Genomic DNA, 54,995 nt, shown 5'->3' with positions numbered 1-54,995 from the left:
ATGTGTGGCAACATAGAGAGGGGATGCATGAAATTGAAGATAAAGCCATAGAATGGAGTCCTCAAGATGCTGGAGACAATAGGAGTGTAGAACATCTGCCAAGGAAAGCTACAGGTAGTGGGCAGATCCAGATCCAGAGATGTAGGTTACAGCCGACAAGGCCATAGACAGGACCCAGTCTGTTGGAGTTGGCAGTATGACAGTGTGTCCTTGATGCCAGACATGGAGCTACAAGATTTAGCATTTGCCTTAGGAGGTTTTGATCTTGTTTTGGTCTGAATCCATGCTTTTCTTTAGGGATGAAAATATTCATTCAGTACCATCATATGCTAGAATTATGTAGCTTGCTTTTCAAACGTTGGAAGGGAGAACAGCTAAGAGTTTGTCTTGAGTATATAGCTTGTTTGTTTTTTTGAGGCAGGGTTTCCTCTGTGCAATAGTCCTGGCTATGCTGGAACTTGCTTTGTAGGCTACTGGCCTTGAACTCATTGAGATCCGCCTGCCTCTGCCTCCCAAGAGCTAGGATTAAAGACTTGTGCCACCACTACCTGGTTGAGTATAAGTAATTTTTAATTTAGACTTTTGAAGAATATTAAACAATGGGGACTTTTGGAGACGGACTCAATACATTTTTCATTGTGTGAAAGAATAAACATTTGAGATCAGGGGTAGAATGTTACAGGTTAAATATAAAATATTCCTCAAAGGTTCGTGTATTAAGAGTTAGGTGCTGGGTGAGAAGGGACTGGATCTTGGCAGTTCTGTTCAACTCAATGGATTGGATTCATGATTTGGTGGATGGAAAGTAAGGGGGTGGGGTGAAGACAGGTGAAGGGAGTTTCTTGCTCTGGTTCCTCCCTATACTCCTTCGTCTGCTTCCAGTCTACAGTGATGTGTGCTGCAGTGCCACGCCCTCCCCATCATAATGGATGGAAATCTTTGAAACCATGAACAAGATAAGCCTTTTCCCTTTGTAAGCTTTTATCTTGGGTATTCTGTCACAATAATAAGGAAGCTAATACACTACATTCTGCAACTGTTCTCAATTATTATGAAAGGCATTTAAATGCTTGCTCTTATCAAGAAATCAACAGAAGTCTTTTAAAATTAGAACATTTAATACATCTAAAATTTCCAGTAAATTTTCTTTCAGTCTTAACAACTTATGTCTTAAATATCTTAATTAACAAGGCCCTATTTTCCATTAATAATGGCTAATCTTCTATAAAAAAAGACTCCAATACTTACTAATGAATTGTATTTTAATTAGAAACATAGCTTATACTATTCATTGAAAAAGCATTTTATTATAAACATCACTTATACACAAAACCAAATAATGTTGACACAATAGTTCTAAAAAAATTCTTGGTTTATCTGAAACAGTTACGATGCAACTTCAACAGTGATGGCTTCACATTTTCCAGTCTCTTGGTCTGTGCATGTCACCTGTAAAGATCCATCCCTAAAGAAACAAGAAATAAATTACATTCCATAAGCTCAATTTATACAAACACAAAGTCACTGAGAAGACTGAAATTTTCAAAAGAAGTTTATTAAGGTAAAGATTAAACACAGTTTGGTATCCTTAAATTCAGCATGTGTTATTTCAAGGAGGCTCTGAGATTTCCTGCTATATCTCTGAGACCAGCTATATACTCTGGAAATCCAAGACAATAAAAGCTTAAAACTTTATACAAGCTCAAGTCAGGTCATGGCAAGGTCATCCCAGTGAGTTCAATATCCTTTCTAAGTATGAATTACAGAATATATTGTTTCTAAAGTCAAATGGGAAAGATTTACTTGAAATAAACAGTGGTAAGATGGCCTGGTCGTAAAGAAAAGGCAACAGCTGAATTTAATTAGTAAATTTCCTAGGCTAGCTTTTCCATAGCAATAAGGGTCTATAGAAGACCCACAACACTAATTAGTTAGTGTACACGTCTTTCTAAAATAAAAGCTTTCATAGTGGAAATGTCATAGGGAAATTGCTGTAGTGTTGTAACAAATGATTTGCCTACCATGGTTAAGTTAGTCAAACTTTAATGGAACCAAGTTTCAGAAAGTCTTCATAATATTGTAAGGATTTAATGATGTACCTTTTCATAGTAAGAACAGCTAATATATCACGTAATCCGTTTTCTTTTTTATCTAAATCCTGAAGCACAACCTGTTTGTGCAAAAACAAAACAAAAAACAAAGATGATTTGGTACTTTTACTGCAAAGGATCAAAATTTAGTTTTTAATCATAACAAACCTTTTAAAATGGGGCAGTTTTCAACTATCCCACCATTTAAAAAGCATTCAGAGATTAGGGTATTAAGCCTTGTTAAGTACAGATATATCCTTCAGAGGAAGGAGATATAAGACAATTAATGATTTTGTCCCTCTTTTATGTCATATCCCATTAACATGACTGCTGCTAAGAAGTACTGTCCTCAAAAACAAAGAGCACTTGGGGGTGGGGAGAAATTAAGCCACTATCAACAATAACATAGATTTTGCTCCAAAATACTTTCAGTGTGTACTTGGAATGCTACCCATTTAAAAGAAATATACAGAATTTGGGGATTATATTCGTCAGAAGAGGTGTTATGAAGTCTATAAAATTTTAGTTTCTGAAAGACTGGTATTCCAAAAAAGCAAACTAGGAGTTTGGCACTGCCTTCACATACGTTGCCAAGATCAAATTGAATAACCTCACAAGCAAGTCACCATCCTGTGACTCATCTGGAAAAGGAGGCGAGAACAGATGGAAGCACAGAAACATCCTCTTCCCAACTTGGTGCCACATAACTCCTGCAATTTGCTTTTTTTTAAAAAAATTATCTTATTTATTTTGCAAGTGCATGTGCGTCCTTGAGACTTGATATGAGTGTGGAGATCAGAGGATCACCTGAGTCGGGGGTTCTATCTATTTGAACATTACCTCACACAGCACCTGGCCTTTAGCAAACAGAAAGTTTGATCTTCTCTTTCCAGTTATGTAATTACTAAGATTAACCAAGAGCACAGAGAAGTGGCAGAATCACAAAATGATTTCATTCTTATTTTTTTTAACACTTTCAAATGAAGGATCACTCATTTCTTTTCATTTTAAAAAAATGAGTAAGAAGAATATTAGCAGACTACATACACTTTGTATTAATGGCGATATCACTGAACTGATTTTAAAAGGAAAAGCTAAACATTTGCCTGGGACAAAGTTAGAGTGTCCAATTTTGTGTACTTACCTGTGCAAACTTAGTCTCCTCTTTAGCAGAGTTCTTCCCCTCAGACTCATAGAGTTCAAGGCAAACGGAAGATATACTGCCAGGGGCTTGTAGGGTGTGCTGTCTTCGGGCTGGCAGAGGAGTCCCGGATGGAAACAGTACTGTGAATCTGTTAGCACCGGATTCATCAACGCCCTAGGTAGCAGGAAAGCAAGGTGAACACTCTGTTTTTTATCTTTACAACGGAAAATAGCCTGTTATTCCTGCTGTAAAGAAAATATATAGTCCTTGCTGACGATCTGGAAAGTAGACAGAAAATACAGGTACAAGACCCAATTCCACCTCCCTTTGTTTAATTACATATGGACACATAGCTCTCTCTACATATGCTAGAAGCTGGTCTTTAAAAACTGTACTTACTTACTACAGGGCTTATTACATATTACAATGAAATGTAATAAATGAAAACTTATAGCAATCAATCTGTAGTAACTTTATGGAGATGAATAGAAAACTAAGATAACCTTGGCTGAACACTGTATCATAAGAGAGTCATCCCCTAGTTACCTTAACCAAAATATCCTTGGCTGAACACTCTATCATGACAGAGTCATCCACTGAAGTGCTCTCTTTCCCAACAAGAATCCCAGCTTCAATGGCTGCACCAATAGGGATGACCTCATCTGGAGGGATGGAGTTGAGAAGCTCCACAGCTGGGAAGAGATCTTTAATCAGCTGCTGCAGCCTTGGAATTCTTGAGGAGCCGCCACACAGCACAACCTGTAACATGAAGAATACGATGAGCCACTGTAATACATGAGACCGTGTTTTGACATACTATGTTATCTAACACACAAACGTACTTAACATATCCTTTCCTCTCAACTAATTTAAATTTAGAATCACAGCATATAAAATATGAACAGAAATATACTGAGCTTATGGTTAATATGAAATCAATTAAACAAAAAGTAGTTAAAATTCTGTCCTACTGGGGGCTGGAGAGATGGCTCAGCGGTTAAGACTATTGCCTGCTCTTCCAAAGGTCCCGAGTTCAGTTCCCAGCAACCACATGGTGGCCTGCAGGCAGACACAATACTGTATACATAATAAATAAATAAATCTTAAAAAAAAATTCTGTCCTATCTCAATACTTTGTAAGAAATGTTTATGTATAGGCATATACTGCTAATCTCTCCATTAGAGAACTTTATTACAATTTTTTTTTGCCTCTACCATGAAAAAACAGCAAGGGCCTTCAGAAAAGAGATATTTTATATTTGTACAAAAACTATATTTTAAGCACCCAGTGTGCTATCTGACTAAATCTCATCTCTGGAGAGCTTACTATAAAACTACTCTGTAAATCCCTAAGGATTCTCCTTGATTTATCCAATCAGCATCTGAGACGCTGGTCATGCAGAATGCTGACTAAACACACAGTTGGGAAAAGTTACTCATCCACAACTTTTTATTTAATAATCTTTTTTTTAGGGGAGGGGATATATTCAAAACAAGGTTTCTCTGTGTAACACTCCTGACTCTCCTGGGACTCGTTTTGTAGACCAGGTTGGCCTCGAACTCAAGAGATCACCTACCTCTGCCTCCCAAGTACTGGGATTAAAGGTGTGAGCCACGATCGCCTGGCTATTGAATAATCTTTTAATGGATGCTCTCGAACATGTGGTGTGAGACAAGAGGTGCCAGGCTAACCTTCAGGTGAGCGTATGAGAAATACCAGGGTTTTAAAAAGTGGGTTTACTTTTTTTTTAATTTTTTTAAATTTATTTATTATGTGTACAGCCTTCCATGTGTGCCCGCATGCCAGAAGGGGGTGCCAGGTCTCATTATAGATGGCTGTGAGCCACCATGTGGTTGCTGGGAATTGAACTCAGAACCTCTGGAAGAGCAGTCAGTACTCTTAACCACTGAGCCATCTCTCCAGCCCCAAAGTGGGTTTACTTTTAAGAAGGAAATACTTTCCTAAAGTTTTATGACCCTCATGAATACCCACAGAACAAAAATGCAGAATGTTTTAAAAATTCTCATGTTCAACAAAAAGCTGTATTAGTAAATTATAAGTTAGCACCACCCTCCTCCTCCCAAAAAACCTGCAAAATTTTGGCTTTTTCATTTTAGGATGAAAAGTACATAGTGTTAAAATAACATAACAGTAAAGAGTAGGTTTTAGACTAAATAAATTATTCAAGTACCGAATCTCAGAAATGATATTTCTTCTGCCAACTTAAATTTGAATAGAAAATAGTTTTCATTTATATTGTAATTTGTAATACACCTTCTGTACAGTAACATAGTTAATTGTCTCTTTCAGGGGATGAGGGGAAGGCTGGACTGGGGGGGGTGCAGCTAAGGGGTAGAGATGGTTTCATATAGCCCCGGGCTCACTTTGAGCTCTCTATAATGCACTCAGGAATGACCTTGAACTCCTAATTCTCCTGCTTCCACCCTCCCAAGTACTAGAGTTAGTGTTCGCACTACCTTACACATGGTGCTAATTATCTGTTCTTACTACTAGTTTTCGTTGTTTTGTAAAATACCTGAAAATATAGCTAGTGCCTATCTGTTAGTGCTTCTGTGGATTAAATGTTTAAGTGCCTATAAAACCTAACCGCCCATTCTCCTTTGCTGTGGGAGAACAGGCCATTGTACTGTTAGTCTTGTCGAGAAGCCTGACAGAGCACAGTCATACCATATCTAAACAGAAGCATTAGAGGTAGCAGATGTTCTCAGATGTTCCTCCTAATTTACACTCCATGGAGTGGGAACTGCACATGGCTGCTCCTTTAACCCTCGTCCTGTGTGAAGCCAGGGCAACAGCCACGAAAGCAGAGCTCCAGCCACTGCCTGCTACTCACATGCAACCTGGGCAAGACACAGATGTCTGCTCTGGAAAAGCACTGAGCGGAGCAGGGCAACAGATCAAAGACAGAGGGCTTTCAGTTCTTAAAAGCTTGTATACCCAAAGCAAGAGTCTAAGGCTTAAGACTATTTTACCTCAATTCAAGCAATTCAGAGTTGAACTGTAGTGGCAATTAAATGACAGAGCCCCATGACAAACGAAGAGGGAACTGACACTAACTGACCATTAGCAGCTGCTTCGGACCGTTCCCCGGGGGGCAGCCCAGTTTCTGTTCCCAAGGGTAAAATACTGCCACTCTCTCTTACATTGTCTATAAGGTGCAGATAATGACATTGCAGTTGTGCAGCTCTTTCCGCTAAACTTAAACAGCACTCCAGAGGGAAGCCATAAACTTCCTAAGGTCAGAAGGATCCAGACCCACAAGGCCCACCCCTAGGTTACAGAGCAACAGTTGCTGGGGACAGCAGGCAGTGGGGTGGAGCTGCCTGTAAGAAAGGGCCCTTTAGGGAGGCAGAGCTGTCATCCATGCTGGTGGGGGCTTTCCCATGATGCAGCTGTCCAGGAGTTGCTTATGTTCTGCAAGTCATCCCCCCATTCGGGAACGATACTGGGTTAAATCTGGCTTCTACTCCAACCAACCCCAAGATCTTCAGGAAATCACTTCATTTCTGAACTTGAGTGTCTCAACAGATTGGGGCAGATGACAGTGCCTGCTTCACAGGACACAACACTTCGACATCTGTCTGTCTCACGTATAGATAAGCATATACTGACATATACAGTAAGGGTGTTTTTTTTTTGTTTTTTTTTGGTGAGGAAACAGAATATACACCTACCTATGTGAGTTTACCAGATCATAATTAACAAAAGCTCTGAAACAAATCTTTCTACACCATTATTCCCTGTGTTTTAAATCTGAAATTGCCCCTAACACAGATTAGGAAAGGAGAGAGCATTACCTTGTTAATGTCATCTGCTGTGAATCCACTCTGATGTAGGAGTTCTCGGACGGCTTCTATACATTTGTTGAAAAGTGGAGAACAAAGCAGCTCAAACCTTGCTCTGCGTGCACAGATGTGAACATGGGAACAGAGAGAGGGCAGAGCAAAGGCTTAGTACAGTGTGACTTCTCAGCAGGGAACGCCAACTTCCTAAGAACGGGTTTGCAGGTCACTAAGTGTGTGTGTGTGTATGTCCATATGTCCATGAGTTATTCACCTACACATTGGACGGTATTTAATATCCAATTCAAAGGGAGAGCTGTCTTGCTCACAGCTGACCCATAAGCGTCAAAAAAAAAAGAAAAAAAAGACTAAGAAGATGCACAGACACACGGTATGCCCAACAATAAATCTGCCGACTCCAGGAGAACTTCCATTTGGACCATTTTGCTATGTTTCCTATGTTCAAGCTTTAACAATTATTCCTAGTTACTTCCCTTTACAGCCTGAGATCACAGTATAAGAATATCTGGTCTGTACTAAGAAAGCTGTACACTACGTGTAACACCAAAACGGACTCCCTCCATGAAAGCTATACTACCCCATTTCATACTGTTCTTTAAGTTACCACACTTTATTAATGAATGACAAGAACTCAGAAATCTCAAATGCATGGCAAGTTCTACAAGTTGCCAAGAGTGGTGGCTCACTTCTTTGATTCCCCTGTAATCAATTTAATTTCTCTTAGATTTATTTATATGTGTGTGCATGTGCACACACATATAAACATGGAGGAGAACTTAGAGAGTAGATTCTCTTCTTCCATCATGTGGGTTTCAGGGATCAAACTCAGGTCATCAAGCACCTTTATCTGCTGAACCATCTTGCTGACCCACATTCAATTTCTCAAATGCAGATAATTTTAAATTTTGTTACCTATAAAAAACTAAATATTCTTTATGGTTGAAATCTTTTAGATAAATCCTTAATGAAAAACAACAAATTTCATTTCCTTTTCCCATGGATATGAATAAGCAAGCACACACTGAGTATCTGAGCGAACGGCCTACAGCATTCTGAAAATAGAAACCATGTGAAGCTTCTCCACCTCTCGAGAGACTTCAGTGCACTCGGACACATTTTCTGTCCTTTGGGCTGCACTAAAGAGCCAGCCACTAACCACAAAGGCTCCCAAACCAGTGTTTTTAATATTTCCCTCTGTCCAACATGACTTTAATTTAAACATCATGGGTAGGATTTTCAGAAAAGCCAACAGAAGGGAAGAGCCTCAATTATGAGACAATTATGAGATGGAGAAGCTACCCAAAACCAATCAAGGGAATCCTAAAAACACAGCTTGGGAAGCTGGGTAATTCTAACTGTGCTTCAAAGTAGTCTGTTGTCAGATTGCTGTTGTGGTAATTGCGACAGGCTAACTAGAGTTATCGCTAGTAAGGGTGCAATATGAGAGGCAGGGTGGCATCCACTCACCTGGGTGAAGATGCAGTGTCTTAGATCATATAAAAGACAAGCTATGTTAAAAGCTGTTTTATGCATATTAAATCTTGTTTATGAAATGATTAAAGTATAAAATATTGGTTAGGGATGTGGCTCAGTTGGCAGAGGGCTTGCTTAGTATGTATGAGGTCCAGGGCTCTACTACTGCACAAACTGGTATTGTAGCTCATGTCTGCCGTCCCAGGACTGGGGAAGTAGATGCAGGAGGACCAAGAGATCTAGGTCATCCTAAGGTAATGAGGTTGAGGCTAGCCTGTGCTATATAAGACCTTGTCTCAAAAAGCAAAGGGTTGGGGAGATGGCTTGGTGAGTAAGAACACTTACTGTACAAGGGTAAAAACCTAGGTTCAAATCCCTAGCACCCATGTAACAAACTAGGCACGGCGACACTTTCCTGTAACCCCAGCATCAGGGACAGTGAGGGGATATCATGGGCAACTTTCTCGAGAGCTCACTGGCCAGGTAGCCTAGCCAAAACAGCAGGCACAAGACCGATGTCAATCTTCAACAAAGAGCAATAATTACAGAGCAAGAACTTTGTAATCCAACTGTAACACCTATTTAGTGATAAAAATAAGCCTCAAATTTATCTCTACAGATAATCAAAGAAAGAAAAGCTGCACATTGGAAAATTATATGCACAACACACTCCCAGAATGTCTGAACTTTCTTTTGTGTATCAGTTTTACCTGGACACATTGCAATCAAAATCTTGACCTTCATACAATGAATCTACGAAACAATTGGCACTTCCCAAGGTTGACAAAGAATGTTTGGCCACTTCAGCACTGTTGATCAGTTTCATCATGGCTCGGGCATTTCCTCTCACGTCATGTTTGAACACCCTAGAAATGTAACAGTGGAAGTTTAAAGGTCCTGGGCTATTTATAATTTAATAATACCATTACAGCAATAATGAATTAATCAAATACTAGTAATGTGGTTTTTAATGCTGCTAAACTTTTCTAAGCACATTGTCTGGGTCCTTTATTTCAGGAAAAATAACCAATTTTTATATTATTTTGAATGGCTGTATTAAGTAACCATCAGAGTCTATGGCAGGTACAACAATCATACTAGAGACTACGTGCCTCACCTTTAAACCAGCACATAATCACTGTGTATGGTGTCTGGGACACTGATAGTTCAAGGTGCTGGGACTGAAGAGATGGCTCAGCCATTAACAGTGTATTATACCTGAGTTCAGATTCTCTACAAGAGGCTGAGTCACCTCTCCAGCCACATAAATAAATCTAAAAAAAAAAACAAAAAAAAAAAAACAACTAATAAGTAAAACAAAAAAGAAAAGAAAAAAGAAAAGTTTAAATTGGGGAAAACCAAACCAATCCCTTGAAGAGAAACCTCAATCAGGAACTGGGTACTCACCTCTGAAACTCTGAAGCCAGATACTGCGCCAAGGTTTCTGTGAAATGTGCACCCCCTACGTTATCATTGCTGTTCGTTGAAAGAACGCGATACATCCCACTGTTAACTTCCATGACGCTGAGGGATAAGGATGTTCCTCCAAGCTTAAATACCAGAACATGGCTTCAAGGAAAGGAGAAAAAGAAGGGTGACACACCCAAGACTCAAACATTTCAAAGCCAGACTGCACCTCTGGACCTGACAGCAGCTGTCGCGCGCCCTCGCCTGTCTCTAGACAGTGCTGAAGTCAGCCTTGAACACATTCTTGTGAAACCAAATCACTGCCCCTTTCCATCAGCCACGCTGAAGAAACCCTTTTTATGAGGACTAGACTTCAAACACTAACTATGAATCTGAACAGAATCAAGTACAGAAATCCTGTTAATTTTACACAAGTTACCACAACAGCTTATGGGTCTAAAGCAAAGGACACTAGAAGCCAACTCCCTTAATTTGTAACATTTTTATATTAATCTAGCTTATCTCAAAATAATTTCCTAGTGATTTATACACTTTAGTTTCTCTAAACATGAGAAATTTGGACAGGGTCAAACAATTTGGAAAAGTCATCACTGTATCTAAATTAATTTCTCTAAGCGTGTGTGGCCATCAACTCTGCTAAGGTAATGCCGGCTGTTTCTAAGCATGGTTAAACACTGGAGTGTGGTAAGATCGGTAGCACTCGAGTGTCAGCTGCAAACTGGATCAGTCTGTGATTACCCAATTTCTACAACAAAATGAGGGTGACAGGAGGACTCTCAGCTTCCGCTTTCCTGCTTTCCCTACCTCCTTCTCAGCTGTTCCGGACTAGTGAGATGAGAGTTTCACGCGCCTTTCCTATGCCAAGGTCGGCACCATGCTGATGGGCATATCTGCTATAATCGCAATGAAAACTACAGATGTGGTATTTACCTCTTCCCAGTGGGGCAGTCTTGTCCAATTCCATAAGCAAGAAGAGCTGCAGATGGCTCATGTATTAGTCGCAACACATTAAATCCAGCGGCTCCAGCTGCTTCTCTGTAAACAATTTGCTTTCAATGAATCTTAGATCACAACATGCTCGGTCCTATACTTGTAGGGGTGCTCTGCTGAAAGGTCCATGCACTAGCAAATGATACTCAAAGACAGTGCAAGAAATAGAACATGTGGAAAGGAAAGGACTGGAATCCACTGTTTAAAAATACACTGTTCAGAGCCTCTTTTCTTGACAAAATAGTTTGTGTTTACATTGAATAAGAAAAAATAAACTGTCAGGGCTAGGGGGTGGCTCAGCTGGTAAACAGGCCTGCTACACAGGCATGAGGGTCTGGGCACCCACATAAAACACAAGTGTGATGGTGTGTGTGTGTGTGCACACGCGAGCACGGCAGGGGACAGGACAGGATCAAGGAGCTTGACAACCAGGCCGCCCAGGCATATGGTTGAGGGCCAGGTTCAATGAGAGACCCTGTCTCAAGAGACGGGGTGGAAAGTGACTGAAGAAGACAGCTGATGGGGGACCTCTGGCCTCCAAAGGTACCAGCAAACACACATGCACACTACACACGTGTGGATACACACAAAAAAGAAATGGGAAAAGATAGCTCTCAAATACATCTACATTTAAAAGAAAAGAAGTTCACTTCTTTTGGGGAGTCTTTGGGCTCTGAAAGTCTAGAACGGGTACCTTGCCTCCATACAGCTCAGAATATCCCCCTTTGAAGCAACAACCACAGTCATAATGAGAGTTAATTCTGAGGTCAGAGCCACATCTCACTCCTCTCTGTACTCTACTGGAATATACTGTACCTTAGGAGGTAAAAGAAATCAGTAATTTTCGACTGAATGAAGAAAGCAAATAAATCTCCATGATTGCAAATTTTAGGAAGTGATAAAAATGTCTAAAATATTGTGAAATTCCCCAATTTCTTCACTTTGGACCCACAATTAATTCTCTGCTTGCTACAACACAGGTAAGGGGACTCACACTCATGCCACCTTTGAGAGTCAAACCGAACTTTCTGCTTAGATGTTAAGAACTAAGATAAACAATAATTAACTGGTTCCAAGAAATCCCCTTTCCCAAAGTCTGGTATTTGACAAATCAGCATCCCTACCTAAAAGGAAGCATTCGCCTCATGTCCAGAAGGGACTCCGGCTCTCCATTAATACACACCTGTGGTGCCCATTAGCTTATCAAGGTCTATGCGAGCTTCTAAACTCCTTCAGCCCCCACTCAACGTGTTCCAGTTACACACTTCAAAGTCCTTGACCCCACCTTACAGATTTCCCACCTCCCAGGGACCCAGTTTCATTAAAACCCTGGAACCCCGCCCCTTCCTCACAACCCCAGCCTCCCTGAGACAGCCTTGGTGGTTTGGAATAAACATATCTCTTTTACCCTTGGAACAGCTATTTTGGTTTCTTTTCTGTGCCCATTTTATTCAATAATCACCCCTTTTATTCTTTTTTTTTTTACAGCATTCTTATGTATTTCCCACATAAGCTTCAATTACATGAAACAGGCAAAGTGCAGTTCCCAATAAAACAGCTGAGAAGGCAATTTAATACTAAATTCTCTTGGTGCTTCATAAAAAGAAGTATTAATGACATTACCATGAAATACAAATGCCACTGTACTGCCTAGGCTAGTTCCAAATGTAACTTCACACTTCATTACTGAGTGTGATTTGTATTTCTTCTAACTATCCAAGTTAAGGCAGTACACTTACCCCAGAGCAGATTTTTGCTTTTCTCCAAAATCAAATGGGACGGTAATAACTACATCATTTGCATCTGAGCCCAAGACAGAATGTGCTGTTTCTGTACATTTACAAGGAGACACAAATACATTATGATGAGACACGTCAGGTGATGAAACAAACGCTCTGTAGTTTCCTAACTGAGGCCAAAGATTTTCTCACTAAACAAAACTCCCAATTTTGCCCATCCTGTCCACTCCCCTCCTATGGCTCTTAAGTCATGAGTGCTTCTTGTGGTTTTCATGACGGCGTGTGGACACAGAACCAGGTACTTCCCAAAGAGCCTGGCTCTTCAGTCTTGGACTGAAAGCTAAATTAGATTGGGTCCAGGAACTAGTTCCAAAGACATTAATGTGAAGATTAATGTTACCAAGCTCAGGACATTAAAACACTGCCTTGCCTCTCACAAGATTTTCTGTTTGTTTTTCAAGACAGGGTTTCTCTGTGTAGTCCTGGCTGTCCTGCATCTCTGTAGACCAGGCTGCCCTCAAACTCAGGTCCACCTGTCTCTGCCTCCTGAGTGCTGGGATGAAAGGTGTGCGTCACCACAGCCAGGCTCTCACCAGATCTTAACAACTGCAAAGCTGAGCCTGGTAAGGAATATACACTAGAATTCCCCAAACTGTTCTACAAAGTGCACTGACTCTCCCGGCCTTTGTCTGAAGAGGTGATAAACCAGAGGGCAATCAATCTGTCCACATCACCATGGGGAGGGCACTACCGACCTTGAAGTTCTCAAACTGTTTAAACAGCTAGAATCTGCAGTGCGCCAAAGCAGTGCTCAACACGTCTGTGATTTTGGAAAGTTTAGAGTTCAGAATTTTGGATTAGGGATTCTTAACTGGCAGATTCTAGGGAGATATCCCCAAATTTGAAAATCTCTAAAATTTTAAATACTTCTGGTCCCATGCATTTCAGATATGAGCTACTCAGCCTGTCCTTACAGGGAAGGTTAAGGTCAGAGCCAACTGGTGGCCAAGCAAAATCTAGTTTAGATCTAACTGCGAATTTGTGGACTCACTCACTGGTTTTTTTTTTTTGTTGTTGTTGTTGTTGTTGTTTTTTTTTTCGAGACAGGGTTTCTCTGTGGTTTTGGAGCCTGTCCTGGAACTAGCTCTTGTAGACCAGGCTGGTCTCGAACTCACAGAGATCCACCTGCCTCTGCCTCCGGAGTGCTGGGATTAAAGGCGTGCGCCACCACCGCCTGGCCTCACTCACTGTTTGTCCCTTCAAATCTTTTTGTTTGCTTGCGTGTGTGAGCGCATGCACACATGCATGTGCATGTTAGGATGTCTTTAACTTGCCAAGAACTCTACAAGTAGACCACGATGGCCAGCCAGCAAGCCCCAGGTGCACATCTGTCTCCAGCTTCTCACACTGCAAACCACCGTCCCAAGTCTTTTAAAGTTAAGAGTTAGGGGCTGCAGAGGTGGCTCAGTGGTTAAGAACATGTATTGTTCTTGCAGAGATCCAAAGTTCAATTCCCAGCACCCACATCAAGCAGCTTAAAAGTGCTTCTAATTCTAGCTCCAGAGGATACCTCTACCCCATGCACATATACTGACATATACACTTGTATGTGTAAATAAATATCACATATATTTACACACACACACACACACACACACATATACATACATGAAGTTGTAAAGTAATTTAACCATCAGTTTTTGTGCAGTACCTTTCATTTTACTGAATATCAGTCTGGCAACATCTTCCGGATTAACAAATTTTGTTTCCTCCCCAATATCTATTTCGTATCGCAATTTCCCATTTTTCTCAGTGACCTAAAAAAAATTACAATTATGCCAAATGTAGAAAAATTTAAATAAGAACTTTAAATGAATTTCAGTTTAACACTGTATGTCATGAACTTTGGCAATTAATTGCTTTGAGTAAAGAGGAGAGAGTAAAAGAGCCATACTCACTGAACATTTACTTTCCGAGATGTATTTCTGAGCTTGTGGATCGGCAGGGCTGTTCATAAAGAGATAGAGATACCTTAGCATTAAAAAATTAATATTGTAGATACATAAGGCTTAAAGAAGTCTGTACTCTTCACACCACTGAATAGATACAAAAATATATCAACAATTAAACTGATCAATAATAAAAGAGGCTTGAATTTAATGGAGGATTTTATAATAGCTATAATTGTTCTTTGCATTTGAAAGTAATTAACTATTGTTCTGACCTTGCCACACATTTTTGAATGAACTGAACAATGATCTTACACCCTACACTTTAACACCTATGACCTTGCAGACCGAACCAGAGATACAAAGGAGGTTAAGACTGTAAACCCAGGGTAAAGACTTCACCCCACATTTGTTGCTGGGTTTCTATACATAAAAATTAATACCAAAAACCAAAATTTTGAGCAAAAGTATAGATGTTGCATATGGAAAATTGTACCAAAAGACATTATGTTAATATCCATATAAAATGCCAAATAATGGCATCTATGAAATGTAAAAATGGGTTATGTCGCTAAGATGTTAATGTTTGCAGCTGACACTATTTTCACTCATAATACCAAGGGGGGCAGGCTAGGTGTGCATTATTTTAGAGACATGCTCAGAGAGGGGTGGTGGCTTACGGGACAGAGCCAGGACTTGACCCCAGCTACACTTCAGCAGCCTTCCCTAAACTAACACTGTAAGTGAGCACTCTGTGAATTCTGTTTACCAAAGACAGGTAAGAACTCTGATCCTTCACTTAGTTTCATGTAGAAATTGAGACAGACTACTCTGCCCCTTCCTAGCAGTCTTCCAAAGAGCCGTGGCTATTCTCTGTACGAAGTATTCAGAGCTTAATAGGAGCTGGAAATTAGTAGTGGCCATGTGAGAACCTTATCCTCGGCCGTCTGAGGGGACAAAAGGGTTTACAATGAGCTAAACTGGTCTAGAATCCTGGAATCACATGCAAGTTCACCTTCCCTTTCTCTGATCACCTAAAAATTGAGAATTAATTAGTAGAGGCCAGATGTAAGCTTGCCCCATGTGTCACAGCTTATTAATGATATAACTGGCCAGCAACGAGATCTACAGTGTAGAAGTTAGCTAGCTTTCTTTCTTTTTTTCTTTCTTTCAAGAAACTGCCTGGCCCTCCTGTTTTTCTGAACCATGTGACCCTCATTCCAGATATTTTAAGGGAAGTAGAAGAGTGAGATTTTGTACCAGTGTTATAAGTTCTGCATAATTCTCACATATTCAGAACAGAATTCAAGCTGACCAGGAGCATCTACTATATGGAGTGTAAGTTATTAGTTAATAGCATAGGATCATTTTCAAGGGAGGGTGTTTATGGAATTTATAGAACTAGAAATTTATTTCTTGACTGTCATGAAGAGAGGGTCCGAGGACAGCGTGCAATACACACAAAAATGACACTGGAGACTCACAGTAGACATAGAGAAAGCAGGATGGAGGTGACAAAGGATCAGCTGTCATCAGAAAGCAGTGGACAGACCCACAGTTCCACACAAGTCAAAACTTTATTTGTCCACACCAGGATTAAGGTATGTAACAGAGAAACAGGCGGTGGGTGGCTGGCATAGAGGGCACCTCATTCACATTGCGGATTCAGGAGGTTGGTCCTACCATGGCATCACAGCTTCTTACCAGCAACGCCATGTCCACCCTCTCAAGTCTCTCTGACAGTTATCAGGGTCCCGGGGTTTGCTAACACCAGCACTCACATGCTATGGCCTCCTTTGCACTCCCGCTACACTCCATGCCCACATCTACACGGACATTCACCTGTGTGCTGGGTCCTCACAACACCCCTGTGAGGTAGGTAGGACGGACGATTGTTAGTTCCCATCAGATGAAGACCCTAAGTTACAGAATGGTGAGAGGCTTGTTGGAGGAGGTAATGAGAAGGTGAAGGTCAGGCCTTCCTTGCATGTGGCCTCTACCACCCAACTGTCTTCTTTAGTATTTTGCAAGTTTTCTTGTTAACTCCTCAGGACCTAGTATTTGATTCCCTTATTTTGGTTACTCTGCCCATTAGGGTTTTCAAAATACCTCAATTTAACTCCACTTCCGTCCCTTAGCATTTCTCCCATATCAAATAGATGCCCATCTACATATGTCACCATTTGATCTCTATGGCCAGGTCTAAGTCTCCTCAAAGTACTTCTCTGTCTCCACCCCCAGAATACTTATCAGTATTAGCTTTATTTGGTTACAACGTCATGGCCTAAAACATGAAACAACATACACTTATATATCCACTTCAATGAAAGAAAGACATCTATCTACGGATGTTCAGTATGATGCTCAGAAATCTCACCAGAGTATCAATAGACATCAATACTATCGAGGTGTCCTTAAATCCAACTGTAAACAGTATTTCAAGCATACATTAACAGCTACTGAGCTCCCGCAGCAGACTGAAAATATTATAAAGAGCTCACCTCCACTTTTACCATTCTAGAACTGAAAGGTATTATAAAAATTATCTAGTAGAAATTCCTCAACCTAGAGATTAAAAAAATGGTGGCACAACTAGGGTAAGTGGTTCAGCCAATGAAAATAATTGTGACAGGATTGGAGTCCAGGAGTCCTAGGCAGATCCCAGTGTATCCGCACGCGCGCGCACACACACACACACACACTCATGTGAGTTCTAGGCAGACCCCAGTGTATTGCACACACACACAGCTCATGTGAGTTCTAGGCAGACCCCAGTGTATTGCACACACACTGCTCATGTGAGTTCTAGGCAGACCCCAGTGTATTGCACACACACACAGCTCATGTGAGTTCTAGGCAGACCCCAGTGTATTGCACACACACACTGCTCATGTGAGTTCTAGGCAGACCCCAGTGTATTGCACACACACACTGCTCATGTGAGTTCTAGGCAGACCCCAATGTATTGCACACACACAGTGCTCATGTGAGTTCTAGGCAGACCCCAATGTATTGCACACACACAGTGCTCATGTGAGTTCTAGGCAGACCCCAGTGTATTGCACACACACACTGCTCATGTGAGTTCTAGGCAGACCCCAGTGTATTGCACACACACACTGCTCATGTGAGTTCTAGGCAGACCCCAATGTATTGCACACACACACAGCTCATGTGAGTTCTAGGCAGACCCCAGTGTATTGCATACACACACACTCATGTGAGTTCTAGGCAGACCCCAGTGTATTGCACACACACACTGCTCATGTGAGTTCTAGCCAGACCCCAGTGTATTACGCGCGCACACACACACACACACACACACACACTCATGTGAGTTCTAGGCAGACCGCAGTGTGTTCCACGCACACATGCTCATGTGAGTTCTAGCCAGACCCCAGTGTATTGCACACACACACACACACACACTCATGTGAGTTCTAGGCAGACCGCAGTGTGTCCCACGCACACACGCTCATGTGAGTTCTAGCCAGACCCCAGTGTATTGCGCACACACACACACACACACACACTCATGTGAGTTCTAGGCAGACCGCAGTGTGTTCTACGCACACACTGCTCATGTGAGTTCTAGCCAGACCCCAGTGTATTGCACACACACATACACACACTCATGTGAGTTCTAGGCAGACCGCAGTGTGTTCCACGCACACACTGCTCATGCGAGTTCTAGGCAGACCCCAGTGTATTGCACACACACACTGCTCATGTGAGTTCTAGCCAGACCCCAGTGTACTGCACACACACACACACACACACACACACACACACGCACGCACACACACATGCTCATGTGAGTTCTAGGCAGACCCCAGTGCGTTCCGCACACACACTGCTTGCGTAGCCTCATCTTCCAGCAGTGCGCTCATACCCCTGTTCATGGCTCCAGGGATCCCACCACTGTTTTGTCCTTTTCTTTACTAATCTACGTGTCTAGCTTTCCTGTAAGCACCTGACCGCTATGTACCCCACTCACCCCCCAAAAAACTCTTAAGACATTTTCTCCCAAGCTTCCTAATTGCAGGAGGACTTTTAAACCCCTAAGAGTCTTACCTGTGTTTTCTACAGCACTACAAGACCTAATAAGAACAAGTTCAGTGACGGCCAATAGCATGGCAGTGTAGTTTATCACCACTATCTCCCCACAGGGATGTGTGTCTGGGTGAGGGCTTGGGCTTAGAGAGCTGTCTCTGGGATCGGCCTCCATCACCTCCCAGTACTCTCAAAACTAAAGGGCAAACAGAGCTGCTCTCTGACACCACGCCCATTAGTCCTATGATCTCCTGTTTATATCACTTAGGAAAAAAAGTTACTCTGGATCTAGATGTGCCCTCAGTAACATGTTAGGGCCCAAACCAAACATCAGCTAACAGAAACAAATGCAATCGGCCACAAGCAGATTGGAAATGGATATAATCCAGGTTGTTTCCATGTTCAAATGGCAACCACAATGTAAACATATAACATATGCGTCTAAACGGGCTCAAATAATACGAAAGGCAAAGAATTTACTTACACTCTCCACCTTATAAAACAGTCACTGTTTTAACCTCTCGAAGTCTACCAACACTAACCGCTTACCTCCACAGTGCACAGTACCGGGTCCTCATCTCTACAAAGACCAGGAATGAGTGAAATGACGGCGGGGAAGCTGGTCTGAGAGAAGTGCTAGCAAGTAGGTATGTCAGAGACACAGCGGTGAAAATGTAAGCGACAAAGACACAAACACAGCTGTGCCCAGACTAGTGACCACAGAGAGGGTGAAGAACGTACGATCTCAATCTAAGAGGCAGACAAATTAAACTGATAAAGATTCAAACAATGAGGTCACGGGACACCACTACATCTCTGTATGTTGTAAACGACTGTGCTTACCCCAGCTTCGCCTCAGTCAAGGGCAAGTGCATTCATAACTGACATGTATATAGTGCTTTGAAACCCTTTGACATCTATAAGCCACTCGGCCCTCACAACAACCCTGTGAGGTAGGCAGGCAGGAATGACTGCTCCCCTCAACAGATGAGGAGACTGCTGGCAAGGGAAAGATTGCCTCACGGGGTGAGCAGCCAGGACAAGCTAGCTATAGATTTGTTCCTTCCGGTTTCTACTAGGCCGCACTTCCATTCCTCAAAGGCCTTTCCGTCAGGAGAATCTCAGGAAAAGACACAGAAAAGGAGCCAGGGTTCTAGAAGGTAGCTGATAGAAATGCAGCTGTACCAGTGTGGGAAATACATCCATCCGACCAGCTCCTAGCTTTTGGTATTTGAAATCAATCTCTGAAACAACTTCTCAAGCCCTAGCTGGAAAGCACCGGTTGCTTCTTCCACAGCTGTTGCCAAGCGTCTGGCGGCGATGACGGCCTCCCTGCGCAGCTCATTAGCGGTGACTTGCTGGGCACTGGCTTCCTCCCCAATAGCGATCAGCCTGTCCAGCTTCTCTTCCTCTCTCTTGGAGAGTTCTCGTGCCAGTCTCCTGTTTTCTGCCAACTCAGCTGCAATGGTCCTGGCCACTGAGCGCCTTCTTTGCCTCGCCCACCGTGGAGGGGGCTCACTGGTCAGAGGTCTGTCTCCACTAGAGATAACAGCAACTCTGGAAGAAGCACCTGGAGGCCATGCTGTGGAGGCTGCCCCAAGAGGGTTTCGGCTGCTGCTGGTACAGGGACTGGATTCCCCCGACACACTCAGTCTGGTCATGGGGCTGCTCTGACAGGGAGCAACTGCACCCCTGAAAAGGTGGTGGGAGCTGCTGTAGCTGGGGGTCCCTTGAGAGCACCCTGAAAAACAAAGCCACAGTGTTGCAGAGAGGACATTCCTGCTAAGGGAATGCTTGCAGGCAGCAACAGAGTTGCGACGGTTACAAAAGTAGGGTAGTTCTTAGTAAGGTTTCTTTCCACGAGGGAGTAAAAGGAAATGATTCTGTAATAAAACTGGCCCCATAAGTTACCCAAGACTCTTTCTATGTGGCTATGCAACCCATTCTTTCCCCTGTGTATTCCTAAGTACCCATTACAAATAATGCCAAAGCTGGACATAGCATTCAGTGTTGGACTCTTGGCAGGCACGCACAAATCATGACCAAACTAGCATGCTTTCAAAGAGCATGTCTTCACGTGCGAAGAGTCTGACTACATATGTAAGCTCAGAGTTAAAAACTTGGAGTACTTGAAAAAGGGGGGTCCAATGAGACAGAAATCAAGAGTTATGCTCAAGATGGTGCTACCCAAACTTTTAACACTACTTGGGACTAAGCAACTCTGAGCCTCAGTCCGGGAGTTACCTGCACCCGAGGAATCATCCCAGGAGTCCTCAAGGTCACTGGCTTCTGGTATCTGGTCACAGATTCTCAGCTGACAATCCTCATCTGATTCCTTAACTGTTTGCAAAATACGCTGATGACCAGCTTCCTGGGTCCTTTTCGCTTTCCGCAAGCTGGTTCCCTCTTCCCCTGCAGTGACAGAGGCCACTAAATCCTGATCACAGTGCTTGGTCCAAGCAGAAGCCTCCATTAAGTTGTCTGGGTCCGTCACTCTCTGATTTCGAAGAAGCTGGTCCAACGTATCATAAAACGGACAGTGTGGGGGATCCCCCATACTTGTGGCATGGGCAACATAGGCCTTTAAATATAATGCCTTCAGAACTTTAAACTTGGAGCGGCACTGGCGTTCGGTGCGGCGGAAGCCTTCCTGCTGCATCCGCTTAGACACGGCCTGATAGACATCTGCATTATGATGCATAGTCTGGAGGCGCTGGATGTACTCTGCCTCGCCTAGTATGGAGAGAAGAGTTCGTGTCTCCTGTCTGGACCAACGGATGCCCGCACTGCTATTGGTGGTGGCCATAGTGGACTGGGAAGGAAGGCTACTGCAGCAAGCTCCTGGGCAGCAGGGTACAATTTTGAAGGCGTGGGGAAGTTCTGTGTGCTCTCAGCATTTTTCCAGGAGCCAGCCGGTTTTTTCCTCTCGGGGCTAATGGCTGAGAAGTCAGGTCTGGGGACCACACTTCTGGCTAGAAGGCCACAGGGGAATGAGAGTTACAGGGAAGGTGTAAGGATCATTCTGGCAGCAAGCTAAGTAGTGCTTCCTGTGTGTAGGTCAGAGGCATAGGGCCAAGACTCTGGGAGTTCATCTACTCACAGGAAGTACCCGACCACGGGCTTAATGGCTTGGGAACAAAAGGACTGGCTCTTCTACCAAGGGCTAAATGCACCCAAGGCTGAGACCTGATATAACCACGTTTTACAAAAACAACCATGGTCTGGTTAAGTGGCTAGGCAAGGAGAAAAATAACCTGAGCGTGAAAAAGTACTAGCAGGGCTGTGGTCTAGTGGTATGTCTGAATGGTACTTGACTTTAACTAACTTTGGTTTATTTATTGTGGTGTGTCTATGTGTTACCCATCTGACGCTCCACGGCATTCTTGCTAAGTGGATTTAGCTTTCAAGGCCAGACAAGTGAGCCTGAGCTGGTCTGCTAATACAAAGTACATAATGTGATAAATGACAGTCACGGCAGCCTAAAGGAAACAAATCAAAACATCACCGGCTTCCAGAGGATAGATCTGGAAATGTTCTCTGTCTTGACTGGCTCAACATTAGTGTCCTGGTGATACTCAACTATATAGACTTGCTGGACGGTGCCACTGGGGGAACGGGTAAATCTAATAATATACTGGTTGCTATTATTTGCTTTCGCATGAAACTAGGATTATCTCCAGAGGGTAGGGGTTACTAAAAAAACTGCTAGCTCCTCAATGACTTCAAGATCTATCACAACTCCCCATTTATAATTAAAAAACATTTGATACCAACTTTTTAATATGCTTAACAATACATTTAAATAACACTACTAAAGCTAAAGGCTATGGGCGCATATGCATCACACACACACACACACACACACACAAATCTGAATTTGTTCCTAAATACTGTGATATCGAGTTCAGTGTACTAAACAGGCAAGAGCTAGTAAAATAAGTATGTTATGTAAATGAAGTATTACATCTAACTAACAATTTCTAAGTTTTAAAATCATCACAAGGAAATGTCTAATCTTTACATTGTCATTAAATGAAGTAGACCAGGGTGGAGCTGAGGACTATGATGAGTCCTGACCTGCAGGCTTTCCTAATCCGGAGAAGTCACAAATTCCAAGTGCCTTGACTCCTCATCTGCCAAGAGCAAAGGGCAGTACCCGTCCGACCAACTTTTATGGGGATGCTGAGAGGATTCAATAGAATCATAGATGTGAAAGCACTTAAAATAGCACCCAGTACTACCACACCAGAGAAAATGACAAGGCCCTAAGTATTATGATAATCTATAATTTGAGGAGACGGAAGTCTGGGGAAGGAAGCTTCTACAATTTTCTAATTAAAGTCACAACAGATGGTTGACCTGCTTAAGACGTTAATTAAGCTGTTTCCCCAATGATTACAGATGTGAGTCAATTGGAAAAGCAGTTCCCAGAACGAGGCAGAAGGGCCCCCTAGGAGGAAAATCGATAGCAGCTACCTAAATTATGACCAATTTGAAGAGATTTCACAAAACTCAATCACCATGCAGAGAAATCTTCACATTCCCACAAAATTATTCAAGTTCACTCAGTTAAAAAAAAAAACATGTAAAAATGCAAACTGCCCAAAGTACCGGCTGTGACTGACACAAATGGCCAAGAGTAAAGGAACGCCAGCATTCATTAATACCATCAGACCTGTCAACAAGAATCCAATTTCTGAGCAAACGCACTGGGGAACCCCCCCCAAACGACTATCATCAAATAAGCTGGAGTATCTCTAGGTTTGCATTTTGCCTAGACATCTTGAAAAGGACGTTCCACCACCATACCTTCTGCCCAGGAGCAGCTTCACTTTCACTACTGTGCTCGAGATATTTCTCACTCTACTTTGCTTTGCTGCCAGCCCAACAACCTGAAAGAGAGCAGCGCATGAACGACAATGCACGCGAGCCTTCATTATTTTCAAGTACAAAGACGGGGGTGAGAGAGAGACCTGTTCATTTTCCGAGTAGGCAACGATGGCAGGCGTGACTCTATCCCCTGCATCGTTCGCAACCACATCAGCCCGGCCATCCTAAAAAGACACAGACAAGGGTTACTTCTTTCGCACTGGAATACACAAGCTCACCGAACATATACCTGCAGGGTGTAGACTTTTAGAAGAGTCTTTAGTCAGTGATGGCCATTTAGGCCTTGAAGTAACCGTTTGTGAACAATCAGTGAAGGTGACCTGAGATTCAAGTGGTTATTCTTCCTTTGGGATTTCAGAGCCTTTGCACGACCCCAAGTCACAAGACCTTCCTGGCAAACCAGGAATTCTGGCAATGGCTGAGAATTGCTTAGGTTCCTCAGACAACTCCGAAATCAGTAAGAGGTTCTGGCATTTGGAAATTGACTTGCTAAAAGGTCTTTGGTGTAACAATCAATATAAGAGCTTCTGCAAGGTTACTCTGGGGTTCAGTCCTCAGAGACTGGTCCAGCCTGCAGCTTGCAAAGCCTTATTACATCCTGCAGTGTCTCTCTCTGTATCATCCTGCTTTACCTTGGCATTTATGCCAGTGTTACTTTGCAGTCTATTTGCAAAGAAAAAACGGTTTATCCATCTTTTAACTGCCACTATTAGTTTCACAGCTTATACTCCATGCATTCCCCCTCCCCCGTTAGCTCTGTACAATAAACCGAATCAAACATTCTATACACAATAACTAGCAAACATTGCTACTAAGACTCTCCCACAAATACACCTTTCCTCCCTACTTTCCTACAAATGCTGGAGCTAATTCCTCCCTACTTTCCTACAAATGCAGTAGCTAATCCCTTGGGACTTTCCTTATAAATCACGTAACACTTAAACCCGGAGTGGGTAAATTCCTTGTCGTTGTTCCTTCTGCCTCGATATTGAGGAGAAAAATGTCACAGCTCCTTGTCAAGTTCTCAGTTCCAGAATCACCAAGTGTGTACTGCAGTGTCAATTCTTTATCAGCTACCCGTCTCTAGGCTGCAGTTCCACTGCGCTTCTGGTTGTCCTGAAATTCCAAAGACCTCCCTACTCCGGGAATCCTGAGCCCGTGATGCCACCGTGACCTGGGTCAGCTGTCACGGTCACTAAGATCTCTCTGGCATCCAGGGGATTCTGACATTCAGGATTGTTCTAGGTATCTTTACAAGAATGATGACCCCCCCCCCCCCCTTCTGACGTCTTCTGAACCCTCTGGTCATCCTATGACCACGGCCTCCTAAGTGAACACTGCAGGTTTGAGGTTCCAGAGACTCCTCTGGGTATCCCATGGCCTTCTTGTTCCTGGAAAGCCTCAAAGGAGACATCAGCCCCAACGTCCCAGGAGGGAATCCCGGAGTGCCCGATATCCCTTCCGCATCCACCCTCCACGCAGCGGGCTTGGCTGTGGAGGACGAGCAGAGAACCCGCAATATCGCCACTCGCTCGCACGTAAGGTTCCTGGGTCGGGAACAGGGTAGACATCACAAACCCCAGAGCCAGCTTTCCAATCTTACCTTGTAGACAGCCACACAGGCCGATGTGCAGCCCAAGTGCACGCCGATCGCCGCCATGAGGCGGCGGAGACCACAGCAGCTCAACGAGGGACCCTTCCTTCAGCAGGCACCACTAGCCTCCTCGGAGCAAGCCCAGCAGGCACTGCGGAGAGTTCACGTTCCCGCCCGCCTACTGCATCCGGCCTGCTGCGCCGGCCTCCCGAGCCGCAGCCAATCAGCATAAGGATCCCGCCTTCCTTCACAGCGGTTAGCCAATAATTTTAGCGCATCACTCCGCGCTCCCTTGGAGCCCTCCGTGCATGCCGTAATGCGCATGCGCAAACCGGAAAGGACCGGAAGAGGCTCATTAGCTTCTTCGCCCGAGCCCGGTTCACGAGAGCCAATGGGAACTCTTGGCGTAATTACGTCACTTGTTTCCTGCCACCTCCCCGCTTCCAGAGCTTGCGACAGTAGTGCCGAGGCAAAGGCAGAGCCCGGTCCTAGGCTCAGCATGTGGTGCACGCGGTGCACCAGCCCGGCTGCCCTAGTGACCTTTTGCGCCGGGCTTTGGATCTCGAACCTGGTGCTGGTGCAGGGCCTGGAGGCCGGTGTGCGGCCGGAGCCTGATTGTGAAGGTGAGCGGTGTGTGACCTGCTTGCATGGCGGCGACACCACGCTCAGCCCAGCAGCTTCTCCCTGGCCAGGCTGTAAATAACATCTCACCCGAGAAATGCAGCTCAGTCAATAATTTACCTCCCCACCCCGCCTTTCGCAGCCTGAGCAAAAGCTTGACTCGGTGACACTTGAGAACACGTGCTGCTTTTGCTGTCATTAAGTTGGCGCAGGAAAAGGAGTGATTTAGGATTCCTGTTGAGTTTTGTGCAAATGATCTTGCTTCTAACTCAATTCTGTTGCTCCTAACCAAGGAGACTTGTCTCCCTGTGCCTAAGACATGTTTTGAGGTTCGAATTAATTTGTCCCTTTCAGAAGGAAAATAAAACATGACAATATTGCCAGGGTTGTTGAAATCAAAGACACAGTTAAGTCTGGTGAGAACTTTCTAGACAGAAGTTGCTTTACAAAGGAGCACAATAATTCCTTGAGAAGAGAAAGATAAAATAGACAACCTTTTCCTTCTATGGACTTGGCGATCAGAACACCTTTGTCTATTCCACCAACCCCCTGACTTTGAGGGTGTTGTACTGCTTAGGTTTTACAAAAACAGCATCCTTTTTAAAGAACTGTTAACAGTAGCCAAATGAAAGTTTCGATAGTCCCTTCCTTTGGGACGACATTCTTCTTTTATTAAATATTAAAATAATTCAAATGTGTATCTTCTGATCTTGAGAGTGGATGCACTAAACAGGAAATGTAGACTCACAAGCTTCACACTGAATGAGTGGTTGAGTGTGTAGTCTTACTATAAATAATCTTAACTGAAGTTCAGCTTTCTATCAGCAGGTCAACAGAATTGGCTGGCTTGTTCTATATTTCTTTTTTTCTTCTTTCTGTCAAACAATGGCTTGTCTGTCAACTCTACCTTACGCTGGGTTCTCTGCCTTTCTACAGACTTCCACTGTTTTCCTTTTTTTTTTTTTTTGGTTTTTCGAGACAAGGTTTCTTTGTTTTCCTTTTTTAAAAAATATATTTTTATTGATATTTATTGAGCTCTACATTTTTCTCTACTCCCCTCAATGCCTCTCCCCTCCCCCCTTCAGTCCTCCCCCAAGGTCCCCATGGTCCCAATTTACTCAGGAGATCTTGTCTTTTTCTACTTTCTACTTTCCATGTAGATTAGATCTATGTAAGTCTCTCTTAGTGTCCACATTGTTGTTTAAGTTCTCTGGGATTGTCGTTTGTAGGCTGGCTTTCTTTGCTTTATGTTTAAAAACCACCTATGAGGGCTGGAGCGATGGCTCAGAGGCTAAGAGCATGGACTGCTCTTCAGGAGGTCCTGAGTTCAAGTCCCAGCAACCACATGGTGGCTCACAACCATCTATAATGAAATCTGGTGCCCTCTTCTGGCCTGCAGGCATGGAGGCTGAACACTCTGTACATAATAAATGAATAAATCTTTTTTTAAAAAACCCACCTATGACTGAGTACATGTGATAATTGTCTTTCTGTGTCTGGGTTACCTAACTCAAAATAATGTTTTCTAGCTCCATCCATTTTCCTGCAAAATCAAGCTGTCTACTAACTCGGAGGTCCCAGGCTCGGGTGTGCCCGAACCCACAGAGGACCTGCTTACTTCCTCAGAGGCCCCAGACTCGCTCTCGGACCCACACATTGTTCGGGTCACATTGCTCCTTGGTTTAAAAAAGTCTTTCAGTGGTTTCCCAGTTTCTTCCATGTTGAAATAGGAGCGGCGGGGCTGTGTCCCCAGCACCCGGCCGCCCCCATGGCTAGCTTTACCCGAAATAACTACACGGAAACTGTATTATTTTAAACACTGCCTGGCCCAGCCTGTTCCAGCCTCTTTTTGGCTAGCTCTTACATATTGATCTAATCCATTTCTATTAATCTGTGTAGCCCAGAGCTGGCTTACCAGGAATGATCTTAACCTGTGTCTGTCTGGAGTGGGAGAATCATGGAGACTCCTGACTCAGCTTCTTTCTCCCAGCATTCTGTTCTGTTTACTCCTCTCACCTATGTTTTAACCTATGAGGACCAAGCAGTTTCTTTATTGCTTAACCAATGAAATCAACAGATTGATATATGACACTCCCACATCACCTCCAGGTAGTGGCTCCTACTTGCTTTTCCCACATATCTAGTATGTTCCTCAGAAGATTCAAAAATTTCATTCTCTGCCATGCAACTGTGTACTTTTCTAGGTGTCTCTAGATGATGTCACTCATGCCATGGTTTTCAGGATCCATTATGCCACACAATAGTCAGATTATTGAACAAAAGGATAGAAATGTGCGGTGATTTCGTGCATGTTTTGGTGAGCCAAATGTCTGTCTTTCTCTCATTGGATAAACGATGCTGGTCAGAATGACAGCTGAGGTTGAGAAATCCTATGAGGATAGGCTGGGGCAAAGATAGGAGACTTTGCAAGACTGGATCTCTCTTGTAGGAAGACAAGATGAGACGTTGCTTAGAGACTTTGATGAATTCCTGCTCACTCACAGCAAGATCACGGCAGCAGCTGTCCTCTTCTTCGCAGACTTAACATGCTTGATAATTAGGTTGATATGTCAGGAGACATTTTTCACTCTGTCAGTGACTCATAACGTTGTTAATCATTTAGATGTGTTTTTATCATTTGCCTCTAGGCAGACCACTGCTCCTTTCTCTTGTTCTGCCTTCCTGGATGTTCCAAAGAGTGCTCTTCTGATTCTGTCTTATATTCTCAACTTCAAAATGTTGGTGTTTCATGAAGATGATACCCAGGCCTATACTTTCTCCATCTCCCTTTTCCCTGTGATCTCATCTTCTGAATATTGCTTGAATACGATGGATTACACATTTATGTACCATCCTAGATCATATCCCAGTTCTCAGATTTATAGTGATGTTCTGCACTTCAACATTTTAGCCAACAATGGGTCATGTATGTTAAGGTGGTTCTATGAAATTATGAAAATGTTCTATCACTCAATGATGTTGAATCACCTGTTTTTAATCATTTGTTTGTGTTGATTCTGGGCTTAGGCTAATGCATATTTTTGTTTCTTAGTTTTTAGTAGACAAGTTTAAAAAGTAAGAAATAAATTAAGAACTTAAAGAAAGAAGATATAGTGCAATGTTTGTATTTCAAGCTAAGTGTCGTAACAAAACAGTCAAATAGTTTTTTTTTAATTAAAGACGGTTTATATGGTGGAAAACATTGTAAGCTCTGGTTCATCTATCATGAAAGAAAGAAAACTATTTTTTTCCAAAATTTTCATGTAGCCTAAGTGTTCAGTGACTGTCGTGTTTACCTCGGTGTGAACTAATACATGTTTAAGTGACTATTTGTGTCGACCTCAGTGTGAACTAATACATGTTCAGTGCCTTCAGTGTCAACTTCAGTGTGAACTAATACATGTTCAGTGCCTACAGTGTCGACCTCAGTGTGAACTAATATACTCTTGACCTTCATAGTGAGTCTCCCCTTTCTGGCTCCCCCAGCACAGCTTCTAGCTCTACAGGCTCCATTCATAGTAAGAGTCACATGTAGGCATACCATTTTATTTTAAGGCTGTCTTTTCTGGAGGTTTGTTTTTCTTTATATATGTGTCTCTGATACATATGATACATGTGTTCATAAGCTTCCAGAGGCGAGAAGAGGGTGTGTGATCTCCTGAAACTAGAGTTTCAGGCTGATGTGAGCTACCTGACGTGGGTGCTGGGAATGAACTTGGGTCCTCTGGAGGAGCAACAAGTATTCTCTTAACCACTGAGCCATTGTTCCAGCTCTGATAATTAATATTCCATTTTCACTGTACCTTTTTTATGTTTATGTATCTAAAATGGAGTGAAACTTGCTTACAGCACTAAGTATGATAGCATGTTCTATACACAGGCTTGATCCTCTTGTGGCTGCTGGCTGCACAGGGTCCAGGATAGCTATGAATATAGTTCAACATAAAATTGTTGAACTGGGAGCTGGAGAGATGGCTCAGTGGTTAAGAGCATTGCCTGCTCTTCCAAAGGTCCTGAGTTCAATTCCTGGCAACCACATGGTGGCTCACAACTCATCTGTAATGAGGTCTGGTGCCCTCTTCTGGCCTGCAGGCATACACAATGACAGAATATTGAATCCATAATAAATAAATAAATATAAAAAAAAGAGGATGATGTTCCCCAAATAGAGGATAGATCTTTAAAAAAAAATTGTTGAACTGTATAAAATTCAACAAAACATTGTAAGATTTTGTGTGTGTATTTTTTTCTTGTAATTCAACTGCATGGTTCTTAAGCATAAACTTTATAGATGACAGTGTAGTGTTTTAATGCTAAAAGACTGGCCTTACCTGCCAATCATGTGGCCTGGGAACAATGAGCTGTACACTGTGAACTAGATGTGTAGCAGTCTATAGCATATAGATTTCTTAAGTACTCTCTTTGATGTTCCCACAATAAAGTCACCTAGTCGCACATCTCCATCATTAAGAGATTCATCACTGTACCAAAAGGCTTCCCTGCTGTATCTACTTGAATTACGCGTTAGTCAGAATTCTTCAGAGCAACAGAATCAATACAAAATGTGTTTATGCGTGTGTATATGCGCGTATGTACGTGTGTGTTTGCGTGTATGTACGTGTGTGTTCGTGTAAGTTTTTAACTTACAATGAAGTTACATCCCCATCATATATTGAAGATATAAGCTAACTTACAATGAAGTTACATTCCCATCATATATTGAAGATATAAACTAACTTATGATGAAGTTACATTCCCATCATATATTGAAGATATAAGCTAACTTACAATGAAGTTACATCCCCATCATATATTGAAGATATAAGCTAACGTACAATGAAGTTACATCCCCATCATATATTGATGATATAAGCTAACTTACAATGAAGTTACATCCCCATCATATATTGAAGATAGAAGCCAAGCTGCATTCAGTACACCTAATCTGCCAGGCATCGCAGTTTTGCAGTATGGTACACTGTAGAAAGTGGGGTTTAGCCTGATGATTGTGAAGCTGACTGGGTACTGTGAGTGACTTCCCAATCACATTCTCATTCAGGATGGGGAAGGAAGGTATCATAGGTTATGGCCAGTTGAGATCAGAGACAGAAGCAGTCTGCTTGAAAAGATTTCAGGTTTGGTTATTATAAATTACTAAATTGATTTATATGTTTATTTTATAATATAGAACAGGACGCTTTTGGAAAAGAGTCAATTAAACTTCTGCAAATAAAATTGATGAGACCAGGGCTGGAGAGATGGCTCAGAGGTTAAGAGCACTAGCTGTTCTTTTAGAGGTCCTGAGTTCAATTCCCAGCAACCATATGGTAGTTCACAACCCTCTTGTCATGAGACCTAGTACCCTCTTCTGGCCTACAGGCATACATGCAGACAGAATACTATATACATAATAAATAAATAAATCTTTAAAAAATTGATGAGACCAATGATCAGCAGATTAGATACCAGTGGGGAAAAAAAAAAGAAATAGTGTATTACAAGATCTAAGCGATGGACTGTGGATATTGCTCAGTTGGTAGAACACTTGCCTAGCATGCATGAAATTCTGGGTTTGACCCTCAGGATGGCATAATATGGTAGTATTCACCAATAATCCAGTCACATTAGTTAGCCATGGAAGCTAGGTGGTCGTGGTGCATGCCTTTAATCCTAGCACCAGAGAGAAATATAATATGGGAGTAGATAGGTCTCGGACTCAGTCTCTCATTCTGAGATTCCTGGAGGCAGGATCGCCATTTCAGTCTGAGATAGAGGTAAAAGCCAGTGGCTGACTGCTTTGCTTTTCTGATCTTCAAGTTGAACCCCAATATCTGTCTCTGAATTTTTTGTTTTGTTTTGGTTTGGTTTTTCAAGGCAGGGTTTCTCTGTAGCTTTGGAGCTTGTCCTGGAACTAGCTCTTGTAGACCAGGCTGGCCTGGAACTCACAGAGATCCGCCTTCCTCTACCTCCGGAGGGCTAGGAATAAAGGCGTGCGCCACCACTGCCCGGCTTGTCTGGGTTTTTATTATTCGTGCTACAAACTCTTGCTCTACTGAAAGTATGGTTTTCAAACATCAGTTTAGGATTGCACCAATCCCAGATTCATGGTGGTGGGACATAAATACATATGCATGCTAAGTAGCTTCATTTGAGGTATTATAGTATAGTTATTCAAAATTTTCTCTATGCCTGAAGCAAAGTTATCTCAAGACCACATCCTATACAAAAGTTATCTTTTAGTGTCTTATCTCTCTCATCTTTTAGTGTTTGTAGTGGATTCTGTCTACTGCATTCATGGCTTTAGTAACAGACCCCCAAATAATGTTTAGGGTTTGAATCCATGGTCACAACACACTGAGCCATACCTATATATTTTACAGTTTATCTTATTTTATGCTTATTAGTGTTTGCCTAAATGTATGCATTAGTACCAGATGTGTGCCTGGCGCCCATGGAGGCCAAAAGAGGGCATCAGATCCTTAGAACTGAAGTTACACATGGTTTTACTGTAGGTGCCAGGTCCTGAACCTGGGTCCTCTGTAAGAGCCGCAAGCGCTCTCAATTGCTCAGCCACCTCTCCAGTCCTGGATCATAACTGTATTTTTCTCACTTGGTGGGTGGGTCACAGTCATAGATGTGGTAGAGGTAGAACTGTGTAACAGACCTAAGTCTCTCTTCCTTCTAGTATGTAAAGAATTCTTAAACCGATTCTACAACTCCTTGCTAACCAGAGGAATAGACTTTTCTGTGGACACCATAGAGAAAGAGTTGATCACCTTTTGCTTGGATGCCAAAGGAAAAGAAAACCGCCTGGTATGGTAAATTTCACTTTTCCGGTGTGCTTCAAAAACAAACAAACAAATAAGTAAATAAATAAAAGCCAAATTACCAATAGTTTCCTTTTCCACTTGGAGTTGGTGTCTTCCTACTTCTGGGCCAGCTTCAAACATACTCATTGTAGACGGCAAGCAGAAAACAAGCTTATGGGAAACACGGTCCTGTGTGTTAGGTCTCAAGCCCTGGGACAAATAGCTGAGGTACCTATTTAACAAATCAAAGTGGACTTGACCACCAGGTACTCCCAGCATCCCTTAGTCCCTAGCCATTACAGGGTCCTCCTGGCTGGCATACTCCACCCTCTAGCCTAAACTTTCCCAGCCCAGGGGTTGGGCTGCCCTACCCCAGAGGCTCTTCCCTATATATTCCTGCCATTTTGCTTACCCATTCTCTTTGGGGCCTCCTAGCTGTTCTCTCTTTCTCTCTCCCCTCTCTCGTGCCCTCCCCCCTCTCCTCACATGGCTCAGGGTCATGTCCACTCTGCACTCTCCCAGATGTCTCTGTCTCTGACTATGCTCTCTCTTTTACCTATAGTAAACCTTCTTTCTCCTCCAAACACCTGGGAACAGTCATGTCCTTTTCCTTTTATTTCTTTTTTTTTGCATTCATAATGGATTCTTGAGAGCAATCCAGTTTTCCTTTCTAAGTAAATCACAGGCAAGCAATTTTACATTTTCTTAAACCAAATTGTAAAATAGTTTCTGATGAGAATTTAGTATTATAAGGCTTTTGCATTTGTTACCAAGACACATAGTCAAACCCATAAATCATCTCAGTATTATTCACATGTAATGAATAAGGCTTTTATATTTTCTTTTTTAGATTGTATTTCCCGAATTTAATGTATGCATTATTTCAATATTTCTGTAAAAATAAAGGCAATTTTAGATGAAATCATTTTTTCCCATCTTGTATGTTTTACCATTGAGCTATACCTCAGCTACCAGACCAGTTCTTTTTTGCCTAAAGTAGCCATGTTAATGTGTACCACTGACTGACACATTGCCAAACTCTTGTCACTTATTTGTGCCACCAGCCTTTACATATGTATAAACACAAGCAAAGATTTTTTATTTTTAATTATGCATATGTGTGTGATTCTGTGTAGGGTTTTGTGCACGTGTGAATGCAGGTGCCTGCAGAGGCCAAAAGAGGGTGCTGGATCCCCTTCCGCCAAAGATACAGGATATTGTGAGCTGCCGGATGTGGGTAGATGTTGGGAGCCCAACTTAGGTCTTAAGGAAGAGCAGTATGAACTCTTAAATATTGAGCCATGCCTCCAGTTATACATACATACATACATACATACATACATATGCCTGTTTTTTGAGACATGGTTTCTCTATGTAACCCTGGCTGTCCTGGAATTTGCTCTGTAGACCAGGTTCGCCTTGAGCTCAGAGATTCACCTGCTTCTGCCTTTGCCTCCCGCATGCTCGGGTTAAAGTATGCATCACCACTGCCTAAATTTATATTCTTCTATGTAAAATTTTAAGTCAGGTAACTGGAAAGGCAGTGCAATGAAAGTTAAAGACGTGATGATGTATGGGACACCTAAAATGCTGGACTAGCTAATTCTGTCTTTTCTACTTTTGGGCTGGGTGATCTTTGCTGTCTTTGATACAACATGGGAATAACAATAGCACTCACTTCTCAGGATCACTGTGAGAAGTAATAAGTTAATCTCTTTGGAGGGGTGAGAGCAGCATTTGGCAGAGCAAACCCCAGTCTCTTGCCATCACAGAAATTATCAGGTGAATCTAATTAGCCTGATGACAAGGCTGGAGTCACTGTCTTTGGGTGCCTCAGTTAGCCAGGGTTAAAATTTAGTAGCTGGACTATGAAAACAAGTCTAATCCCTCATTCTCTCCACCCCCTTTTTCTTCTTTTCTTTCTTTTTTTTATTTTTTATTTTGTTGTTGTTGTTTTTCAAGACAGAGTAAAACCCTAGCTGTTCTGGAACTCACTTTGTAGACCAGGCTGGCCTCGAACTCACAGAGATCTACTTGCCTCTTCCTCCTGAGTGCTGAAACAAAAGGTGTGAGCCATCACGGCCCCACCTCGTTCTTCCTTCTTTATACTGTTTTTCTTGCTTTTATTCATCGCCAGGAACACTAAGTCTTTCAAGTCACATTTCATTTATTTATTTTGTACGCATGTGTGTGGCATGCATACAGAGGTCAGAGGATAACTTGAAGGGGGCAGTTCTCTCTCTTTACCAGGAGGGTTTCAGGGATCAAACTAAGGTTGTCAGTCTTGGCAGCAGGCACCTTTACCGTCCAAATCTCATCAGCCCTGGATGGCCTCTCATTCTCTTTTCAGTGCTATTATCTAGGAGCCACCAAAGACGCAGCCACCAAGATCCTCGGTGAAGTCACACGTCCCATGAGTGTGCACGTGCCCGTAGTGAAGATCTGTGAGAGGCTGAAGAAGATGGACAGCCAGATTTGTGAGCTGAAGTACGGTACGAAGAGACGCAACCGTCTTTCCCAATACGTTCCATGTGTCGTCAAGCTTTGAAACACTGGGCCATGCTATGTCAAAGCCAGCGTTAGAGGGAAGGGATTCTCCACTCACAGGCAGGTTGATGAGCTGGTGAATGGTGTTTTTGTGTCAGCTGAGCTCCTATTAAAAAAAGGAAATAAATGAACTAATAATAACCTTATAACAAATACTGGATACTAAAGGATAATCGGCATTATGTTGGAACTGCCAGCCCAAAGTTCAAGTTCCTAGTTTACTAAGGTGATGTCAGTCATGTGTGTATGGAATATTTCTGAAGATGAATAGCGGAGCCCTGCTCAGTGGACCAGGAAGACATGAGTCCTCTGTTCAGTGGCAGTAGGGCCTTGAAGTTGCAATGGGACGACATTTTTATCCTAGGCGTGTTCATCCTTCAGTCAGCTTTCACTTTTAGGAACTGGGCTACTCCCATCCAATCAGGTTTTGCATGATGACATAGCTCACCAGAGGTGCCTAAAATACACAGCCTGGGAAGGAAGGTGCTGTCCTATTTAAAACTCTATCCTTGGCCTTATAAATTTCACATGGTTAAATCTATTCTTATACTGAAAGATTGTATCTGGGCCAGCCTGTTACATAGAGGGAGTCAGTGTGATTAAAACTTGAAGTAACATGAGCGGCCAGGCTGCGTCCCCAACACCCCAGCCGCCTGCTCGGCTAGCTTATGCCTGAAATAACAACACACAAACTGTATTCATTTAATCACTGCTTGGCCCATTTCTATCTAGCCTCTTCTAGGCTAATTCTCACATATTAATTTAGCCCATTTCTAATCATCTGTGTAGCGCCCCTAGGTGCGCTTACCGGGAAGATTCTAGCCTATGTCCATCCTGGGTTGGAGCTTCATCGCATGCATCTGCCTGGGAGCTGGGAGCATGGCATCTCTCTGAGGCGTCTGCTCCCGAGAGGAGAGCTGTGGAGTCTGAGCTCACTTCCTCTTCCTCCCAGCATTCTGTTCTGTTTACTCCTCCCACCTATCTTCTAACCAATGAGGGCCAAGGAGTTTCTTTTTATTTAACCAATGAACTTCCTCCATCAAAAACTTTAAAATTTTTTCCCTCAGATATCCTTAACACCTGAAATCCCACTGAGAGATACGCTTTCTTTTTGCATAAGTTGTTGTTTTCTGTCACACACACACACACACACACACACACACACACACACACTGTATTATTGTAAGTGATCTAACTAATTAGCATCCAGATCTCATTTAGTCTCATTTCCCACCACAGCTGTGAATTGTACACATGTCCCATAGCTACACAGCAAACATGAAACAGGTTTAAGGTTGAAAGATACCAAAGATAACCTCGTTCTTAGTTTGCCAAGCATAGGCCCCGACTTCCAGGGCAGGTATTATGGGTAAGCATCCCTTCTAATTGACTTTAAAGAAGTAGGGTAGAGGCAGGAAGCCCTGAGTCTATACAAAACATGTTCATAGAAGGGACAACCTCAGGAGTTCAAGTTCTTAATATAAAATGGCATAGCATTTGCACGGAATTCTGCCACATCGTACAATGCAAATGTTATGTAAGTAGTTTTCCTTTTCATATTTTGTGTGTTTGTGTGTGTTTGCAATCCTGTCTGTCTGTCTATCTATCGATCTCTCTATCTATCTATCTAGAGAGATAAATGCACATGTGAAATAACATACATGTGAAGGTCAATCTGTGGAGTCAGTTCCCTCTTTCCACTGTGTGGATCCCTGGGGATTGAACTTAGGTCTTTGGGCTTGGTAGCAAGTGCCTTCACCCACTAAGCTATCTTGCCAGCCAGCAAATAGTTGTTATACTGTCATGTTTAGGGGATTATGACAAGAAAAATCTCTGTATATGCTCAACATAGATTCAGTATTTCCGTTCCTGAATATCATTGGTCTATGATTGGGAGCAGTAGAACCCAAGAGGATTGACTGGTGATTTGCATGTTCATTGGGTCTACCTTGATTCCCACAGAAAAGGAAATTGCCTCTTGTTGTAATAGGAGCGGTGGGCTGCATCCCTGGCACCCGGCCGCCCCCACGGCTAGCTTTACCCGAAATAATTACACGGAAACTGTATTCTTTTAAACACTGCTTGGCCCATTTCTATCTAGCCTCTTCTAGGCTAATTCTCACATATTAATTTAGCCCATTTCTAATCATCTGTGTAGCGCCCCTAGGTGCGCTTACCGGGAAGATTCTAGCCTATGTCTATCCTGGGTCGGAGCTTCATGGCGTACATCTGGCCTGGCGAGGGGAGCATGGTGTCTCTTCTCCAGAGAGCAGAGCTTTCCGTCTCTGTCTGAGGCGTCTTACCTCACTTCCTCTTCCTCCCAGCATTCTGTTCTATTTACTCCACCCACCTATGTTCTAAGCTATGAGCCCAAGTAGTTTGTTTATTACTTAACCAATGAAATCAACAGATTGATATATGACACTCCCACATCAGCCTGAATGTGAATGAAGGAGAATGAAGTGAGCACCATATGCCCTTCTAAGAGCTTCATGAGATTTTTGTTTTGTTGTTCAATCGTGCGTCCTTTCTTACATTTAGAGAAGAAACTGGACTTGGCATCGGTGGACCTATGGAAGATGAGAGTTGCAGAACTGAAGCAGATCCTGCACAGCTGGGGGGAGGAGTGCAAGGCCTGTGCAGAAAAAAATGACTACGTGACCCTCATCAAAGAGCTGGCCCCCAAATATGTAAAGCCACAGCCCCAAACAGAGCTCTGACTTCAGCTATCAATGAACATGGACAGTAGTTAGAGTTAGTCAAAGACATGGATGTGTTGGTTAAGCTAACCAGGTTAAGCTAACCACCTTGGTGGCTGCCCGTCTTGCTGTTGTACAGCTTAGGCCTATGATTAACCTGTGCTTCATGCTGGCACCCACGTTTGCAGAGTACGGAGACCTCCGCGTACATTTCTCAGTGTCCTTTGGAAGGTGCAGTGGCTCTCTTTGCATCACTGTGACAATAATGCCTGTCAGGATCCTTAGGGGAGGGGAAGATTTACCTTGGCTCATGGTCTCGGTCCATTATGTCGGAGTAGTTAATGAAGGAGCAGCTCAGAGCATGGGGACAAGAACTTGTCAGAGGCTGTTGTCATTGTGGTGGACCGAGAAGCTGAAACTGATGTTCAAATCATGATAAGGCTGTAATCTTCCAAGGTCTAGCCCTATTGATCTACTTCTGCCAGCTAGACTTACCTCACAGCCTCCCCCCTCACCTCTCACTGGGGGACAGACATTAAAAACGAACTGATGGGGGGGGGCTGTACTGGCTGGTTTTGTGTGTCAATTTGACACAGGCTGGAGTCACCTGAGAGGAAGGAGCCTCAGTTGAAGAAACGTCTCCATGAGAACCAATTGTAAGGCATTTTCTCAATTAGTGATCAGTGGGGGAGAGCCTATCTCTGGGCAGGTGGTTCTGCTTTCTATAAGAAAGCAGGCGGGGCAATGGTGGCGTACGCCTTTAATCCCAGCACTCGGGAGGCAGAGGCAGGCAGATCTCTGTGAGTTCGAGACCAGCCTGGTCTACAGAGCTAGTTCCAGGACAGGCTCCAAAGCCACAGAGAAACCCTGTCTCGAAAAACCAAAAAAAAAAAAAAAAAAGAACGCAGGCTGAGCAAGCCAGGGGAAACGAGCCAGTAAAGTAGTAAAGCAGCATCCGCTATGGCCTCTGCCTCTCCCGACTCCAGGGTCCTGCCTGTTTGAGTCTATGTTCGGGCTAATTATAATCACCCTCAAATTGCCAAGGGTTCAAGACTCAAGAAAGAGTCTTCTTTCATTGTCCCACATCAGACAGGACTAGAACTCACTCAGCACATGCAGGCAGCAGAGATGCCTATGGTTTCTAGCACTAACAGCAAACAAGAGTTTCAGCTCCATTTTCCAGCCATAGAAGAATAAGAACCCCATAGTAGAAGTGGTTGCCTTTGTATCATAGGTCAGGGTGTGGATACCCAAGAAAGCATCCCCTTGAAACTTTCTGGGGTGATGGAAATGTCCCTTATCAGGGTGGGTGGTAAGAGAGATGATCATCATATTGATACGGAATTAAGACGTGGGTGTTTTATTGTACATCAGTTCTATCTAATAAACAGTTGTAAAAGTTATTTGATAATTACTCAACTTAATTGATTAAAAACAACCATTCATTTAAATAATCAAATGAAGTTACTGGCAATCTGTTTGTGGAGCAGAGAACTCCTTCAGACAATAAATATACATTGACAAAATAATGTCCACTTTTAAGTGATGCAAATGAATGCATTTTCAGCTGAGCAATGGGGTGTGAGTGAACGTGTTAGAGAATTGCTGGTTCCCAAGGAGATATGCAGATTGCCTAACTGGAAAAGAAGAATAAAAGTCTTATCGTAATGAATGGCCCAAGGTGGTTCTTGTTTCTGGAGTTTAGCAGTTTTTTCACCATGTGGGAATAACCTCCTTCATTTTGAATTGTATTTAAGAAATACCAAAGTTGAACTGGGGAAATAGTCCAGGGGTTAAGAGCATTAGCTGCTCTCCCAGATGACCCAGGTTCAATTCCCAGAACCCACAAGGCAGCTCACAGTCATCTGTGACACCAGTGCCAGAGGCTCCAACACCTTCTTACATTCACAGGCACCAGGAACACAAGTAGGAGAAAGATGTACTTGCAGGCAAAATGCATATACAGATAAAATAAAAAACAAAAATACAAAAATTAAATATATCAATATATTAGTCAGTGTTCCATTGCTGTGAAGAGACACCATGACCACAGAAACCCTTATGAAAGAAAGCATTTCATTGGGGGCTTACCTAACAGTTTGAGAGGTTCAGTTAATTATCATCATATGGTGCAGAGCATGCAGACATGTAAACATGCTGGAGAAATAGCTGAGAATTCTACAGCCAGATCTACAGTCAGAGGAAGATGAGACTCTGGACCTGGCATGGGATTTTGAAACCTCAAAGCCTACCCCCAGTGACACATGTCCTCCAAGAGCCCACACTTCCTAATCCTTCTCAAATAGTGCTACTCCCTGGTGACTAAACAGTCAAATGTGTGAGCCTGGTGTGTGGGGGGGGGCTTTCTTATCCAACCCACTGCAGTTGGTTTCTATTTTGCACTCAAACTACAAAACATTTGGAAATGACCTTAGCTATTTGATTTCAAAATTAGGTCGTATTTCTGTGTCATTTTTTTTTCTTTTTTAGGAATCTGGGTAATAGGAACACTATTTAGTAAGTCATTCAAATCACTGACGTTGTTTTCTCCTTTTTCCCAGTGCTGGCTACAGTCTGTTTTTACAGGAATCCTTCTCAGACTTCTGAAGTTGCTCCTACAGAGCAGTAGGGTGTTGAGAACCAGCCTCGACAAAAATACTTCTTACCAGGGTAGGGGTGTGGAAATTGAAGAAATATAAGTAAAGAATATCAAGATGCATAAAAAATAATAAGACAGAAAATATAGAAAGTATTGGGAGAGCAGTCGAGTGACTGAAATCCTTTATTTTTCCACACTTTTAAACCCAATGTAAATGGGGGGGGGGGACAAAAGACTTTATTAACTCGATACAAAGGATAACTCACACAGTCTTTATCATCCTGAGACATCAAATCATTAGCATTCTGTTGTCTAGGTAGCCAAGATGCTCTAGATCACAGTATCTGAAGACTGCCCCTCCCCAGGTGACCTCATAGTTACAAAAGAAGGAGCAGAAGTACATTTGCATACCCTGACCACCTGTCAGGATGGCTTGGACTTACTAGAATGAGCTATCTTAATTTCAAGAGAACCAAGCAATCACCTCCTGAGTTGGGGCTGGCAACTATGCTTGTCAATCTCCAAACTCTCTGACCAGCAGACAAGGTGGAAATGGGCCTGCATTTTTCAGCCTCCACAGTAGGGAAGCTTACTAAACTGCATGTTAATAACTCTTGAGGCTGGGGCAGAACCTTAGAATCTACATGTATATGTGTGTGTGTGTTGCAGATGTACACATACATGCCAGTGCTCATGCATGCAGCGGCTGGAGGAGGGTGTCACATGTCCTGCTCTCTCACTCTCAACCTTACCCCCTTGAGGCAGAATCTCTCACTGAACTTCAAGCTCATACTTTATAGCTAGGCTGGATGGGCAGCAAGCCCTGGCATGTGCTTGCCTCTACTTTCCCATGCAGGAACTGTAGGCATGCTAGCCATTCTTGGCTGTTGTGTGAGTCCTGGGGATTCAAACTCAGGTCCTTAAGACCTTCACGGACTGAGCTATCCACCAATCCCCAATCAGTTAGGTTTCAACTAGAATTTAAATATAACAGTGCCATAAGACATGAAGAAAGTTTATTCTTTTGTGTAAAAGAAGTCCAGTAGAAGGAAATTCCGAGTAAATTTGGTGGCCACAATGATCCCAGAGAGTCAGGTCAAAACTTTTTGCATCGTATTCCAGTGATGGGAGTTAGGTTGGGAGCCTAGACCCCAGTCCTTCGCATCTATCCCAGCTCCCAGGCTTGGTCTGGACTTCAAATCCCAGCAGGTCAAGCCCACTCCCCAGAGTACTTAAGTGATTCCCCAAAAGAAAAACACTTTTGTTATTCTTTCAGTCCCTGCCCTAGCCACGCCCACTCCTTTTTAACCTCTGACCTCCGCCCGCCGTTGCTCTCTCTCCCACCGTTTTCTCTCCCGGTGTACACACGGGGCTTTGCCTCTCTCCTCCTCTCTCTCCCTCCTTCTCACCCTCTCTTTCTTCTCTCTCTCTCTCTCTCTCTCTCTCTCTTTCCCTCTTTCTTAATAAATGTTTATGGCCATTTCCTGTGTTTATATGTCTGTTACCGCCGCCACCGCCAGCGCGGCTCGTGCCCTCCCGCTGGTGGGAAGCTGTAGCGGCTTTTCTCCTGGCTACTCCGCCAGCCCGCCCCGGGGACAGACAACCGTCTTTTCGGGGCTTGCAGCTGCTTTTATGGCTCCATGGGTCTGCTCACATGCGCCCGCTGCATTGGGGGTTCCGCCGCGTGGCTTCCCGCTGCCGCTGGGAACCCCCCATATATTTTTTAAAGAATAACAACATGGTCCCCCTTTCTTCCTCCCAGGGGTGGCGCAATGGGTTCATTGCTAACCCTGGGTCTAAGTTGGCAGCCAGACTTCCTACCTACAGAAAGTAAGGACCTGCCTCTAACCTGAGCCCAGCCCACCTCCCATCCATGCTTCTACACCACTGACCAGAACTGAATTGAGCCACTCAGCTGCAAAGGGGCTGGGGCTGTAATATCTTTTTGTTGGGATCCTGGCTATCCGAATCAAACCAGAGTTTTACTAGGAAAGGGAGAAATAGCTTGTGAACAGAAAGCGCCTCTGAAGAGCAGTATAAAATCCTTCTTGTCAAGCTGCTCAGGCTGTCGATCCTTGTTATTTACTCTAGATAGCCCTTCCCCTGGCTCTTTAAATCATTCAGACATGTAAGAGGTAAGAGTTTCCATTCTTTTATTGGTTTTGTTTGAGAAGAAGTATTATTTTCTCCTTTATTTTCGCTTTAACTTGTTGCTTCTCTCATCCTATGTGTTTCCCAAGAAAAATCTATAAGCACAGAAGATGTAGAAGTCACACAATCTGAAAAAAAGTGATAAAACTCTAAGCTGAAAAGATGGCTGGAGGTCAGGGATTTGGCTCAGTGGGGGAAGCACTTCCTGTACAAGTGTGAGGTTTTATGTTTGGATCCCCAGAAGCCACATAAATTCAGACTTGGTGGGGTGCATATCTGTAATCCCAGCTCTTCTATGATGAGATGAATGCTGAAGACAGGAGGATTCTGGGAAACTCCTGGCATAGATAACCTGGAGTACAGAGTGATGAACAGCAAAGGGAACTCGCCTCAAAATCAAAACAAGACAAGGACAGACACCCAAGTGACTTTTCAAGATGCCCTTCAGAAAGAAAGGACGGTTGGTGGCTGTTATCTCAAAATATATTTGGAAAAAATTTCCACCTAAGAAAAATCTTCTTGGGCATATGTTCATTCTGAATGTAAAAACTATATTTTTTCTTACTACTTATCATTTTTCCTTTTTGTTACAGTGTGGGCATCTTAAATTTGTAGTATCAACAAGTACTAAAGTTAGGAAATTAGTTGCATTAAGTTATTATCTAATATATGTTTGTGTGTGTGTATATATATATACATATATATATATTTGAATATAAATTGAATATAAAGGTAAGTAGAAAGGGGAATGTGTAGATATGCTGGTATATATTTTGTATTTTGTTTGTCATTTGACATAAGCTAAGGTCATCTGAGAAGAGGGAACCTCAACTGAGAAAATGCCTACATACATTTCAGACAAGACTATGAAGCATTTTCTTGGTAATATGAGAGCGTCCAGTCCAATGTAGCTGGCGCCATGCCTGAGCAGGTGGTCCTGGAGTGTATAAGAAAGCAGGCTGAGCAAGCCAGAGGGAATAAGCCAGTAAGTGGCACTCCTCCAAGTCTCTGTTTCAGTTCCTACCTTGAGTTCCTGCCTTGACTTCTCTCAATGATAATGTAATCTGCAAGTCAAAATAAACCCTTTCCAGCTGGGCAGTGGCGGCATATGCCTTTAAACCCAGCACTCGGGAGGCAGAGGCAGGAGGATCTCTGTGAGTTCGAGGGCAGCCTGGTCTACAAGAACTAGTTCCAGGACAGGCCCAAAAGCTACAGAGAAACCCTGTCTCAAAAAACAAAACAAGCAAACAAACAAAAACAAAAAAATAGACCCTTTCCTCCCCACATTTTTCCTGATCAGAACTTTTTTCCACAGCAATAAAAAACCCAATTAAGATAGTAGATGTTGTTAAAAGGTGTTTGCTGTTCTTTCCAGTGATAAAAATATGGGGAATTGTGATTGGGTAGGCCTGGGCAGGCCTGAATTTGTCACTCTCTCTATGGATTGTGGGACTGATAAAATAGCATCCTAAATATGGTAGCTGGGGTGAAGGAGGTGGCTCCCTGGCTGAAGTGCTTGCAGTGCAAGGAGTAGAGTTCAGATCTCCAGAACTGAGACCTGAAATGTGGGGTGTGAGAGTGGGCCCTCCTGTACGTCCATCCATAGAAGGCAAATACAGGGATCTCTAGAGCAAACTGGACAGCCAGACTAGACTCTAGCTCAATTCATAAGGCAGAAGAGAGATGAAATGGCTCTTGACGTCAGCTTAGATCTCCATATGCATGATCACACAATGCACATGTGCACACATGTGTGCACACCACACAGATATGAAAATGGAAACAAATAAACATAGTAATTGACAATGGCAGACCATTAGTTGTTAGTTATCTACTTAAAGTACATGCCCTAAATGTGGATTTTTAAAAATCGTCTGCTATATATTAGAGACGCCTGGAGATAATTTAATAATCCCCAAGGCCAGGCTGCACCCTAGAGAAGTTCCTTTCAGTCTTTGGATGAATAGAGAAAGAATCTTTTTTTCTTTTTAAAGATTTGTTTATTTGTGTATACAGTGTTCTGCCTGCATGTGCCCCTGCAGGCCAGAAGATGGCAGCAGATCTCATTACAGGTGACTGTGAGCTACTATGTGGTTGCTGGGAAATGAACTCAGGACCTCTAGGAAGAGCAGTCAGTGCTCTCAAGGGCTGAGCCATCTCTCCAGCCCCGACAGAAAGAATCTTAAGTGTCAAGATTTGGTAAAGCCTCCCAGATGCTTCCAATGTGAAGCTAAGCGTGGGGAATTGTTGCCCTAGGTGCTCTGTCTAGAACTGTGGCAGCTGCTTCCTAGGGAGGAGGAGACCTGGTGTGTGAAACTCGTATGGGTGACTTGGCTCTCCCAAAGTTGATGGTTGACCTTGAAGGCTGACAAACACGAGATACTGTGTGGTGCGTGTTCTATGGGGAAGATACCCACTCATTCAGATGCTTGGTTTAGTTGTCTACACTGAGTGCATCAGTTTCTCGTCTCATAGCTGTGACAAGATACCTGGCAAAAAGCAACTGAAGGGAAGATTTGTTTGGGCTGCAGTTTAAGGGTGTGGTCGATCATGGTGGGGAGACACGGCAGAAGAAGTGTGAAGCGACTAGTCACATTGCATCTGCTGTCTGGAAGCAGAGAGAAAGGGAAGCTGATGCTCAGTTCACCTGTCCTTCCATCTGAGACTCCAGCCCGTAGGAAAGTTCTACTCAATTCAAGGGGTGTCTTCTCTGCTCTGTAAGCCTCTCTGGAAACTCCCTCATAGACACACCCAGAGGTTAAGGTGACAATGAAAGATTAACAATTGGATAACAGATTAACCCCCACTGAGACTCAAGATGAAAAAGCACAAATAGACAACACACAGTCCCACAGTATGTTACCAAAATCTTTGCAGAAGCATGTTTTAGGAACTCAAAAATATTTTTTTGAGTTTAGAAAGGATATGTTTCTCAATAAGAGTTGATAATATTTCCCATTTCTAGAGATGGAACTCAGAGGCTAGGTAAACACTGTAACCTTGGCACTTATACTAATATTGATGATTTCCTCACCCTTAGGGGCTTGAAGCAGCACCCTGTGACACCTTCCTTAAATCTAGGCCAGATGGTGTCACTAGAAGAATTCAGATCATCTCAGGCTTACTGTCACATGAGATCCACAAAGAACCTTACAATTATCAGAACTTTTTGGAATAGGGGACTTGGATAAAAGATTGTAGGTGACAGTAATTTTATCTGGCCTGTGTGGGTCTCAATCATTAAGTATCATCTCGGGCACTCTTCTCTAAAACCTCCACTTCCCATTTCCCCAAGGCTTCTAGAAGCTGAAAAGTACTTGGGATCACAGACAATCAGGGATCGGGGCAAATGGCCTGCTCTTTTGTCTATTGATTTTCATGGCACTCTGAGAAGTGTAAGCATCAGATGGCTGTAGAGGAAGCATACTTCACTGGGTCTCTTTCCTTCCCTCAACGTCTCTATCAGCTATGGGGTGCGTGTGTGCGTGAGTGCGTGTGTGTGCCTGCGTGCATGCCCGTGTGTGTGTGTGTAGCTCACGAGAGCCAAAAAGCATGAGGGAGCAGCCACTCCCCCTCCTTGCAGCCCCCACCCTTAGAACAGCCCTCTCGTTACAAGCAGGTGTCCCTGGTCCGGCAGATATTCTTTCAGGCTGCGCTGTGTACAACCAGCTGCAGGAGATGTTGTTCACTGGGCTCCTGCTCTTTTTCCTTTTGAATTTTTAAAAGCCCATTTTGGAAAGAACAGATCAAATGCTGGCTTCTTAGTCATGCGGCCGCTATAAATACATCACGAAGGATCGCAGGCTGTGCAATTTCTACTAGGGAAGAAGCTTCCCCGCTGCTGGATAGTATCTCAGAATTGTGTGTACATCTGGGGAACTCAAGTGTTCCCCTCACTTCTTAAAGTCTTCCCCTATTCAGTCGTGTGTGTGTTTGTGTGTATGTGTACATGTATGATGTATGTGCATGTGTGTGTTTGTGTGTGTACATGTATGACGTAGGTGCATGTGTGTGTTTGGATATGTGATCTCAGGCGTCCTGCTCTAACACTCCTCACTCTCACTGAACCTGGAGCTCGGCTGGCAGCCAGCAAGCTCAAGGCACCCTCCTGTTTCCTCCTCCACAGTGCTGCAGTTACAGGCACACACAGTCATGTTTGGCTTTTATGTGGTTGTTCAGGATTTGAATTCAGGTCCTCATGCTTGCTTAGCAAATGCTCCTATCCAGGGAGCCATCTCCCCAGCCTGGAGCCATCTCCCCAGCCTGGAGCCATCTCCCCAGCCTGGAGCCATCTCCCCAGCCTGGAGCCATCTCCCCAGCCTGGAGCCATCTCCTCAGCCTGGAGCCATCTCCCCAGCCCTAGAGCCATCTCCCCAGCCTGGAGCCATCTCCCCAGCCATAAAACCATCTCCCCAGTCCTGGGGCCCACTCCCCAGCCCTGGAGCCAACTCTCCAATCATGGAAAACATCTCCTCAGTTCTTCTAGTGTTCTTTGATCTTGAGTTAATAGACGGTTCTTTGCTTCTTTCACAAAGAAATCCAGGTTATATCTGCCTCCCCAGAAAGTTGGCCTTGGGCAGGAAGCACTCCATGCCTAGCTCAGACACAGACAGCTGGTTTTCTGATTGTTAGTGATCCCTAGACTTTGCATTATGTGGGGGAAATCTTACAATGAAGACAGCCTTCTGAATATAAAGATGTAAATGAAAGCACGAAGTCGAAAAAAAAGGTGCATTAAAATTTAAGTTCTAGATTTGCCTGTGTGTGGTTGTACTGGCTGAAGAGAAAAGTTCACCAACTTTTCTGGTCCTTGGTGTTGCATCTTAAGAATGCATCTAGTAATTATGCATAATATGGGGCTATTATGAAGATGAAATGAAAGATCTACGCAAAATACAAAAGTGAGTACATAGCATCAAGCAGATATCTCAGTAGATACCATCTGATGTCTTCTTTCCCTCCCACCTTTTCTCCCTTCTTTCCTTCCTTGTGGTTTCACTATGCAGTTTAGGCGGGGCTCTCACTCCTGACCCTCCCATCCCAGCCTCCCAGATGCCGAGATTACAAGTGTGCATCATCACACCTGAGTCTGCAAGTATTTTTTTTTTTTTAGAATATTTTACTTATCCTTAGAGGACTCTATTGGGAAGCATGGTGAGTTCTGGCCCGTTTATTTTATAGATGAGGAAGATGGGCAGAGAGACATTCAGAGATTTGCAAACAGATGTCCAACAATGAATTCAGTTCATCTGATGTCTGTACTGGACCTAATCTTTAGACTGAGAAATTTAAGGTTGATAGTTTGGTGGCTTTGAAATTAACTTTTAAAAGTGGTCCTTGAGAAGCAAGTATGCTCATAGCTCATGCCTTTGAATTTTTAATCATACTGCAATGGCCAAATAGTCAAATAAATATGACCTAATGAGGCTGAAATTCAAAAAATAGTCAGGACAATGTGTTCAGGATGGCAGCTATGAACTGTGATGGAAGCTCTCTCTCTCTCTTTTTGAAGGGGTGACTCAATGTTTCTGGAACATTCTTTAGTTTTACTCAACACAGCTCTGTGATACTATTGCATCAAGTTAGCTGCGAAATAATTTAGGTCAACTGTTGGCTCAACAACAGTTGAGATGATGGTGATATATATTTATGGACATCTTTATTGCAGCCACACAGACCAGTTCTCTGGCAACACCTGAGAACTGGACTCATTGGCACACGTCTCCTTTAACACTCTGGGGAGCAAGGGATAATTTCAGATTTTACTGTGACTATCATGAATGGCTTAAGTGGAACCAGGGCTGTGGCTGTGACATTTATAAAGGTCTACCAATGATCTTGACTCTTTGATGATGGCGTCACTTTCTTGGAAATGGAATGGTACGGGAATGACCCCAGGGCACCTCTTCATGTAGAAGACTCATAAAAACACACATGCTTATTTTCTGTTTGCATCTGTAAATTGTACCTTGTATTTCTGGTGATTCTCAGATGAGGTCAGTTTTGCAAGAGAGGCGACCAGGCTTTCTTTGGGTGCTTGCTTCCACGTTGCTGTGGTTCAGGTCTATTTGGGCTGTGAGCAGGGTGACAGAGCCCCTTCCAACACTGTCTTAGTCCCTCTTTGTTTGAAATGTTTAGATTCTTCTATGGATGGCCTCTGCAGTCCCAGAAGAATTGGAAATAATGTGGAACATTGCTATTCCCAATAAGTCTACCATGCTGTATTACATACTTGAATATCCTGTCCTGTGGAGATGCCAAAGGACAACTGATCTTTAGCAACAAACATAGCAATCTTGTTTCTCCAGATTCTAGTTCTGCTGATTATGAATATGGTTGAATAATTTTGCACGTGTTTGCCTTCTGTAAAAGATGCACAAACTGACCCAGGTTTATAAAGGGTCATACGTACCAATGCCCGTTCCAAACAAAAGCTTCCCAGTCTGAGTAAGAGTCTTGATAGGGCTAAAGAGACAGCTAGTGAATTAACACATACTGATTGCTCTTATGCACCCAAAGTCAGTTTCCTTTAGCAACACCAGGCAGCTCACAACACCCTAGAATTCCAGCTCCTTGGGATCCTGTGCCTCTGGACTACACAGGCACTTGAACTTACATGCAAATATCCACTCAGCCCCTTAATTAAAAAGCAAAAGCAGAACTTTTAAAAAGTAGAATCTTGAACTTGAGTAGATTTCTAGGGGGAAAAAGGTGAAATCTGAAACACTTGGAAATTGCCAGTTTCAGGGGGTAGGAAGAGGATGCATGGGACTGTGGGCTCTCCTGAAAGGTCTTTACGATCTAGTCCATTGGCACAGGCTTCCCTTGGATTTCTCATTACTTTTGAATACACCAGTAATTAATGTGGAGAACTTTGCTTCTCTGACATGTGGTAGTTTCCATCCTGATTTTGAGTCCATCTTTATAATGTAACAGCACAGATTGTTAAAGATAACAAGTGTTCTAGAGAGTATTGGATAGCAGGGAGGGGCATGGGGACCTGAGTTTGGGTCCCTAACATCCATGTCAGAGCCAGGCACAGGGACACATGGTAACTTCAACTCTGGGGATCTGATGGAATTGGGAAGTAGAGACTGGAGGATTCCTGGGGTTCATTGCCCAATCAAATTGATGATCTTCAGGTTCACACACACACACACACACACACACAATATTAAATAGTAACTTAAGTACCTTCTTATAGGCAGGTGGTTTAAGCATGATAGAATGTCCGTTGATGACAATTCTATACAGCAATTACATTGATGTACATTTATCTATATCACTGTGGAAAAAGATCTTTATAATATATTTATAATTAAAAAAGAAAGCCATATTGACTGACTGTGGTGGTAAATGTCTTAAACTCCACACTGGCTGAGTAGAAGCAGGAGAAGGTGCATCTCTGTGAGTCTGAGGACAGCCTGGTTTATACAGTGAGTTCCATGCCATCCAGGGCTACATCGTGAGACTCATCTTTAAAACAAAATGAACAAAAACAAAAACAAACAAAGAGAAAAGCCAGAAAGAAAAGAAAAAATAAGACATACAGAAAAGTTTGGCTAAATTTTTTTTTTTGTGTGTGTGTGTGTGTGTCTGTTATATGTATGTCATGTAGGTGCCCATAGAGGCCAGAAGAGGGTGTTGGAAACTCTGGGCTTGGAGTTATCTATGTAAGTTAATTATTTTAGCTGTCTTGTTATAGGAGTGAAAGCTGACTAATGGCATTGCTTTTTGCAGTATCAAGGTCCAATTTAGGAGCACACACTGCACTTCATTAGAAAATCTCTTTAGTCATTTTGATTTGGAACAGGGATTTAGTCTTTGTTATCTTCCATGGTTTTGATGTTCTTGAAGTTCAGGTTAGTTAGCTGGAAGAATAATGCCTCAGTTTGAGGTAGTCTGATGTTTTGTCATGAGTTCGTGTGTGTTCCATGTATGTTAAAGGATGGTGTGTTCGTCTCAGTGCATAGTATCAAAGGCACATGATGTTGATTTAACCCATTTCTGGTCATATAAACTTTTCTCAAGTGGTTAAGATGGTGGCTGTCCAGTTTCTCCATACAGAAGCTTATTAAATACTCTGACAGCATTTTAATAAGCATTTAATAAGCATTGATAACTGCCCACTAGGATGTTATTAGTGTTTCGTGGGAAGAGTGGGAGGAAGTATAGACATCTGTTGTATCAGTGAACCATCACCCATTCATTTTGCATTTGCTTTAGCCAATTATTAATATTATTGGCGAATAATTATATAATGCAACCCATTCCTTCTAAAATTATGACTGAGCAGTCTACTCTAAGGTGTAGTCTTTATTTAAGCCAGTGTTGATTGATGGGTTCTTATTTTGTGAAATGGACTATATCTGTTTTGAATATTATTTCCTTTACTTCTGAAACTGGCTCAGATTTGGCCAACAAAAGCCCCTTGAAGGACCCCATCAGAAAAAAAAAAAAACCAGGAGAAAGTGCTAGCTTCCTGTTACCAGAAATTCTAGACTTACCCGTTACGTTTCCTGCCTTGGCCACTAGAATCAGTTGTTTCTCCACAAAGTTATAGTAATTTTTTTCTTTTAGAGAGAGAGTTCCATGTAGCCCAGGCTGACCTCAAATCTACTACAGAGCCGAGACTAGTTTTGAACTCCTTGATTCTCTAGCCTCCATCTTTCAAATGCTGGGATCAGAGAAATATGCCATTGTGTCTGACTTTGGGTGGTACTGGAGGTTGAACGCAGGACTCCTTGTATGACAGGCTACTGAGCTACATCTTCAGGTGTGCTTAGTAAGTTTTTGCTGAACATCATATTGGGAAACCAAGATTTAGAGATTAACAGTGCTGTGTCTAGGGTGTCATTGATCCTGGCCCCTCTCAGGAGATAGTGCATCTCCTGATATATGATTTAGCTACGTATACAAGCGTACTTCATCAGTTTCTGTATCCAAATCGTTTGATATCACTGCACCCATGCTAATGCCCGTAACTGCATAAATGATTAAAGACCATTGTGCTTTTCTTTATCAGCAGAGAAAGCTGGCCCCCATTGTCAATGCTTTTGATTAATTCTTTTGCACATAGTCAATTTTTGATTCATTGCAGCTCCTTCTCAATGCCAGTGTCCCTAACGCACATTAGCCAGTGTAGCCCAGTGCAAAGAGACTCAGCCTCATTCTGAGGGTGCTGAGCTCAGAGTTCCACATCCAAACCATCTCCAGTGAATCCGGACTATTTAGATGAGGTGGCTTTTAGTTGTGGTTAAGTGTGAGGATTCTACAATCACAAAGTCTGGCTTATCTAAACAGCCCGGTTACTTACTGGCTGTGTAGTCTTAAGCAAATCATTTAATGTCTTTCAGTATCTAATTTTTTTCTGTTCCAAGCACAGGTTATCTGCCATGTTTTCCTGATTTGAATATGGCTCTTGGTCTCAGAAGGAAAGATTCTGCCTTCTCCGGTGAAATAGCTATTGATTGAACCCTGAGTGGAGGTTGAGAGAACTTCAGGGCAGATGAATCCTCAAGTTGGAGAGAAACACCCAGCAGAAGAATACAACCCATCAGAGTCATGTGAATCTGGGGCACCTCTCTCTGTACTTTCAACCCCGTGGTCACGTGGGCTTGCCTATTGCAGAGAACCAAGTGAGGATCAGATGAGCTAATGGTCCCCAGTGCGTGGAGCAGGAGCTAATTTAATGAACATTTCCACTCTGCTTTCACACGCCTCTTCAAATGCAGCACTTACTCACTGAAGAAAGTGTATGAAACCCACTTAAGCAAAACTAACACCCATTACTGGCAGCCCCATTAGGTGAGAAACAGTGCTGTTTACAGTTTGAAACAGCTCTTTCCAGGCTGATCTCTGCACATCAAGCATAAACATTATGTGATGGAGGTTTCCACTCCTTCCTCTCCCTTCTCTTTGAGGAGAGAGAGCCAGATTCCCTGTGGGGCATCTTCCCAGCCTCTCCCGGGCCTTTGCCTGGCTGCCTCACTACTGCAATAGCCCCTGAAAACATTTGGGGACAGCAGAGCTCATGTGGGCACTCTGTGGTGGCTTCCTCTGTCTGTGGCACCTTCTTCCCCTGAGACCTGTCATCCAGGTGGAGAAGGCCAGGGAGCTTGGCTTCCTCACTCAGTGGGGTTTCCTGAGGAAGTTGGCTGGAGTCCAGATCCCAAAGGAAATGTAGCACAAGCTTTTTCTGTTCAAGGGCGTCATTCATTGAAGTTTCTTTGTCAAACATGGCTCCTAAATAAACTGAGAGAGTGTGTGTGTACATGTTTGTGCATCTCTCTCTCTCTGTCTCTCTGTCTGTCTCTGTCTCTGTCTCTGTCTCTCTCTCTCTCTCTCTCTCTCTCTCTGTATGTGTGCATGCTCCAGGCAGGAAACCACTGCACTAGGAGCCGTAGACACCAGTGCATGGACTTCCCAAGTCTCCTGTCTTTCCTTTGTTTCCCTTGTTACCGGACCATGGGTCAGTTGGTGATTAGGGAGAAGAATATATAAAGTAGCTGCCTTGTCTCAGAATTTTCACTACAGCATCTATGAATAAATACTAGTTTAAGGTCATGTTTACTTAGAATCTCCTTGAAGATTTACTCTAAAGCTCTGTATATGTTCCCATTATGTGTATCTATCAAAACTCATTGGATCACATGATTACAGTGGCAGCACTTGGGAGCAGGAGGTAGGACAATCATGAATTTGAGATCATTTTGGGAAGTATAGTAAGACACAGTCTCAAAGAGGGACATAAATATCACTTCACCGGGAGCAGGACTCTGTTCAGGCACTGTCTAAATTTTCATCCATTCAGAAATCATATTAGTGTGTGGTAAATATGCTGCTCACAAATTTTGTTATTTGCTATATGCTAATGATTCAAAATTTCACCTTGAAACATTCAAGACCCCTATCCAGAAAGCTTAACTCACCAAGAGGCAAGTCTCTAATCACCCCCAACTTTTGGGAAACATCTTAGAAAAAGGGGCAGAGAGGAAACAGGGACTGGAGTGAGTTGGGGTGTGGTTTGAATTGCCAACATCCAGGACCAAGAGGCCACTTAGTGCTTCAATAAGGTGTCCAGTATAAACACAGCCCTTGGGACTGTCCTGGGACTGTGTTGCTGTGGCTCAGTGGAGACAAGCTCAGCTGAGTGCCTGGACGGCAGCAAGGACAAGAGGAGTACACAGGGGAGATGGTGGAAGTGATCCAGGAAACAACACCAAGCCTTACCTCAGCAGCTCTGTGGAGCGTGTTGACCTCATTATTTAGCATTTGGAGGTGAATAACGAGTATTTTAATAACCCAACCAACCCATCCATTCCAGGTCCTTACATCCATCCTCGCAACTGTTAGCAATATTAAAGTCAACGCAACCCCATCCCCAGGCTTTGGCCTTGTACTCCCTTACCATGTTATTGTAGAATCTACCTTTGCTCTACACTTTGCTGATGTCTGAGCAGCTGATGTGACTGGAGAAAAGCTCACAACCATGAGAACTGTGCCACACTACCCTGTGCCTGGCAACTCGGGGAGCCTTCAGTGCGTCTGGTAGCCCTTCTGTGTTTTCTGAGTAAATTAGCTCTTTTTTTTTTTTTTTTTTTTTTTTTTTGGTTTTTCAAGACAGGGTTTCTCTGTAGCTTTGGAGCCTGTCCTGGAACTAGCTCTTGTAGACCAGGCTGGCCTCGTACTCACAAAGATCCGCCTGCTTCTGCCTCCCGAGTGCTGGGATTAAAGGCGTGCGCCACCACCGCTCAGCTTAAATTAGCTCTTCTATCCTCAGAGAAAACTATACCCCATCTTCTGCTCTTTCTTCAATAGCTTCTAAGAAGTCCTCCTCATTGATGGGGGCTAGCTAATTACCTTGACTCCAATTTAAAAAAAAAAAAAACAAACAGAAGTCATCACAAGAAGACACCCTTGACTTCCCACTCCTAAACCTGCCAATGTTGGACAAGTGTGTGCTCCTTCCCTCCTAGTACAAAAGATGATCAAGCTGTGATCTTTGCTTTTCATTTTCTCTACAACCGGTGTCAATCCTTCCCGCACCTGCAACCTGGGTTTCCTTCATTCTTTTGAATTCTTCTTATAAACATTTGAATATACCATATTTCTCCTTACCATATATATATGGCAAACTTCAGGTTGATTCCCACTTGTTGGTTGACAATTCTTACTTGACACAGACAGAGGTTTTTTAGATTACTATCATGCTAATTATAGAAATTTTAGAGTGTTGTACTTGTTGAAGTCTGAGATTTGGTGAATCCTGTATAAAGACTGGAGAGTATCTGGAGAACCCAGTACCTCAGAGAGAAGCACTCGGGTATTTGCCCAATTCTAAGCTGTGGTGTCCACTGGAACCAGATATTTGGACTGGCCACTCTTTATTCAC

The 54,995-nt window shown here is 43.0% G+C and overlaps 3 protein-coding genes across 4 annotated transcripts; 1 reads left to right on the top strand and 2 right to left on the bottom strand.

Annotated features, from left to right (window-relative positions):
- Nucleotides 1-977: 977 nt before the first annotated feature.
- Nucleotides 978-25,362, bottom strand: Hspa14 (heat shock protein family A (Hsp70) member 14). 2 transcript variants are annotated; one of them, XM_041630889.1, is made up of 14 exons: nucleotides 25,185-25,362; nucleotides 23,665-23,745; nucleotides 23,501-23,583; nucleotides 14,648-14,696; nucleotides 14,401-14,506; nucleotides 12,690-12,780; nucleotides 10,891-10,995; nucleotides 9,940-10,101; nucleotides 9,243-9,398; nucleotides 7,054-7,156; nucleotides 3,781-3,993; nucleotides 3,235-3,408; nucleotides 2,100-2,170; nucleotides 979-1,465 (listed from the first exon to the last, which is right to left on the bottom strand). In XM_041630889.1, exons 1-14 carry the CDS (start codon nucleotides 25,239-25,241, stop codon nucleotides 1,387-1,389), a joined length of 1,530 nt encoding a protein of 509 aa, XP_041486823.1. In that variant the 5' UTR covers nucleotides 25,242-25,362; the 3' UTR covers nucleotides 979-1,386. The 2 variants fall into 2 exon arrangements, with proteins under 2 accessions (XP_041486824.1, XP_041486823.1); XM_041630890.1 differs by lacking the exons at nucleotides 23,501-23,583; nucleotides 25,185-25,362 and having other exon boundaries at nucleotides 978-1,465; nucleotides 23,665-23,744.
- On the bottom strand, nucleotides 19,595-23,712 carry LOC121432738 (zinc finger and SCAN domain containing 29). The gene is made up of 4 exons (XM_041630891.1): nucleotides 23,665-23,712; nucleotides 23,501-23,583; nucleotides 20,936-21,663; nucleotides 19,595-20,432 (listed from the first exon to the last, which is right to left on the bottom strand). Exons 3-4 carry the CDS (start codon nucleotides 21,495-21,497, stop codon nucleotides 19,909-19,911), a joined length of 1,086 nt encoding a protein of 361 aa, XP_041486825.1. The 5' UTR covers nucleotides 21,498-21,663; nucleotides 23,501-23,583; nucleotides 23,665-23,712; the 3' UTR covers nucleotides 19,595-19,908.
- A 248-nt stretch (nucleotides 25,363-25,610) lies between the features above and the next one.
- Cdnf (cerebral dopamine neurotrophic factor) lies at nucleotides 25,611-38,596 on the top strand. The gene is made up of 4 exons (XM_041630880.1): nucleotides 25,611-25,798; nucleotides 32,482-32,609; nucleotides 34,956-35,097; nucleotides 37,694-38,596. The coding sequence occupies exons 1-4, from the start codon at nucleotides 25,675-25,677 to the stop codon at nucleotides 37,870-37,872; spliced, it is 573 nt and encodes a 190-aa protein (XP_041486814.1). The 5' UTR covers nucleotides 25,611-25,674; the 3' UTR covers nucleotides 37,873-38,596.
- Nucleotides 38,597-54,995: the final 16,399 nt, after the last annotated feature.

Source organism: Microtus oregoni, unplaced genomic scaffold (genome assembly GCF_018167655.1).
Source record: "Microtus oregoni isolate MIOR12 unplaced genomic scaffold, Mior012 000035F_ref0000213, whole genome shotgun sequence".
NCBI lineage: Eukaryota > Metazoa > Chordata > Mammalia > Rodentia > Cricetidae > Microtus > Microtus oregoni.
Note: the sequence above shows the minus strand (reverse complement) of the source record. Positions and strands in the feature narration are given on the sequence as shown.

Excerpts from the sequence above, each read along its gene's own strand:
- LOC121432738 (XM_041630891.1), bottom strand. The coding sequence starts at position 21,497 with ATGGCCACCACCAATAGCAGTGCGGGCATCCGTTGGTCCAGACAGGAG. Across the intron at positions 20,433-20,935 it reads GGATGATTCCTCGGGTGCAG|GGTGCTCTCAAGGGACCCCC; the intron begins GTAACTCCCGGA and ends TTTGTTTTTCAG.
- Hspa14 (XM_041630889.1), bottom strand. The coding sequence starts at position 25,241 with ATGGCGGCGATCGGCGTGCACTTGGGCTGCACATCGGCCTGTGTGGCT. Across the intron at positions 14,507-14,647 it reads TCTCGGAAAGTAAATGTTCA|GTCACTGAGAAAAATGGGAA; the intron begins GTGAGTATGGCT and ends AATTTTTTTTAG. Across the intron at positions 12,781-14,400 it reads GATATTCAGTAAAATGAAAG|AAACAGCACATTCTGTCTTG; the intron begins GTACTGCACAAA and ends GTAAATGTACAG.
- Cdnf (XM_041630880.1), top strand. The coding sequence starts at position 25,675 with ATGTGGTGCACGCGGTGCACCAGCCCGGCTGCCCTAGTGACCTTTTGC. Across the intron at positions 25,799-32,481 it reads GCCGGAGCCTGATTGTGAAG|TATGTAAAGAATTCTTAAAC; the intron begins GTGAGCGGTGTG and ends TCTTCCTTCTAG. Across the intron at positions 32,610-34,955 it reads AAGGAAAAGAAAACCGCCTG|TGCTATTATCTAGGAGCCAC; the intron begins GTATGGTAAATT and ends TTCTCTTTTCAG.